Raw genomic sequence first — 57,043 nt, 5'->3', positions numbered from 1 at the left:
TGTAAACTTATTACATTACTTACACATCTCAAATATAGCCTTTCAGGCATAATCGCCCGGATCAAAGCAGCCCCGATCCCTACCGCCCCAAGGCCTGTTAATACACGCTCCAGATCAAGCCACTTCAGGAGTCACGGCCATTACATTTTGATATATCTAAATGTGAGGAGGCGAAGAGTAAAAGAAATCAAAACTTTGCAACAGGTATTGACAACTTTCTAATATATTCTGCACGAGTTTCCCTTTCACAGAGCCGTACGATCACTGGAGCGTAAAGATTGCCGCCAAAATATGCGTTACGGCGAACTGTTTGAACAAATGTTTTCAAAGTATCAAAATGTCGTGAAACAGGTTAGGTAAGTTGTTTACTAACAGGATACACATGTCAGCCGAAGTGGCTATGTTAAAGTTATGTCATTTCGTCTTATAAGAAACCCTATAGAAATATTTATGAATCCTTTAAATGAAATTGATCAGATGTTGTTTTCCATGTAGGTTGACCTATACAGGCAGCGGAAAATGAAATTTGTTCGCCATCTGTCTTTGGGTCTGTAGTTTGTAAACCTATTTCAAAAACAAATGTTGGGTCAACTATTTGCATCTTAATTCCCATCCGATTCAGGTCAGAATATGGTTCTCTTTGCCCAATAAAATAACGCGGAACGATATCGTCAAGGGGTGAGAATGTGTGCTGCAATCTGGACCCCGTTCCACAAAGCCTTCTTAGTGCTAAGGTGATCGTAAATCCCATACTTTAACACTGGCTTACGATAGTCATAGCGCTAAGATCGCTTTGTGGAACGGGTCCCTGGCTTCCGTTCCACAAAGCCATCTTAGCGCTGAGGTGATCGTAACTCCCATACTTTAACACTGGCTTACGATAGTCATAGCGCTAAGATCGCTTTGTGAAACGGGTCCCTGATCAGTAACTATTTCTTCTCAATCCCAAATTTGAAAGAGGTGGCCCTTGGCTTGGCGACTTGATTCCGCTGTAATTTTACATTACGTTTGATCAATCTTTATGTGAAAAATCTATTTAGTTGTCTGTTCTCCACATACTGCTGGCCAGGCGGATTTAGTTGTCAAGGACGGATCATGAAGTTATCGTCGATAAACATGATGTGTTTTCAGACTTACGGGTGTTAATGAGAACTGGATGTGCGGTAATGTTTATGTTGAAAACCTCCGGCCAGTAACACCGTCACATCTGATCGTTCTCCATATCTTGCTGGTCCTTTTGTAACCCGAATTATCTCCCTTCATTTTATGAGAGAAATCAAAGGCGACTCTGGATTTCATTCAGGACATTATTTCGCCTTTGAAATTCCTGAACTGGTTGAACAAGTAAACTAGGTCAAAGTACGCGTCACGAACGTCACAAGAACACTCGCCTAAACACACCCGCATTGTGTTGGGGGGTGTTTCAGGTTTCAGGTTTGTCCCTCCACTGCGTAGGAGGGTCTGTGTTCGGCTGTGTAGGACTGTGTTCGGCTGTGTAGGACTGTGTTCACGGATGACTGCGTTCAAGAAGCGTCAGTCTGAATATAACAACACTCGAGGCGGAGCTACTTCTTCTTGTATCCTCCACACAAGGTAAGTAAAAGATGCCTGATAAGTATTTCACGATGCAACTAACTAACAGTCTAATACCGTGTACTAACAACGGCAGAGAGTCTACATTGTCTCACCAGTCTCATATAGACAGACACCCTTTCACAGTAATGTCATTGCGAGAGCTTAAACACTGAACAGGCATTGAACAGAATGACTACTGTAAAGTGTGGCAGTCTGTTGAGAAACACGAATGTTATATTTCTCATTGAAATTACATCTTGTAGATCGGGTGAAATTTACCCCTGTGTCCAGCATTGATTGTCTCCTCTCGCTATGAGTTGGTCACTCCAATAGCTATAGGTGGACCAGAAAGACGACTGTCATAATGCAGAAAACCGACATTCATTTCGTTTCCTCACTGTAGCCACAACCCCTAAATATTCCACCCACGGGGATTCTGAGTTAGGATATAGGACCCAGCTTGTCGAAAGAGGCGACTAAATGGACTGGGTGGTCACGCTCCCTGATGCTTGTCATCATATCCGAATTGCGTGATCGATACTCATGACGTCTGTCACTGGACTGTCTGGCCAGACCCGATTACATACAGACCGCCTTCACATAGCTGGAATATTGCTGAGTGTGGCGTTAAACATCAAACAAACAATACCGGGACTAGATAGATCCCCACACCTAAAGCTTGTCGTCGGAGTCCGGTCAGCTTGTGTGACATCGTACCCCGTCCACGTGGTTCGTTGCTTATTGTGGTTTTTTGGAATATTGCTGACTGTGACGAGAAAAAAATTTAAAAATTTTAAAAAATGACAAAAGCTCACTCACTATTACTCTTTTAGAATACGTGTCTGTTGGTTTTCGGAGCACGGGGAGACGGTAGCCCAGTATGTACCGCAGATCGCTGTTGCGCACGTCAGTCGGTTCAGTGAGTTCAAATCCCAGATCCATCTTTATATGATTCATGGTTTGTCAGCACCATAACTCTGCCCGTTTTAAACGTCTGAGACCCGCATCACTTCGGGCTTTCTTCCCACATTAAGCTGACACGCCGGGATGTACCTGGAATACTGTTTAAAGCGGCGTTAAACCAAACTCACTCACCCACTAGATGAAAGTTCCAGTACCTGTTCCGAAAATCCACATTGAGAAAATACGAAGCTGAATCACAGTCCACACGTTAATGTGTATCAGCCTTATCACGAGAGCTAACACTCAGTTGAGAATCATAATGACTTCATTTGACATATTTATATTTATAATATTTAAAATATATGGAACTGCAGTTGATATCAGTCCTGAGAGAATGACGTCAGCAGGATGCGTGGTAGATGAGCTCACGCCGGAGTTGCGGGAGAGGGCGGCGTTATACGCGAGTGAAGACCTGAGCGCAAGGGAGATTATCCTGGAGGAGATGCAGTCCACCCTGAAGACACTCGGTAAGACCACCCAGGAGGTATACACCCGCACAGCAATCTCCTTATGTAGGACTGGAGGCATATGCTACCCCTATATGTAAAATAAGAAAGTCAATAGTGACATTTAGTGTGGTTGTCCGTCTCCGTGGTCTAGAGGTAGAGCGTCCGCCCGGAGAGCGGAAGGTCCGGGGTTCAATCCCCGGCCGCGTCTTACCAAAAGACGTTAAAAGATGGTAGTTGTTGTTACCCTGTCTGGCGCTCGGCATTAAGGGGTGGGTATAGTGTGTCTTAGTGGGGTATTCATGTTAAACTGCGGCATGGTATCTCAGTGTGCGAGCAAGATAACTCGTCATCAGTCCGAACTAGTACAAGCACACACACACACACACACACACACACACACACACACGTGCATGTGCGTCGCTATATAAGTGCAATAATCTTGGACGCGACGTTAAACCCCATTTCACCCAACCACTGGAAAGTACTACGTTAAGGTCACTGGGTGTTAATATGGAAGGTCACTGTGCAGGTTGTTGGGGTTGCTTTGATGATGTCACTGGTGGTTGTAATCGCAGGGTCACTCGTGGTTGCTATGGGAATGTCACTGGTGGCTGCAATGGCAAGGTCACTTGTTGTTGCTATGGTAATGTCACTGTTGGCTGCAATGGCAAGGTCACAGGTGGTTGATATTGGAACGTCACTGGTGGTTGCTATGGCATTGTCACTGATGAGACCCGTAAAAATCCGGGTTAGAAGTGGTCTTCAGCAATCCAAGCTTGTCGTAAAAGGCGACGAACGGGATCGGGTGGTCAGGCTCGCTGACTTGGTTGATGCATGTCATCGATCCCAATTGCGTGGATCGATGCTCATGATGTTAATCACTGTAATGTCTGGTCTAGATCCGATTATTTACAGACCGCCGTCATATAGCTGGAATATTGCTGAGTGCGGCGTTAAACAACATACACACACTGATGGTTGCTATGGTAATGTCACTGTTGGCTGCTATGGCTAGGTTACTGGTCGTTAATGTGTAACTTTGGTTACTATGTTTATTTAATAACTGCACTGACTGCATTGTCTGGCAACCCTGGCTTTTTAGTTAAATTTCATCGGAAACACGGACATGCGTAATCAATGACCTGGTCATTGATTAAAACGCCTAAGCCACATGGATAAGAATCCAAACTATAGTTCAGTCATATTCCTTTTTTGAGAGTCGAGACCGCCTAGTCTAGTATTAGAGCGTCCCCCAGGAGAGCGGAGGGTCGGGGGCTCAATTAAGGGGTTAAAACAAGGACTTCTCGCTTCGGAGTCAGTATACGGTGTCTGAGAGGGGTATTCATGTTAAACTACGACATGGTATCCCATTGGTCTAGCACTTTAAAATAGGTATAAGCCCGGACTTGTACAACAACACACACACACACACACACACACACACACACACACACACACACATCCAGGCGAAACAAATCAAGGGACCTGCTCCCACGACTCATGCTGTACCCTGATGGCACAAGGTGTTCTCCGTTCCTACGATATACTATGTTCTATTAAACTAATTTTCGAGCTTTGTATATAAATATGCGTACGCCAAGTTCGTATGCGTCCAAAATCAATATTGCGCTCAGTTGTAAGCGTAACACGCAGTGTAAAAAGGAATCTCGGAAACCCGTCAAACGACAATCATTCCCTATGTCGGCTGATGGCTGTCGTGATTACTCCATAGTGACAAAAGCGTGTGCTGAAGATTCAGAACACTGCTCTCATATATAATATATGGTCATACAAATACTAGCTGTGATGTCAGTGTACATCTTGTTAGGCGGGTGCAGTGTCAGACACGTTTCACGAATCAGTGGGGAAGGGAGTCACATCATTAGAAGCGCTAGACGTTATCAACTGCCGACGTCTCGTTCTCACAATTTACTGAATAGTTTTGTAAACAAGACGAACAAAAAGGAGTTTTTTTATCTTCTGTATGCACTGATGCTGAAATAATAGGTTCGAGTCAAGAGTGAAAGAATATGATTTTAAGTCGCTGTCAGCAATATCCTGGCGGGGTTCACCAGAAGATAATTTAATACAGTTTACCCATGTGAGGAATTGAACTCAGGCCTGCGGCATGACGAGCAAATGATTTCACCACTAGACTACCCCACCGCCCGCATGTCAATAAGACCCGTGAAGATCCGGGGTAGAATTGGTCTTCAGCAACCAATGCTTGCCGTAGAAGGCGACTATGCTTGTGGTACGAGGTGACTAACGGGATCGGGCGGCCGGGCTCGCTGACTTGGTTGATGCATGTCAACGTATCCCAATTGCGTGGATTGATGCTCATGATGTCAGTCACTGGATTGTCTGGTCCGGACTCGATTATTTACAGACCGCCGCCATATAGCTGGAATTTTGCTGAGTGCGGCGTTAAACAACAAACAAACAAAACAAATAACATGGCCGGTTAGTTATAAAATCACCGGAGCGAGTGGGTTGGGTTTGACGCTGGCTTGGTAGTGGTCACGCTATAACGTGGTATCGTGGTATTTCGAACACTCTCACCTGTATCTGTGTGTCTGTTACGCTGCCGCCGTACAGTTCTGGCAAGTTCTCCAGCGGAATATACTCGTATAACTCTGCATAGTCGTTTCCATGAAAGTGATTCTGAAACGTAACACACCACAGTATGCACTGCTTATAATGTCAGATGTCAGATATGGAAATATTAAAATTTTCGAAATTCGATTTTTTACAGACCGCCGTCAAAACGGCTATTCACTCACTCACCCACTCACTCACTCACTCGCTACTTTCTATTCAGTGTTTGTAATATACTGTAGTATATATAATTTTTATAGTGAAGACTGAGCACACAATTTCATAAAAATATCCAAAAAAATATTCATGATACCGAACTTTTTTGTTTCTGTATATTATTAAAACATATTCCTGTATTTCAACATTCCATTTGAATGCATCTGATGTCATTGTATTGCGAACAAATTCAATTTGAATCAAACGTATAAATAAAAGACACGCTCCTATCAATCCATGTCGTTCATAGTTCCAGATGTTGCAGCGGACGAAAGTCGTCTGCTTCGCTTCCTTCGTGCGAACGAATTCCGAATGAAGCAGACGTCCGACTGTGTGAAGGCGTTCTACAAGTACAAGGCCAACAACCCCGACCTCTTCACGCCGCTACCTCTACAGGAGGCTCGCGACATCGTTCACAGCGGCCTCCTCGGTGTGTTGCCGGGCCGAGACGTGCAGGGAGGCAGGGTGTTGTACGTCAGGATAGGTGAGTCAGAGGGCTAACGGCGGTAGAGTGTTGTACGTCAGGATAGGTGAGTCAGAGGGCTAACGGCGGTAGAGTGTTGTACGTCAGGATAGGTGAGTCAGAGGGCTAACGGCGGTAGAGTGTTGTACGTCAGGATAGGTAAGTCAGAGGGCTAACAGGGGGTAGAGCGTTGTACGTCAGGATAGGTGAGTCAGAGGGCTAACGGCGATAGAGTGTTGTACGTCAGGATAGGTGAGTCAGAGGGCTAACGGCGGTAGAGTGTTGTACGTCAGGATAGGTGAGTCAGAGGGCTAACGGCGGTAGAGTGTTGTACGTCAGGATAGGTGAGTCAGAGGGCTGTGTCACATATCCATCTTTGGTTATAATTACAGGGCATACCATGGATTGTATCTAAATTATATACCATACAAATAGCCGTGTCATATATCATACCATGGATTGTACCCGTACGCCATACAGTAGGCTGTCTCATATATCATACCATGGATTGTACCCGTGTGCCATACAGTAGGCTGTGTCATATATCATACCATGGATTGTATCTAAATGTATATACCATACAAATAGCCGTGTCATATATCATACCATGGATTATATCTAAATTATATACCATACAAATAGCCGTGTCATATATCATACCATGGATTGTACCCGTGTGCCATACAGTAGGCTGTGTCATATATCATACCATGGATTGTATCTAAATGTATATACCATACAAATAGCTCTGTCATATATCATACCATGGATTGTACCCGTACGCCATACAGTAGGCCGTGTTATATATCATACTATGGATTGTATCCGTGTGCTATACAGTAGGCTGTGTCATATATCATACCATTGATTGTACCCGTGTGCCATACAGTAGGCTGTGTCATATATCATACCATGGATTGTATCTAAATGTATATACCATACAAATAGCTGTGTCATACATCATACCATGGATTGTATCCGTGTGCCATACAGTAGGCTGTGTCATATATCATACCATGGATTGTATCCGTGTGCCATACAGTAGGCCGTGTCATATATCATACCATGGATTGTATCTAAATGTATATACCATACAAATAGCTGTGTCATATATCATACCATGGATTGTACCCGTACGCCATACAGTAGGCTGTGTTATATATCATACCATGGATTGTATCCGTACGCCATACAGTAGGCTGTGTCATATATCATACCATGGATTGTACCCGTGTGCCATACAGTAGGATGTGTCATATATCGTATCATGGATTGTACCCGTGTGCCATACAGTAGGCCGTGTCATATATCATACCATGGATTGTACCCGTGTGCCATACACTAGGCTGTGTCATATATCATACCATGGATTGTACCCGTGTGCCATACAGTAGGCTGTGTCATATATCATACCATGGATTGTATCCGTGTGCCATACAGTAGGCCGTGTCATATATCATACCATGGATTGTACCTGTGTGCCATACACTAGGCTGTGTCATATATCATACCATTGATTGTACCCGTGTGCCATAGAGTAGGCTGTGTAATATATCATACCATGGATTGTAACAGTGTGCCATACACTAGGCTGTGTCATATATCATATCATGGATTGTACCCGTGTGCCATACAGTAGGCCGTGTCATATATCATGCCATGGATTGTACCCGTGTGCCATACACTAGGCTGTGTCATATATCATACCATGGATTGTACCCGTGTGCCATACAGTAGGCCGTGTCTTATATCATACCATGGATTGTACCTGTGTGCCATACACTAGGCTGTGTCATATATCATACCATGGATTGTACCCGTGTGCCATACACTAGGCTGTGTCATATATCATACCATGGATTGTACCCGTGTGCCATACAGTAGGCTGTGTCATATATCATACCATTGATTGTACCCGTGTGCCATACAGTAGGCTGTGTCATATATCATACCATGGATTGTATCTAAATGTATATACCATACAAATAGCTGTGTCATACATCATACCATGGATTGTATCCGTGTGCCATACAGTAGGCTGTGTCATATATCATACCATGGATTGTACCCGTGTGCCATACAGTAAGCTGTGTCATATATCGTACCATGGATTGTATCTAAATGTATATACAATACAAATAGCTGTGTCATACATCATACCATGGATTGTACCCGTGTGCCATACACTAGGCTGTGTCATATATCGTACCATTGATTGTACCCGTGTGCCATACAGTAAGCTGTGTCATATATCATACCATGGATTGTATCTAAATGTATATACAATACAAATAGCTGTGTCATACATCATACCATGGATTGTATCCGTGTGCCATACAGTAGGCTGTGTCATATATCATACCATTGATTGTACCCGTGTGCCATACAGTAGGCTGTGTAATATATCATACCATGGATTGTATCTAAATGTATATACCACACAAATAGCTGTGTCATACATCATACCATGGATTGTATCCGTGTGCCATACAGTAGGCCGTGTCATATACCATACCATGGATTGTACCCGTATGCCATATAGTAGGCCGTGTCTTATACCATACCATGGATTGTACCCGTGTGCCATACAGTAGGCCGTGTCATATACCATACCATGGATTGTACCCGTGTGCCATACAGTAGGCTGCGTCATATATCATACCATGGATTGTACCCGTGTGCCATACAGTAGGCCGTGTCATATATCATACCATGGATTGTACCCGTGTGCCATACAGTAGGCCGTGTCATATATCATACCAATGATTGTACCCGTGTGCCATACAGTAGGCTGTGTCATATATCATACCATGGATTGTACTCGTGTGCCATACAGTAGGCCGTGTCATATATCATACCATGGATTGTACCCGTATGCCATACAGTAGGCTGTGTCATATATCATACCATGGATTGTACCCGTTCCCCATACAGTAGGCCGAGTCATATATCTTACCATGGATTGTACCCGTACGCCATACAGTAGGCCGTGTCATATATCATACCATGGATTGTACCCGTGTGCCATACAGTAGGCCGTGTCATACATCATACCAATGATTGTACCCGTGTGCCATACAGTAGGCTTTGTCATACATCATACCAATGATTGTACCCGTGTGCCATACAGTAGGCTGTCATATATCATACCATGGATTGTACCCGTGTGCCATACAGTAGGCTGTCATATATCATACCATGGATTGTACCCGTGTGCCATACAGTAGGCTGTGTCATATATCATATGAGTGTCATCATTGCAGGTCTCTGGGAGCCGGAAACCACGCCGATGGTAGATCTCTTCAGACTTACTATTTCTCTCCAGCTCAAACTCATACAGGTCCGTTCAGAGACTTAAATGATTGTGTTTATTTCATTTCCTGGCGAAACCGGTAACTGGAAATTCAGAGATCTGCCATAAAAGGTTTTTACCCATTCTTTTAAAATTTGTTTTACTTGGTTTTGAATTTATTGCGTTCAAAAGTCAGGAATCCCAAAAAAACAAACGTCGATGTGTTTTACTTTGTCTTGAATCTGTTGCGTTCCGATGCAAGCTTATCCCCAATAAAACACCGGTATGTTGCAGGACCCCGAGACTCAAATAGGGGGACTAAGGACTGTTGAGGACATGGAAGCGTTGTCATGGAAACACGTTAGAGCACTCTCAATACCACTAATGCGGAAGCTCAGCAAACTCTATGAGGTAAGACCGAGTCGTTATTTAGCTTACACACTGTGGGGATTCCGGGTCTGAATGACCCTCAGTATCTAGTATTGTACTACGTTTGTTTATTTATTTGTTGTTCGACGCCAGGTATAAGACGGCAGTTTGTAAATAATCGAGTCTGGACCAGATAATCCAGTGATTGACATCACGAGCATCGACCCACGCAATTGGGATACGATAACATGCATCAACCTATGATGGTTGCACCCCGTTGGTATATCCGGGTTGGAATAGGTCCACATTTTTTGCATTGAATTTATGTCGTTATATATACGCATATAACTCCATTTGATATATATTTATGTCCTTCAAATATTAGGCGGTATTTTTAGCTAAGCAAAATCTTAAAAACTTAAGGCAAAATTCGTGATTAGCAAAATTTGAGCTAAAACCACTTTCATGATCCCGGGGCCTGGAGAAAATTGGCAATTAAAGAAAACGGCCGCTGCAGAAGAGAAACGGCCACTGCAGAAGAGAAAACGGCCTCTGTGTTTGTAACAGAAAAGGGAGAAACTAAATTATCTTAAATTGGATTAGTTTATCAAAGTATTCCACTATTTTCAACATTTTGAATATAGAGCCCATTTTCTCCCACCGTGGTGGCCGTTTTCACTAACCCTATTGGCCGTTTTCTCTTATGCATTGGCCGTTTTCTCTTACGCATTGGCCGTTTTCTCTTACGCATTGGCCGTTTTCTCCAAACGTGGTGGCCGTTTACTCTTATGCATTGGCCGTTTTTTTCCAAACGTGGGGGCCGTTTTATCTTATGCATTGGCCGTGTTCTCCAAACGTGGTGGCCGTTTACTCTTATGCATTGGCCGTTTTCTCTAATTACCCCGAGGCCGTTTTCACGAGGACCCGCTTGTGCAGCCGGAGCGCTAAAGCATCTCCATCGAATAACCATTTCTTTCATTTTTAGCCATCAAACACGGGTGTATACTTTCTTTTGCCCGGCAGTTTACAAAACATGTAAATCCTATAATAAACATATTTGCTGAATCGCATTCGTACACTATGTTTCCAGGAAGCGTTTCCGGCTCGGTTTGATGGCTTCCACAACATGAACGAATCTGGGGCCATTGATCGCCTGTACACACTCGTCAAGCCGTTCCTCAGCACAAGGTTAAAGGGGCGGGTAAGAGTCTGATCCAGTAATGTGAGTGGGGGCGGTCGGGTAGCCTAGTTGTTAAAGCGTAAGCTCGTCACGCCGAAGACCCGGGTTCGATTCCTGACATGGGTACAATGTGTGAAGCCCATTTCTGGTGTCCCCCGCCGTGATATTGCTGGAATATTGCTAAAAGCGGCGTAAAACCATACTCACTCACTCAGTAATGTGAGTGAGTAAATGAAAGGTCATGCCATGGTTATTAATACCAAAGCTCTATAATGTGCAATCGATTCTGGTGCAGACAAACCAATGGTTGATAGTGTGAGCACCAAACAAACTCGGCAGCTGTTAAATCAGTTCCATCACACCTGAGAGTTACTTTCTTCTTAGGTTTACACATGTTAAGTAGTAAGGACTCCTTGTGTTACCATCCTAACCCTATTGGGGTGCAGCATGCGGTGATTCTACTTCGTGTAGTAATGGGAAGGTGGGTTTTTTTCATTTCATCTTGTCAAATTTTAAGGGACATTGTTTTTAATAATTGTTTATGTGTAGGAAATAATATCCTTCTTTTGATATATCTAAATTACATGTCAGTTAAAAATAAATGTAAAGATATGGAATCAATTATATGTTGACAGAGAGCAGTACTTTAATCGCCTTATTCACTCACTCACTCGACGTAGAATGAACTGAAAAGAGCAATAATGTCACCTGATCGCCATCACACACACACACACACACACACACACACACACACACACACACACACACATGCAGAACAACCAAATATCATTTTTTAGTTTTCTATTAAAAAAACAAACTTCCATGTACCTCTTTAAATAAATATTTAATATCATACAACAAATGTTAAGATTAAACATACACATGTACTGATAATCTAAAAATTAATTGGCCTAAATTTTAACATCGACAACAATGACAATTACATACATTCTAGAGGTCCGTTCGCACATTTGTATATACAAGTCGTCATTGTTTTCCTACATCACCGGCGAGTGGGAGTCTGTTTCACTCTTTCAATATTTCAACATCTTCCTCGTCAACATCAACATCTCCGTTGTAGCTCCCACACGTGTCATTATGGGATGCCAGATTCACCACCACCACCACCATCATCATCATCATCATCACTATCATTTTCGTCGTTGTCATCATAATCACTTTCATCACCATTGTCGTCATCGTCATCATCATCCTCTCCATCATCACCATCATCATCGCCATCATGATCATCACCATCGACTATGTCGCCGCTGTATATGAACATCGACAGGCTGACCTGGCATTGTCACACACCCGGCGCACGGCGCGCCCCAGCCGAATATCCCCCGCACCGTCTGCCGGAAGGGCTTGTACACGAACATGTAGAACGGCAGCCTCAAGACATGGTACAGATACAAGGCCCCGACAAACACGTTCCACACCCCGTGTATCATTTGTTGTTGGATGGCTGTGTTCAAGTACAGACTCCTCAGCAGGTGTCCCATGAAGGACGCTGCAACGTAATAAATGGACAAGCATGTGATTAAGCTGGAAAGCACTATCTTGTCCCGACTACCGGGCCTTGCTAACACAATAGGCTGGGTCTTCTTCAAATGGAGAGTGATCTTGATGAAGCTGAATACAGTCACGCAGAATGGAAGTAGGTGTGTATTGAAGTTAAATACAACCCACAGACACGCTGATGCGCCACTGTAGTTGGGATATATACCAATGCGGGTCTGGTCAGACACAAGGGTCAGGAGAGATATGGATAGATTGAGCACCCAGGTGAGAACTAGAAAGATCCAAACCCGCTTCAATGTGACTTGCCTCTGGAACACAATGCCGTGGCAGATAGCTAGATGCATGTTGAAACTAATAGCGGACAGGCTATGGATTACGACCCCAAATAAACCTCTCGAAATCGCCACAATGTACTTCCTGGTCGTAATGGCGTCCAGTACGTCCAATTTGTCTGTAATTATATGGACAATGAGCATGAGTTCCATGACTGTCTCGGCGACACACTCGTTGATGAGGAGAGCGCTGACTGATGCTTTCAGTCCGGCTGTTCTCTGTATGATATAAACAATGAACGGATTTTCTATAACACAAACAAACAAGAGGACGAAGAAAACTTCCGCGAAAGTATCTTCACTTCTTCCTAAAAGCGGATCCTCAAACGTTCCGTTTGACAGGTTACCTTCCATCTCGGAATTGAAGTGATGGAATGATCTCACACAACTATGTCCACCGTGTATCTGTCACTCGCCAACCACCGGTCACTGACCACCTCTTCCACCAGTCCTAACTGAATACCCATCTCGGCAGGGCGTGGTCCTTAGGAGGTTCAGTCTTCATCTGTTCATGGCGTTCAGTCAGCACATATATATGTGCCATAGACGCGCTGAGTATCCCTGTAGTCATCAACACCACGACGGTAGCCGCATCATCATTTCTCCGCTAATTCACACTGGCTCATATCAGCTTCCTATTTAGTGTAAAGTTATCCCGTTTTGATTAGATGGGTGTACTAACCAGGTTGTGCTAGGATAGTGTTAATATAAGCCATCACCTTCTTCCTGGCACGTTGATTGTCACGGGTGGAGTTGTCAAGTGCAGCTGTGTCGGGGAAGTGTGTACATTGTGTAACAGCTACGTGGTGAACGTGGAACTCGGATAATTAAATCCTCGGCGGCGACAGTTAACGGGGCTCCTGTCACCTTAAACCCGCTAAAGCGCGATCCACGCAAGGAACCAGTTTGCAGCGAGAAGACAAACGTGTGGCATATGTATTTAAAGCTGCGTCACCAACAATCCTTAGTAAAATGTAAAAGAAAAAAATAACACGAGAATAATGATCAAATATATCTGTCACACGACCATAGTCTGATAACACGGGAATAATGATCAAATGTATCTGTCACACGGCCATAGTCTGATAACACGGGAATAATGATCATATATATCTGCCATGCAGCCATTGTCTGATAAGACGAGAATAATGATCATATATCTCTTTCATATCGCCATAGTCTGATAACACGGGAATAATGATCAAATGTATCTGTCACACGGCCATTGTCTGATAAGACGAGAATAATGATCATATATCTCTGTCATATGGCCATAGTCTGATAACAGGGGAATAATGATCATATATATCTGTCATGCAGCCATAGTCTGATAACACGGGAATAATGATCATATATATCTGTCATGCAGCCATAGTCCGACAACAGGGGAATAATGATGACATATATATCTGTCATGCAGCTATAATCCGATAACACGGGAATAATGATCATATATATCTGTCATGCAGCCATAGTCCGATAACACGGGAATAATGATGACATATATATCTGTCATGCAGCCATAGTCTGATAACACGGGAATAATGATCATATATATCTGTCATGCAGCCATAGTCCGATAACACGGGAATAATGATGACATATATATCTGTCATGCAGCCATAGTCTATTAACACGGGAATAATGATCATATATATCTGTCATGCAGCCATAGTCTGATAACACGGGAATAATGATCATATATATCTCCCACACGGAATAATAAGATGATATTATAATGATCTATATTTGTTTCACTGATCACAGGGGAAAGACCACAGTGTATTGAATACGTATTGGCTGAATTTCGAAAATTTTAATATTTCCATATCTGACATCTGACATTATAAGCAGTGCATACTGTGGTGTGTTACGTTTCAGAATCACTTTCATGGAAACGACTATGCAGAGTTATACGAGTATATTCCGCTGGAGAACTTGCCAGAACTGTACGGCGGCAGCGTAACAGACACACAGATACAGGTGAGAGTGTTAGAAATACCACGATACCACGTTATAGTGTGACCACTACCAAGCCAGTGTCAAACCCAACCCACTCGCTCCGGTGATTTTATAACTAATCGGCCATATTATTTGTTTTGTTTGTTTGTTGTTTAACGCCGCACTCAGCAAAATTCCAGCTATATGGCGGCGGTCTGTAAATAATCGAGTCCGGACCAGACAATCCAGTGATTGACATCATGAGCATCGAACCACGCAATTGGGATACGATGACATGCATCAACCAAGTCATCGAGCCTGACCACCCGATCCCGCTAGTCGCCTCTTACGACAAGCATAGTCGCCTTTTACGCAAGCATGGGTTGCTGAAAATCTATTCTAACCCGGATCTTCACGGGTCGCTGCCTTGTTAGGATCTGCCATGTGTTATCGCACATGAATGTTTTGTCAGGAATTTTCAAAATTAATTAAATCAGACAATCCGTGTTAAAATAAATGTCTTGTTTCGCATTACCAGAGAAACCGCATCATCAGAGGAGAGAAATCTCTTCCTAAAATTTCCCCAAAACTTTTCTTTAATTTTTATGCACTGTTAAGAAACGATTTTTTCAACTCAAATTTCGTTTTTCGACCCGATTTCGATATTTGTCCCAAGTGACGCGATTCGCAGAGAACCTAGCCATTGCCACATCCCCGTCTCTATATTCACACGGGTGGTGGGATAGCCTTGTTGTTAAAGCGTTCACTCGTCACGCCGAAGACCAAAGTTCGATTCCCCCATGGGTACAATGTGTGAATCCCATTTCTGATGTACCCCGCCCTGATATTGCTGGAATATTGCTCGAAGCGGCGTAAAAACATACTCACTCACTTAATTCATACTTCGAGCCGCAGGGGGCGTGGTTTAAACAAGATCACGTGGTACATAAGACGCTGTAACCTGCTCAGTGTTAAAACTTCATGCAAAACAAGAATATTTTATGACTGGCCAAAAAAGACCACTTAATTGTTTAAACTCGATTCCCGACATGGGTACAATGTGTGAAACCCATTTCTGGTGTCCCCCGCCGTGATATTGCTGGAATATTGCTAAAAGCGGCGTAAAACCATACTCACTCACTCACTTGGTTTCACTGAAGATGAAGGTTGTCTCATTAAACTACTGTATTCCAGGATTTCACAATGTCACTTCTGAGGGATTTTAAAGGAGATGACTTTGGTGATGGGGGGTCGGTGAAGATCTCCAAAGAGGACAAGGTCGCACGTGACACCGTGGCGACAGAGTCAGCATACGGGAGCTACAAGAGAGTTGACCCGTCCTAGTTGTCTGGGAGAAGGTCTGCAACAACTACGGTGCTATTCCAGTGTGATGGAAGTTATATCATAGAACTTTAGCATTTCACCATTTCTTATGGCCCTTTAGGCAAGTATTCTCAAAGGCAGAAGTATCTGTGATCATAGAAATCAAATAATAATGTTAATTAATATTAATTATAATGAAGTGGATATAATGGTTCTCAATACAACTCTGTACAGAACAAACCACTTGTCAAGACTCGCTGAAAACGTGGTGCCTGTTTGGGGGTTTAATGAAGATCACGCCAAATTATCTTTCCTAACTGCTGTACATCTCTAACAACGATAATTATACTACTCAGAAATAGTTGAGGATCACCCGATTCTTTCATATTACTATATATGATAATCAGTCATATCATGCCAGATTAGGGGGCGGTCGGGTAGCCTAGTGGTTAAAGCGTTCGCTCGTCACGCCGAAGACCCGGGATCGATTCCCGACATGGGTACAATGTGTGAAGCCCATTTCTGATGTCCCCCGCCGTGATATTGCTGAAATATTGCTATAAGTGGCATAAAACCATACTCACTCACTCACTCATTCACACACTCATGCCAGGTTAACTATGTTTATATGGAAGAATCTGATGACTCTTAACTTTTTTAGCGTTATATTACTAGACATTTCACCATCGGTGTGTATCAACACAAATGTTGCTGGACAGAATTTAATTTTGAAAATTGATCTTTTGTTTAAATTGTAGTGTAAAAGAAACATCTTGAGAAAGCCTACCAGCCCAGTTAAGCACAATACCAATTTAATATTTCAAAGAAAAACAGAGCAGTTGGTTGTCCGCTGCCTTTTGAAAAACATGTCATTCTTAAAAACGCGATAACATTTACTTCCCTTTGAACTTGAGTATATATTAGCATTTATACATCCTGTGTCGAAGGACAACATTGACAGCTTACCTTGTCTGACAAGGATATGGTTCGTCACGCCACGGTATAATGCATGCATTCACACACATTTCTGTCCTTACCAAATATGAAAAATACATATTAATAATCTCGGGCCACTTTTGCTGTTAATAAAGGGTCAGATTATTGGAATCTTGAATACCGTCTTCTGAAACAGTATTAAGAGCGAACCGATCCTGATTTGTATATCGTGATTCAGTATGAGTAAGATGTATAAGCGATGCATGTATACAGATTAACCTTTTTAACCTGGAGCCCATATGCCAGTATAGAATTGAGTGAGTGAGTTGAGTTTTAACGCCGCTTTTAACATTATTCCAGTCATATCACGGCGTGTCAGCTTAATGTGGGAGGAAAGCCCGAAGTGAAACCCACGAGCACGGGTATGGTGCTGACAAACCTAGAAAGATAATCGGGGCGAACCGGGATTCGAACCCACAATCATAGGTTTATGGCGTGCCCAAGGGACGCAACTCTGCACAGCGAATCGCGGCGCCTTAGACGACTTGGCCACCCGTGCCCCCGCCATTATAGAAACTACCTCGAGCTACTGTAGTTCAAGGCTTACGGAGTACTGATATTACTCCATATCAAGCGCGGGTACAGCTTTTTGGAGAGAAAATGGAGTGTTTGCACATAATACGAACATGCCAGCTGATAATTCGGGTGTCAATTTCCGTTTGTTACCCAAAACGTAGACAATTTATTGCTCTTTTTGTTGTTAGCATGTCAGCAATAATAATAGGTCAATAGGATAAGCGTGCTTTTTAAGAGACGCCTCTACCCCTCTTGCTCCACGTCAATCACGTGTTTCCGGTACCCATCAGGTCAGAGGTGTTACAGTCGACACGTTTCGCTGTAATGGTGAATACAAACAGTAGAAGGGGTGATCCTTTACAACGGCAAGGTCGTGTATGATACGTTAATCTTTGACAAAGTTGGTCTGTCGATTGGGATATTTACGACAATGCATATCACGTACGGTTGTTATAGGCCTCGAGAGCAACGAAAACAACTGAACTAGCCAATCAACACGAAGCAAAAATAGTAATACTCAGTGAGAAATACATCACAAAATTAAGACAGGCTGGGAACCCATGATAGCATATCCTTTTCCTCTGTCTAAAACTAAGTGTCCCCTTATCCACAGTATATATTATATATTCATATTCGTTAGCCTGTATTAGTTATGACAAGACTTAATGTTAATGCTTTGGAGTGAGCTTAGTTTTCACCGAGCACTCCGTCACTGTTTACTGCATGCTTGTATATTTCATTTGCGAAACGATATGCGTGTCCGCAAAATACAAAATCGTTTTGCTACGGTGCATAAATTATTATTAGAGTGATAGTTTCGATGACATCGTAGTATTGTATACCACTGTATTCCATATTTTGTAGTATTTGTAATAAAACTCTTTGTTCCTTTGATGTTCCTGTGTCGCTTTAGTGGAAATTCTTTAGTAGAGGTGAGGTGAGGTGAAATGGGGTTTAACGTCGCGTCCAAGATTATTGCACTTATATAGCGACGTGCATGTACGTGTGTGTGTTTGTGTGGCTGCTTGTACTAGTCCGGACTGATGCCGATTTATAGTGCTAGCTCACTGAGATACCATGCCGCAGTTTAACATGAATACCCCACTCAGACACAGTATACTGACTCCGAGCCGACCAGTCCTTGTTTCATTCCCTTAATGCCGAGCGCCAGACAGGGTAACAACAAGTACCATCTTTTAACGTATTTTGGTATGACGCGGACGGGGATCGAACCCCGGACCTTCCGCTCTCCGGGCGGACGCTCTACCACTAGACCACGGAGGCGGTCCTTTAGTAGAGAGTCACATACACAACAATAACACTACATATGATTCATGTATCATTTTGTTTTTGTCTTCCCGGACAGTTAATACAGTTTGACATCGCACCAATCTCATTAAAATCAGATCATTTACTCCGAAGTGATATTTCTGTGTGTTAAGATCTGAGGACATCCCATAGAAGGAGACGTCGGGTGGACTGTGGGCAAACATTCAACGCCCTGCCTGAAAGAAGGTTGGGTTTTAGAGCCAATCCGTTGGTGACGTTCCAAAACGAATCGTCTTCATTTTTCTATTTCGGAAAGTTAGATCTTTGCAAAAGAATATTACAACAGAACACAAATGAACCATCGATAGCACATCGTTGTGAGTGTAGATGTCGTGGCTCTCAGAAAAGAACACGACGTATAGCATATCCACAACGATATCATAGCGCGGCTTTATATTTTTGCATTCGGAATTCATCGATTATATTCGTTTTCGAAATACAAAAATCAGATATGCTTGTTTGGATGCTTTGCTCACTCGTTTAGAAATTTAGAAGCCTCGACGCAGGCTGTTTAGAAAGTTCACCTGGCGAGATCGAGGTGTCGTCAGACCTCCACGCAGTGAGGCATCGAATCGGAGTAAAAGATAGGGTTTTAATGAGATTGACATATAAAGTGTTTCTTGTTTTGAATAAATTAGGTCCGTGGATCGGAGTCTGTGACTGGTTGATTATGTGTCACCGTGCTTCGATGGCGTGGCTGGTTGCTCGTGTCATTATTAATCACTGGTTTGCTTGGTCGATGATGAAGACCACCGTGATGAAGCACTGGACGAATTAAATCTGTTCACAAATCCACTTTGGCCACAGCTTTACATCGGTTTAAACAAGTCCATTTACATCGATTTTGTTTTTACTCCTGTTACATATCACAGTTGCATTATGAGGCCACAACAGTGGAAGGGAGGGGCATCATCCTCTAAAGTTGACGCTATGTCCACATGGATGGCTGTTGAAGTTACGTTGGAGATACTTGATGACAGCGCGGCAGCCAGTTTTATTCAGGGGCGGTCGGGTAGCCTAGTGGTTAAAGCTTCGCTCGTCACGCCGAAGACCCGTGTTCGATTCCCGACACGGGTACATTGTGCGAGGCCCATGTCTGGTGTCCCCCGCCGTGTTGTTGCTGGAATATTGCTAAAAGCGGCGTAAAACCATACTCACTCACTCAGTTTTGTTCATTTTCATCAAAAGCGTGAGTGAGTATGGTTTTACGCCGCTTTTAGCAATATTCCAGCAATATCACGGCGGGTAGACACAACAGATGGGCTTCACACGTTGTACCCATGTGGGGAATCGAACCCGGGTCTTCGGCGTAACGAGCGAACACTTTATCCACTAGACTACCCCACCGCCCCTTTTCATCAAAGGAGAATACCTGGTCACTTTGATGCCTGCAGAAATATGCTACCTGGTTGTGTATTTGGTTGAAATGCAGTCTGTAAGCCTGCCAAGGCAGCTTGGGTTGTATACTCTCCTGGGAGCCGATAATGAAAATCGAGTGCACACTGATCATTTGACCAGGGTAATAAAATTTATCGCTTTGACCATGCACCTTGTGTATGGAGTCTAGTGCACGCAATATAAGTGCACGCAATAGTACTATTTTTTTATTATGGAAAGTATTGTACATCTTTCGCATTAAGGCTAAGAACTTCACAGCAACCCCTCGTATATATGTCCCTCTCCCCTGGTATGTTCCGAATGCATGACTCATCAGTCCTCTATCTCGCGATTATTTTAGCACGTGATTCTTGATCGAGGCCGTGAGGTCGAGAACAAGTTTCACGTGCTAAAATAATCGCGATTAATGATTGATTGATTAAAAAAATGTTATATAGGTGTTCGGGCAACTGGGCCCATTTACGCCTTGCCCATAATAAAGGTTTGCTAAGTACCTAGATATTTTATAAAGTATCAAAACTGCCACACGCTTTAATATAAGCGAGAATGACTTTCTGAACATCATGGTGAACAATATTCCTAGAACATAAAATACCAGACAATGAGTCAGTCAGTATTGAGAAGAGTTAAGACTCCACCATTGCCTTACGCTGATTAGCATACTTTTGGCAATGCAATAAAAAATTAGCTACATTAACAAGCTGATTACACACTGTACAATGTGCAGAAATGTCGTTATTAATAACATTTAGATAAGCATCAAGACCACAATGCCCAAGACGAAGTCTGGTTAAGAGAACCTCCTCTCTCCGATTATTTCTAGATATGTGTAATTTAGTGATAAAAGGATCGATGCCATAGATGTGACGTCCTTTTAAGGATGATGCCCATCTCTGCTGCCATTTTGTTTTACCATGGGTCATACTGACGGTGCCTAACTCTGCAGGAAAAGGTAAAATTGTTTCATCTTGTATTGATTCATCAAATTCTAATGCAGCTTTTGCCAATTTATCAGTTTCTCATTTCCAAGTAATCCAACATGAGCAGGGATCCATGAAAATTTAACATCTAACAGATCTTTACTTAAGTCGTTATAAAGGACGAGAATAATGTTGATCAAGTCCTGCCTCGCTGAGGAAGAACCTACCCGAATTGCTTGTAATGCACTGACAGAGTCGCGAGATTAAGGACTTTCTCCTGTACGTACAGGGATACACGACTGCTTATACACTTGTTTTACATAAAGCAAAATTCAGACCGTGTATTCGCAACGGGGTCCACGTGGTGATCATGTGACGGGGGATTAACATCACCAAAGAGAGGAAAATGTTTGATGATCATGTTATTCCATGTATAATACGTTGTGTTCTTATGAGGTTCACAACGTAAAGCATCTGTGTCAGAAAGCCGAAACCTCACCGTGAAAGGACCTACCGTAGATCAAGACTTGACTCCCGTTATCCACATAGCGGTGTGATTGTGCGACTGCCAACCAGTGGACGTGGAGCTCGAGTAATAACAGAAATATTCTGAAAAAATAGTGTAGACAATGTCCAACCACATTCAATTAAAGTCGATAATCACAAGACATGTGCCATGCCTGCCTCCCAAGAGATTCGATCTCACTTCAACGCGGTATCACTTCGTGAACAAAACGATAAAGAATATTTGAGCTATTATTTAGAGTTGCCTCCCCTTATCTGTCTCCTAATACTACCAATATGGCTGTCGTAAACAAAACACGTGAAGTTTGCAGTTGATATTTTCCGATTTACTCTGCAAACAACTGATGTTGTCGCAAATCGATTAATCTCAGAATGACACAGTCGATAGTTATTCAAGGTAGAATTTGTTTCTGTATTCCAAGTAACTATGTCGATGAGTCAATCTCAAAAGTAGTGCACTATGATCAGATATCTGCTTTGCTTGGGAAGCATTTCTTACAGACATTTCAGCCAGCAACACCTCACAGGGTGTACAACTCTTTTACCTCTTTGTAATACCAAAGTTAATTTCAGCAAGCACCCACCAAACATGATAATACATTGTTCTTCCAGATTTCCCCGTCTCCTGTCACTCAGTTGCTCAAGACAATTGTTATTTAATTGACATGTACATTGAAGAATATTGCACTTTAGATGACACTGACAGGGGGGTGAAAGTCATGCCCCAGTTCTCCTATGATCACACTCCTGCCCCAAAAGACGATTGTATACATGTGTTAATTTTGCCGCACTAGATCTACTTGATACACTGTATACATGTACCTGCTTGTAGTTACCGGAAATGCTACTCTTCATTCCAGTTGGGCAATGTGGGAATCAAATTGGATGCCGTTTCTGGGACCTGGCTTTACGAGAGCATGCAGCAGTGAACAAGGTGGAACATGTTGAATTACAGGATTTCAGATTGTTTATGTTTCCTAGTGAATACAGGCTCATTATCCTCATGTCAATGATTCCTATAATCTTTAAAGGGTAATGGTCAGAACAGATCAAATATTTAAAAAAACAAAACATTTCAATAATGTCTCATTTAAATTAATTTAACAATGTACATGATTTATGCAGAAAAAATGTCAACATTATTAATGTGACAAGGATGAAATTAATTAAGAGACACCTCCGTCTCCAGTCCTCCACATGTGTCTCATCAATAAGAGATATGATGACTGGACAGTTTGGTAACTGTTTTAACTAAATACCAATGTTTTTACATTTGACCCTTCTAACATTGCAGCTTTTTTTATAAAGGGGGATCCTCCATGATGTCTAACAATGTGTATGTGTGACTACATGTGTAATTTCCATGGCTATACTGACCAGTCAATACATGTGGGATTTCTGTGGCTATACACTGACCAGTCAATACGTGTGTAATTTCCATGGCTATACTGACCACATGAATACATGTGGGATTTCTTTGGCTATACTGACCAGTCAATATGTGTGGGATTTCTTTAGCTATACACCGACCAATCAATATATGTGGGATTTCTTTAGCTATACACCGACCAGTCAATACATGTGTAATTTCCATGGCTATACTGACCAGTCAATACATGTGGGATTTCTTTGGCTATACACTGACCAGTCAATACGTGTGGGATTTCTTTGGCTATACACTGACCAGTCAATACATGTGGGATTTCTTTGGCTATACTGACCAGTCAATACATGTGGGATTTCTTTGGCTATACACTGACCAGTCAATACATGTGTAATTTCCATGGCTATACACTGACCAGTCAATATATGTGGGATTTCCATGGCTATACACTGACCAGTCAATACATGTGGGATTTCTTTGGCTATACTGACCAGCTTTCCTTAATTTTCAGACCGGAATGTACGATGAGCCACTTAGCAGCTTCTTCCGGAACGTTGATAGCCGTTATGACGACACATCCGACATCCCAGTGGGGGATGGCAAGGGGAAGATTAGATCCCTCAAAGCAAGGGTATATGTTTTAGTCTCTTTGCTTCAGCTGTTACTGGGGTAATTACCCGTATGTTTACCAAATTTTAGATTACGCCCTGTTAGGTAATATCAAAATTATCTTGAATATGTCACAGAATCTTACATTACGGTCTAACCATTATATTTTCATGTCCTGAAAACTATAAAACATTAATTTTAATACTTTTTGTTAAGCATTTAAGCTTTCACGTTTCATTTCAAAGACATGATTAACCTATAACTCTGCTGTTATTATTTATCGGAAAGTCCAGTTCCAGCTTATCAGATTACCACTAGAGTTGTGTTCAACGCAAGAGTTTAGTGATCAACATGTATGTTGTTGCCATGGTTACAACAGGCTGTGCTGGTGGACATGGAGGAGGGCGTGGTCAGTGAGTTGACAAAGGGGCCGCTCCGTGAAGTGTTTGACTACCAGCAGCTCATTACTGATGTATCAGGATGTGGCAATAACTGGTATGTAACATGAGATGCTCACAAGTAAGATTAGGACCATTGTTTAACATTTCACTTAAATTCCTACCCGTGAATATCCAGGATAGAATAGCTCTTCAGCAACCAATGCTTGTCGTTAAAGGCGACTATGCTTGTCGTAAGAGGCGACTAACAGGATTGGATGGTCAGGCTCGCCAGTCTGAAAGACCCGTGAAGATTCGGGATAGAATAGGTCTTCAGCAACCCATCCATGCTGTAAAAGGTGACTTTGCTTGTTGTAAGAGGCGACTAAAGGGAGCGGGTGGTCATGCTCGATGACTTGGTTGCTGCATGTCATCGATCCCAATTGCGTGAATCTATGCTCATGATATCAATCACTGGATTGTCTGTTCCAGACTCGATTATTTACAGACTGCCGTCATATAGCTGGAATATTGCTGAGTGCGGCGTTAAACAACAAACAAACAAACAAAACTTTAATTCCACCCAGATAGCTGGACTGGCAAGCCTAATAACTTGCAAGTGCAGATTATTTTACACCAGACTGAACAATAATAGCTAATGTCAATAACACTGTCAAGTATCACCAGCTGATCATGCATCGTTATCAATGTGGAATAATTATTGCAAGTAGCCTACGATATGTTAACATATCAGATCATTATTTAAATCCACTGTCGATATCAGTTCTTACTCTTTTATATTAAAAATGAATCAGCTTGACCATCAGACGTGCCTGTTTTAAGAGTTGCACATCCAAGACAAAAACAATCTGTCTCAGACTGTTGGGCAAGCAGGCATTTTAAACACTGTTAAGATGTGGAAAATGGTTCCTACTGTTACCATGGTTACGTGATACAAGATTGATTATGATCAGAAAGCCTCTGCTTCTTTTTCTGTCGGTGAAATAAGTTTACATATAGCAAATTTAATTTCATGTTTTAGGGTCCAGTAAATACTGTAAATCTTGATCTTAACGCAAGCGTGAATTAAATGCGAAAAATGCGAGTGGTCTTTGCTCGCATTATTAAACATCGCATTTATATCAACAATAAGACATTTTGGATAGCAGAAATACCAACTTAGACATACGCTGAAAACAAACAACTATGTATTCCACATCACTGTTTATTGAGCAGCACTTGTTACAAGTATATAAACAATGTCATTCAAACACTAATTTCATCCTGTGAATTGTCACTGCTGGGGTCAAGACAAGCGTTCTACTCACACATGTCATCACTGATCACACCTGCAAGACCAGACAGACCCCACACAACACGGTGTCTTTGTTCTTTGCGACTGCATCAAAGGCCGTCACGAGCCAGTGTGCATGTATTGTTTTAGCTGAAGTACTCTACTCAGCGCTAATAAGCGGTGCTATTTGGTGTGTGATTGGATTAATGTAAGGTTGGATTAAGGTGAGGATTCTCCTGTAAACTTGACAGAGGACATTTTGTTTAGATATAAATCCACTGATGCTTGAGAGGAGGGGGTGTTGCATTCATATTGAGTCACATTTTTGGCTAGGGGCCAGCGGTCGCATTCTTTTTGAGACGCATTAATTTCACGTTTTATTTTTGTGGACTATCATCTTTATAAATTTAACCCATCTTCTGATGTTTGACGACCAAATAATGATATACCTGGTAAAATAGAAAGAACATCCAATGAAAGCACTAATGTTTCTTTCAACTCGAGAGAAAAGTAAAATTTCAACTAAATCTGATTTCGTTTCAGGGCAGTTGGCCATAAGATGTATGGTGTGCAGTATCGAGAACAACTTAGCGAGACAATCCGCCGTGCTGCTGAATACTGTGACTGTCTTCAGTGCTTCTTTGTCCTGCACTCAATGGGAGGCGGTGAGTAGCACATCCCATGTCGGGGCAGACTGGGTTTGATTCTCATGTGTATCACTGGCACAGTATCATTAATTGTATTGCAGACAGTGGGTAACTTAGACAGCAGATAAAAAAGGACCATTTACAGAGGGGACAACTGATGCAAGCTTTCAAACAAGAATGTACCTGTAGAATGTCTTTCATGTATCCTCGTATACCCTGTTTTCAAACAGTTCAGGCAAAGTTAGGATAAATGAATCAGAACGTAACTTTGTTTGTACCAGGCAATGTCTTAAACAATAACATCCAGCTGTTTACCAATTTGGAATCAACAAAATGTGCGACCTCAATTGCGGGTCTGTAAACGTTTGCTGAACTCAAATGACGTCACCTCTTTACTAACACTTGAATGGTTGTTACTTTAGCAGAGTAACCTGTGAAGATCCGGGGTAGATTAGGTCTTCAGCAACCAATGCTTGCCGTAAAAGGCGACTATGTTTGTCGTAAGAGGCTACTAACTGGATCGGGTAGTCAGGCTCACTGATTTGGTTGATGCATGCCATCAATCCCAATTGTGTGGATCAAAGCTCATGATGTCAGTCACTGGATTGTCTGGTCCAGATTCAATTATTTACAGACCGCCGTCATATAGCTGGAAATATTGCTGAGTGCGGTGTTAAACAAACTAGCAGGGTTTTCATGAATGAATAGCCGTGTATGGTGCAGTCATCAATGTAGTATTCTTGCAGCCCAGCATTAAAACTTTTAAAGTTTGAAACCTCTTCACAAAGTAAGAATGTTTGTCAAGTACCGTATTCAACGTAATAAGCGCCCAGGGCGCACTCAAAATTAGTTATAAGGAGCACTTATTAGAATATTACTTTGATGAAAAAAACAAAGTTGAAAGATAAATTTCATGGTTTATGCTGACAGCCTGAAATGTTTATATACGACAGATATATTTTTCCAAAATGTAATTGCCCATAATTAAGGGTGCATATAACACACGAGTGCGTATTATACGCGAATAAATAAGTCTAATGTACATTGATCAATTGGAAGGGGTGCTAATTGGGATTGTTCACGAGCCAATATATTAGCAAAATAATATTCTAATAATATCCCCCTATTTCTAATTTTGAGAGCTCCCTCGCCGCTTATTACGTTATTTACGGTATGGCTGTTCGAAAACAGGGTTCTCCTGTCATCTATAACCATTGCATTTTCTCTTTAAGTGTGTTGTCAATTATTGCTGAATGTGGACACAGCCGTTTTGCTGTGGTATCTTTGTGTTAGTAGTGATTGAGTTGGGTTTTACGCCGCTTATAACAGTATTCGAGTCATATCACGGAGTGTCAGCTTAATGTCGGAGGAAAGCCCGAAGTGATGCAGGTCTCAGACGTTTACCACTTCGGTGAAACCCACGAGCACGGGCATGGTGCTGACAAACCTAGAAACATAATCAGGGCAAACCGCTATTCGAACCCACAATCATAGGTTTCTGGTGTGCCCAAGGGATGCAACTCTGCACAGCGAATCATGGCGCCTAAGACGACTGGGCCACCTGTGCCCCCCTTTGTGTTAGTAGATTCCTAGAATGCAATAAATGTTCACAATCGTTGTGAGAATGTCATTGTCTGCTTTCCTTTGCAATTATGGCAGTGCTCTGTAACCAATTTTCAAGGACAAGACAATTTGATTATTCAAAAATTGTTTTTATTGAATATCAAAACTAATATCACGAGAAATTCCAACAACAAAATTTGTTATAACACACAAATAAATCAGTTAAAAAATATATGGACAAATATGCTACATCTCAATTTCCAAACATTCTTAGGTTTTAATTAAGCTGATACACAGTGCTCATCCTCTCAAGCGTAGGTCATTATGAATAATATGTATAATCTAAAACTTATACAATGACATTGGTAATGTCCGAGTGTCACAGTTTCAGTTATCTTGCTAGAGAGTCATAAGGACATGTTCATGATTTTAGAAATCTGTCATAGGACATTTTCTAAGCCATCACCATAATTGAAAAATATCTCCAGGACATTTTGGATAGCAATCAGTCAATGTCCAAGAAATGAACCAGTCTGAAAGACCCGTGAAGATTCGGGATAGAATAGGTCTTCAGCAACCCATCCATGCTGTAAAAGGTGACTTTGCTTGTCGTAAGAGGCGACTAACGGGAACGGGTGGTCATGCTCGATGACTTGGTTGCTGCATGTCATCGATCCCAATTGCGTGGATCGATGCTCATGATATCAATCACTGGATTGTCTGGTCCAGACTTGATTATTTACAGACCACCGTCATATCGCTGGAATATTGCTGAGTGCGGCGTAAAACAACAAACCAACCAACCAACTAGTCTGAAACCCTGCAGTTTGCAGGAGATATGTAGACATGTACAGTTGATACTTTCACCAGGGTTGTCTATCTGAAGGCCATGTGTAGACATTTGTTACATGGCTGACAGCCTGGACTGTAATATGGGAAAACAGGGAATGAAAGACCCTCCAACACAAAGTACAGGACATATTACTGATAGATTTCCAAAATTAAGGTCGCCATAGGAACAAATTGAGTTGTGGGGAACAAGTCACAGAAGTCTTCTGTTATTAACAATGTCAACAATAACATGATGTATGGAAATCCGCTACCAGTAGCAAGTATGGTATTCACAACACAGTCTGTAATGATTCTTTTGTCATCCAGGGGGGGGACATCCATTAGTCCACTAATCTCAATATGTAGCTATCGGCTTTGTTACATAAATATCCTAAACTGTGCTGTGAAACTTGCAGTTTTACACAGTCCTAAAATATATATTTCTCTTGTTTTCATATTCCAATTGCCCAAGATCCATGATAGAGTGGGTGGTTGATGACTTGGGGCAGACATCTAGTAATGTTCCAATGAGTGACGGATCTGCAATTAGGGGTCGACACTATAACGAAAATTCCACCAGGCCACAATATATATTGCACTATAACTTCTGTCTTATATATCTATTAGTCATCAATACTCTTCTTCATGCTCTAGTTGTACAACTAGCAGACTAGGGCCCTGTCAATGACTTTGTGTTTTATATCATGGTTGGTCATAGCTTGGATACAAAGTTGGAGATAAAATCAAACAAGTGACCAAGCTTTAGAAGTTGCCATGGTTACTGGTCTAATTTTCAAAATATTCATGCCTACTTGCACAACATATGTAATATTGCTGAAGGTGGAGATATAGATTGTGAGACAGATGAAAAGTTCTCTCTTGTACCGGTAAATAACAGGTTAGTAGTTTTTATGGTATATGTACAACTTACAGACCACTAAGTGGATGTACAGTATCAGTATGTTACAGTATGTCTTCCCGAGACAAGGGAGTTGACTGAACTAAACTTAATCAAAAGTCCAGTTTCCACCCTTGTGGAACTCTGCTGGAATTTCTGGGCTCATTATAGGCTATTATGAGTTATGCCCCTTCTATGTCCCTCCTATTAACCAATCAGATTCCACCTGTCAAATCACTTGCATTTGCTTCAAATGAAATGGCGTTGCCCAGTGAAGACATTCTGATCAATAATACATATCTATATTGTGACAAAAAGAGTCTTAATTCGCGAAATGCATCAAATCATGAAAGCACCTTGATTAAAAACATGAACAGATTTGGAAAATATCTGTAGACAGTAAGTTGTCGGTACACATGCTTTGAAAATCCTGCAATCCACCAAAATCTGCATGGCAGTTTATGAACCGATGTCGATTACGTTATGTGAATTTGATTGGACTATACATAGACGCGTTTGTCCAGCCAAAATATAACTCCATAATTCTAGCCTAGTTCTGCAAGGGTGGAAACTGGACATTTATAGTCAGTAAATAATTGCCTCGGGAAGATGAGTATGTTATAACACAGAAGAGTGGTACAATATACAGATACAGCATGTATGATATGGAATGAAGTACCGATTTCATATCATTAACTCGTACATGTGATTACACACAATATACACAAAGCAACTTAATAAATTAACTTGTAATAAGAAAGCAGTAAATCAAATATACACAAAAACACCATCACAAGAAAAGCAAGTTCTGCTAATAAAAAACACATTGATAAGAATAGATATATTTACATCACTAAACATTGATTAAATTTCATTGAAAAGGATATCAACATACATTGGTTTGAAATGTATTGTGTTGTCAGCATTCTCCATGGCTTTTGTTTGAAACCAAATTCCTATAAGAGCATTTATCTATTTCTTGCTTGTGTATTGTACATCTGTTTGTGTTTGCAAGATGAATACGGTTCAATTAATCACCTAAAGAAGGATATATGTGAAAATATACTAATTCCAACTGACTAGAGCTCTATCTGAGAACTCCTGGTCCCTCGACAAGCTGATACAACAAATCAGAACAACCAATAAGATATTTGTAAACAAACTGCACTCACAACAAACCCACCGCATATAATCTGCAATAGGTTAATTAGGATTGTCTTACGATCCTATCTATAGCTTGTGATACAGATGACCTGAATGGTGCATGAATGAATACAGTGTTCCCCCTGGCTTTTGAAACTGCCAGTCCTTGTGGACAGGCAACTCTAAAAATTACCAGTCCCCCTAACTTTTGCCAGTCCCAACTTTCAACAAATCAAAAAATGTATGAAAATTGTTTAGTTTTAATTCTTTCAACATCATGTTCAGTGCAAAGATGTCATCTCTGAAGTAACTTAGCTATGTCATTCACACAAACTTCAGTCACAATTTTCTCTCTCTTTTTTTTTAATATTTCGAGACGAAGTCGCTACAAATGGATATTTAACCTAGAAATAGACCAGGGGAAACCCTTATGGTAACAGACAAGTTGACTTTGTTTTCAAAATGTACTTATATGAATATCACCGATGTTTTGTTCAACAAACATTTATAAGGTACTTAATTTGCCGGTCCACAGGGACTGGCAGTCACATGAATTACCGGTCCAAGCCTAATTTTACCAGTAAAAAACTGGTAATTACCGGTAAACGGGAACGCTGTAATATGGTTATAATTGGGCATTGTCAAGCTGCTATTTGTAATACTGGAGTAGTTGAAGAGCAAGGTCAACATAAATAATACTTGTGTTCCATGGTAGGCTCCCTGAACAGGTATATAAAAGATAAGCTGCAGATATGATAGAATAGCACAAGGGAAATAATTGGTTTCCTGGGTTACCAGTATTACAAGTATTATCTTTTTATCCTTCTAACCATCCTCATCAGCAGTCGAAGCTTTCTCCATCGGAGCATGGTATATCATGATAGTGTGGAGATATGATGCACTGGATAATAGAGGAATCTTTAGAGCTTAACTCAAAGGTTTTTTTAATATTAAAACAGTTTGGAAATTTGTACTAGCCTGCAGGCTAGTGTTAAGTTAAAACCGTAGAATGACTAGTCCACAGCTCTTATAGGAACTAGTTCTTAGCTGGTCCATGTTGGAGAGCAAATGAGTTATTCCATAGTTTTACTAGTGGTCTAGTGCCCGCATCAAAACGTGCAGACTAAGAACTTGTTAGAAATAATGTCCATCAACGATCAATGCCAAGGTGTTTGCAGCTTGCAGAGTAGAACGTGTTGCTCAACTTTCAGAGAACTTGATATAAATATATCAGGGATAAACACGACCAAAAATAAATCTAATTCTAATAATCATATAATCATGGATAATATGCCATTATCATCATTCAAAAATTAAACAATAAAAAAATATGTATGCACTTCATAAGACTATAAATCAGTTATCAGTAAATATAGATATTGGAATAGGTACAGCTTATGAGGCACTGGCAGAGGGATGGAATGGTGATATAAGCATACAAACTCAGCTTAAAGAGCCATAGATACACAATCAGTCAGAGACATTTACCAACCCTGTTCTTGGTATTCACAGAATCAGAGCTCCAGATAAGCTGCGTATCTGCGTAAAATACGCATCAGACATGCAGAAATACGCAGTAAAATAAATTCCAAGCGTATCAAATACGCAACGAACATTACAGATACGCTACAAAAATAAAACTTGTGCATATCATCAAAATATTGTGAAGTAACCCTACGTATTAAATTAGCAAATCCGCAACTTATTTTGAAATTATTACCGGGCATTCCGTCAACCCTGCCAAACTCCACAATGACAGTTACATCATGATCATTTGCCATCACACTTTCTCGTGGAAGTATCGTGGTATTTTTTAGTCCTATAATTTTTAGTCCTATAAAGCTCTCGAAACCACACGACACCAGTTTGCAGGGACTTGATGAATAGTGTTTTTAAATATTTAACTTAAATACCCACATGTGTAAAAACTAGTGGGTAACAGAAATTTGAATACCCAGATAGAATTACTGATACCCAATGATTTTAAAATGCATGGATAAAATACCCACAACACCAAAAGCTTATCTGGAGCTCTGCAGAATACAGTGTGGTGAATTTCCCATAATTGCTTTTCAAAACTGGAACAAGAAGGTCTCTCATCCAGGGATGAAGGATCTGTGTTGTGACCCCAATGCGATAATAAATGAGTGCTCAAATTATTGCAGGTAATAATTATTGCAGTGGTGTTGTCACCTGTAATCATTGCTACTGTCTACATTCGCAAATTGCCTTACAAAGGCAAACTACTTGTCATACATATTGGGTCATCCCATGCATGGTGTTCACTTTTCACAATAAATGAAAAACATGTCTACATTCCATAAGCCTGACTAGCCTGTTGGAAATGTCACTAGCCATGGACTGACGTGACACACTAGACACATCTCAGCGATTTATCTAGACCTGCTCAGAGGCCGATATTCGTCCCTAGGTCTGCTGCAAATGATAGTAGAAATTCCCAAACTGAATTGAAAACTTCCAAATTCCTCAGATTTTATGAAAATAAGAACATAAAAAGATCACATTTTAAATAATATCACGCTTTTTTTTTCGAATTTGCCTGCCAAGGGCACTTAGTTTAGAGTCCTAATAAATCCCTGCATCTGTACATCATATCTGTACAATACATCTATGCACTGGCTTCTGTATGAATGCTGTACATATATACAAGGAAGCACTACATCTAGCGCCGCTGACCATGCTAACTAGTCCGCTGATATAGCTGGACAGTACTTGGTGATATTAAACTCACAACACTCTCTGATCACAATAAACATGTTCTTCCAATAAACATATCAGAAAATAGAGGGAGACCATGTCTTCATATTAACATGACTAAAGCAGAGTATGAAGACAAGGAAGCTGAACATTGCTATGTGGAATATCTGCTGATGCATCCCTGAAGTCCTGCCACCACACTGGACAATGCTGAAGTGGTCTGAATGGAATTGTACTAAGTGGGAAGCAATTAGTTTGCCTTGTATAAGATATACTGTATTCGACGTAACAAGCGCCCAGGGCGCTCTCAAAATTAGAAATAGGGGGCTCTTATTAGAATATTATTTTGGTGGAAAAAACAGAGTTGAAAGATAAATTTCGTGGTTTATGCTGACAGACTGAAATGTAATATGCGACAGATATATTTTTCCAGAATTTAATTGCCCATAATTAAGGGTGCATATAACACACAAGTGCGTATTATACGCGAATAAATAAGTCTTGTGTACATTGATCAATCGGAAGGGGTGCTAATTTGGATTGTTCACTAGCCAATATCGCCGTGGGCGCTTATTAGAGCGGGGCGCTTATTACGTCGAATACGGTAACCATGATAACAAATTACTTTTCAGTTTAAATGCTAGAAATGAACTTACAGTATCATTAACTCAAATAACTATGTAATGATGTTAAGGTTAAGATGATCAAATATTTCCAGTGGTTTTGCCACCTTCCATGTTAATACCATGTTAACATTAACCTATGTATACTACTCAAAATAAGTTAAAGAACACCGAAATCTTTCAGTACTATGGTTAATCTGTTGCATGATAGTCATAAAAATGTGTGTTCTTTAACTTCTTTTGAGTAGTATACTTTGCTCTTCCTTTAAACTTGTTTTTGCGGTACTATGATCAGTCAGCATCAGATGGGCAAAACTCAGCATCAGATGGGTCCAGGGCCCACTTGCACAAAGTGATCTCAGCTCTACAATGATCGTAACAACCATACTTTAACATAGGCTTACGATAGTCTGAGCGCTAAGATCGCTTTGTGCAAGTGGGCCCAGACAAGAACTGGACACAGGCACAAGGTCACCATGGTCAAAGTCAAACATATTGCCATCATACCAAATCTATTGATATTACCAGCAATACATTACATCTTATTCAGTGCTTTAGATGCTCCATTCATATAATAATTGCAGTATGGGTCCGTAGGGAGTGTATTTCTGTATCCAAGCTCTGTCATTTTCCTGAAAATTGCCTCTTTCAAATTGGTCTCTTGATATGGTTGACCTATGCAAATTCAAATCATCCCAAGCACTGTAAATAACTAATAAGATACATAGCAAATAGATGGAAGTCTCTTCAGTGGCATACACAAGGATAATGGGACGGAGAAGTTACATGTATTCACTACAAGCAGTATTGCACACAAGTAGATGAATGAAGTTGACAGTTCACAGTTTGACAGATTTGATATTTCCAAGGCGCCCAACGGTTACAAACAAAATATATCCAGCAAATTTTGCAAGATAATTGCAGAATAATGTTTTTAAACAATATCACTATTTATGAACATTTTTATATCACAAAGATTTCTCCAGTGTCTGACCTCCATTCTACTAAAGGTAAAGAAAACATGGGAGACTTATGTTTTATTTTTTCCACTTGTCACACTTGCCAGTTGGACCACCAGAATTAAAAACTACTGGTCCTGACTGAAGTTTACTCAGATTTGTCGAACCCTGCAGTTAGTTCATACAGGACCTCATCTGGGACATGGAGGTACCCGTGCACATGTAGATCCTGACCTCCACAAACTGGGTACCTCGCAAGAGAACCACAATATTGTTCCTCGATGTCACACCAACGAGGGTAGGTGTGACGCCAGGGCCGATATCCAAGGTATTCTTCACAATACATTCCATGTGTTTCCCTTTGGATGTGAACATTTCGACACGATGGTTGCCACTGTCAGCTACAATGATATTGTTTTCACAGTCGCTACACACTCCAAGAGGGTTCTGAAGCTGACCATGGTCACTCCCCTTGCCTCCGAACCTGTACTTAAACTTTCCAGCATTGCTGTAGACCTGGACACAGTGGTTCTCGCTATCCGTCACCACGATGTTGTTCTTGCAGTTGGTCGTTACATAGTAGGGGGTGAGGAAATGTTCATCCCCTGATCCCTTACGGCCGAACTTGACAGAAAACTTGTACTGCTCTGTGAAGATGTAAACGCACTTGTTCTGGAGACCGGACACTACAACATGACCCGTGGACATTGCCGCAATTCCATGAGCGTCTTCATAGCGGTAGTGGGAGCCATATTCACCGAGAAGACGGCCTTCCATTGTGTACTTTCTCATGATGGAAGACTTTGACTTGACACTGACAAGAATGGTGTTTTCAGTTGTGACAGACACATCATTTATGATACACTCACAGCCGAACTTCCTCACAAGCTCTCCTCCACTGTTAAAGATGAGAATCCTGTACCCTCCATGGTCAGACACAACAATTTCACCATTCCTTCCAACAGCCAGTCCAACTGGTTTGTGGAAATCAACCAACCCAGGTCCATATTTCCCAAATCTCTGAATAAGTCCAGTACTGCAGGCAATGGGCTTGGGCCGAGGCATCTCTGGTTTCGGCATATCTTCAAGTCTTGGGAGCTGGGGGTAGATGTTGGACTGTGTGGGTGGGTATTCTGGCATCTGGATCGCTGGATCCACCCCGGCTGTTGTCGTCGGGTAGTTATTGTTGGCATTGTCGAAATAAGGTCGAGGGGGCAAAGGAGGGCGCTGTTTTGAAGAATCTACGGTATCAGACAGGCTGGTAACCAGGTGATTGTCCGGAAAGCATTGGACACCCCCCGCCGGCATCTGCACGTCGTTACGACACATTGGGCATGGAAAACGTCCAATAGATTCATAGCCTCGACTTACGACATACTCACGCAGGCAGTCTTCGCAGAAAGTATGGATACATGGTAGTGCTTTCGGTCGAGTGAAATTGTTGAAACATATCGAACATGTCAAGTGATCTGCTTCAATTTTTGAACGCAGAAACATTGATCCCATGGACGACATCTTGCTTCGCGCCTGATGTTTGGGTATTTCCCGGTCTTCCGTCAAACGAACCGACCCCTTGGTCATCGCGTTATTTCTATCCGCGCCTTTTTTTCTTCTTAGTTTCAAACACTATATTAGTCAATGTCAAAGACTCTTTCTTTCCTTCAGCACAAATTATAATAGTTATGTAGGGGCAGCTTTCCACAATACTACGTAATGTACACTGGTGTGATTGTGAACGTTGCAACTATATTTATGGAAGAGCCATCTAAATATAGATGTATTACCTTTGGCGTCATTGGACACGTGCCCTTCTAAAAATAGTCGACCCTCCTACTCTCGCGTGATGTTGAGTTGTGATCAGCACTCAGCTGCTGTCAACAGCGAACGTGTGTCGAACAAACATAAGATGTTTATCACAAATATTACATCGCATCATTTCCAAATTGTTAAGAATTTAAATAAGTGCATCACGTTCATACACAACCAGAAACAGTTCGATCTACCCACGGTCGTATATACAATCTATATACGTCTTTGATCTACCATACGTCTTTGATCTACCATATCAATACAACTACAAGATGTGTTATCACGAGCGAATGGCATTATTACTTGAACTCGCCGCACAACTGAGGCGTAGATTTCATTTACTTTTAGGTAATCAGCTGATCATGACAATGTGCCCATATCTCATCCACTCCACATGATCCAGGATAACGATGATTAGAATGATTGGTTACTGCTGATTATATATATTTGTCGGTCTTAGTAATAGCCTTGTTATCAAAGACAAACGTGCAGCTTTTGGAAGTCATAAGGAGCATGGAGATTTTTTCAATGATTAGATCTAGTTACTTCAGAAACGTACGTTGTGGTATCAAAAGCGGAAAACATATGTTCTTCTACTTTAAAATAAGTAAACTTCCTGAATACAATAATAATGGTTTGTCGTTTATTTTTTCCGAAATACATCAACCGACCACAACTAAATAAGACAACAACAAAAAATATTTTGACCTTCATAAATTTATTTTTGTTTCGACCTCCCCAAAGTTGTTTGCCAACAAGTCATCTACCTGAGGCACTGGATTTTAATAATCAGTTAACATTCTTGCTGGTAGTGGTAACAACTGTGTAAAAGTAAAAATAGAAAATATGTTGTCTTGCCACTTGTAAGAGGTAGGAAGTTCACACATTGTGTGGAGGATGAGGGTAGTGTGTTGGGGGTTCAGTACAGTGTAGACTCACACACAAAAACACTTATGTTAGAAAGGTTACACAAACCTGTTGCTCTGTAAATGACGTCCATAATTAACCATTTTACATTTCTAGTTAGATTGTAAATTTGAAAAATATAAGTACAGGAGCAAAATATATAAAAAGCATCATGTTATGATATTAAACTATAAACACAGTTTTCATAATGTTTTTTTCGTAAATAGTATCAATTCTTTGTTCTTTTTGTTTCAGGCACAGGTTCTGGTGTGGGCACTTCCATCTTGAATTTACTGGAAGAGGAGTATCCTGACGTTTACAGGTGAGGGGAGGACCAATGAGGATGTGAAACAACAGCTTGCCCACCTGCTCCACCTGCTTTTTGTCATTGTCAATATCATAGGCACCCTAGTTTTATAACAAATCCCCCTTTAAAAATGAGATTTGGGGTGTGGCACATTCCAAACACAATCATGCCGTGTTTCCAGTTTCTCTAAGTAGTATTCAGTTACATTAAAGTGAGTATTGTTACCTTATCGCATGAGATCAGCATTCTGTGATGTCATCAACCTTATACATATACATATACATATACATATACATATACATATACATCCAAATAACAAGTCAAAGTATTTCATTTATGATATATGTATCCATTCTCTGGCAACTAATGTATGTTTCAAGGCGTCAATAGCGGTAATCTGACCGCGGTTGCTGTAAATAACGATGAGTTGTGCGATCTACCGATCACTTCACACACGATTTTGCCAAAATTAATGTAAACAATATTGAATGAAATTTTGAATAAAATTAATAAAATATATTTCAAACATAAATCCAGATTAACAATGAACACATTTTTATAACCAGATAACCATGTTTAAAACTAAGATATCTAAGTACTATTTTGTGACAATGATATTTCAATGGAAAACTGTTTTCATGGGGAATCTTTCCCTATATATTTCTGAGGTAAAATGTGAATTTGCTATGATAGAGCGCCGAGCCAAATAGAATGGACAGTGACCCTTCCTTTTTCATTTGGGCAGATAGGAATGTGTAGAAAGTAAATGATTTAATTTATCTCAGAAAAAGTAAAATAGTTTCAATACAGAGCAACAGATGTCCATGTTCGTGATCACTTGGACAAAGCCATTGTGTGAGATTTGTTTGTAGATTTGTGACAGCAGTGTACCCTTCAGTGGAGGATGACGTGATTACCTCCCCTTACAACAGTGTTCTGGCCATGCGAGAACTGACTGAACATGCGGACTGCGTGCTGCCCGTTGAGAATCAGGTAACAATTTATGGGGAGGGTGATGAAAAACACACAAATAATTTGTAGGGTCTTTTTGGTTCTGTAGTTATCCGTGAAAACAGTCCCTCTGAATGACTGCATAGTGATTTACGCCATATTTTAGCAATGTGCCAAAAGTATCAAGGAGGGATACCAGCAATTGGTTTACACATTGTACCCATGTGGGGAATCAAACTCGGGCCTTCAGCGTGACAAGCAAGTGGTAGGCTACCACACTGTTCCATATAACATGTACTATTGTAGTGTTTGTGGAGAGTCAGCATATATGGCACCTCACTGAGGTTTGTGTGCTGTTACAGGCACTGGTTGAGATTGTCAACAAGATTTCCCAAGCTGTGCCCTCCATGAAGACGGGGAAGAGAACCTACTCTACCACTGGAGTCAAGTCAGGCAGTGCCATTACAAGTAGTCAGGGAGGAGTTACCTCCCCTGCAGAAGAGAAACCATTTGACGGCATGAACAATCTGGTTGCCAACCTACTCCTCAACATGACGAGGTACATTAGATGGCAGAACAATGTGACCTTTGTTTATCTGCATCCGAAAAGTGGAAACATGTGACATATTATTTGATGCAGCTTTTTATATTAGTGTCTTTGTGGTGAGGATGAATGACAAATATCAGAAATCTGACAGTCATGAAAAACAAAAATAATACATCTACTGTACATTAGGGCTGGGACGGATAACTCAGGTACCCAGGTCGTGTGGGTACTGAGTAGGACCCGGGGACCCTCAGGACTACCCGGACCCGTTATCTAGAACTCTATAAGTCACTAATGGTTGCATTTCTTTCTGACATTGCACCCATTTTTTCTGACATTTCTAAGGGTTGAATAAAGATATGACTTAAGTTAACTCCAGTTTATGCATAACCAGATCGTTTAATACATGTATCTAAATACGTTTGGCCAATCGGACATTTTGTACCTATCCCTTGAGACCTACAGTGGGTACCCGGGTAGGGTCGGTTAATAGTGGCTTGGGTACCCAGGTAGTAATATTAAATTTGGACTCGTCCCAGCCCTACTGTACATGTATTAAAAACCGAGGATTTCTTTTCCAAATGTTGTTTTATGTGATTATTTTCCGGTGGTAAAATTATTCATAGAGTCTATCTGTTTAACTGTGGAATATAACATGTATGCCACAAGTCTACCACTAATCACTGACATTTTTTTAACAGCCAGGGTATTATATTTGAAGCAGGTTCTCTGTCATCTTTTATGTGACTGTGCCTTGCAAAGTTTTCATGTCTGGTTTTAGCTCAGCAAGGTTTGAGGGCTCTCTGAACGTGGATTTGAATGAGATCACCATGAATCTGGTTCCGTTTCCCCAACTACACTACTTGGTGTCCAGCCAGTCCCCTCTGTACGCCATGTCCGACGTCAATCTCCCACCCAGGAGGTAAGGCTGCTTCACATACCACAAGTCATGTGTTACCATGGTTACATGGGTGTTCGGGATATCCTAAGACATTTAACACACAGCATTTGTCTGTGCTGAGTCGGTTCCAATGTCTCAACCTAGAATATTTACACACAGCATTTGTCTGTGCAGAGTCGGTTCCAATGTCTCAACCTGGGATGTTAACACACAGCATTTGTCGAAATCCCAGATTTGCTCAACTTCAATAAGTCTGTCAGCTCCATCCCTGTGCTGGCGGTTTCACCAAAGTGGTTACCATGTCATCACTGGGTCACTGTGCCTTTCCTCACATACAGTGTTTGAAATAAGTTCAAGACCCAAAAGACAGTCGGGCAGGTGACCCATTAGTGTTGCCTGCTCATCTTCAAAGTTACCAGCGCCCAATCAGAAATTATAAATAGTGAAAAATTGCAACAAAAAATAAGACACAAATTGCGTCTTGATTCAGTTGAAATAATGCAAACAATTACTTGAGAATCTGCAAGGAGTTATAATAAAACTAAATACATACGTAGTCTTAAAATTATCTGCCAGATGGTTGGACAGGTGGAGGAAAATTTCATGCAGCCCGACAGAAAAGTTACTAGCCACAGGCAGGAGGACAGTCAGTTATTTTGGACACTGCTTCCATGTGACAGCCTGGGACTGAACTGAAATACTGTTCATGTTGGCCTTCAACCCAAAACACCAGCTCAGAGATAAGTGTCACCAGATCAGCCTACCCTGGCCTCATCAGTGGGCAGCTACTTTCTGAAGATGTGCCTCATACCAAAGAATTTGAAATCCACAGTTTTTCCTTAACTGTTGGAGATTACCTTGCTTCAACACTCACTCTTGCATGTCGTCACAATAGGTTGGACCAGATGTTTTCCGACGCCTTCTCCCGCGACCACCAGCTGCTGAGAGCAGATCCCAAGCACAGTCTGTACCTGGCCTGTGCCCTGATGGTCCGGGGCAACGCCGAGATCTCCGACATCAGGAGGAACATCGACAGGTACTTGTTCTTAATCTGTGACACTTACCAGGTACCAGCTGTTAAAGTGTGACTGTCTCCGACGTACTTGTGGCTAATCTGTGACTGTTGTCGAGGTATCTTTTGCTAATGTGTGACTGTGTTCCAGGTACATATGGCTAATGTGTGACTGTCTCCCAGGTACATGTGGCTAATGTGTGACTGTGGTCCAGGTACAGGTGACGAATGTGTGACTATCTCCCAGGTACTTGTGGCTAATGTGTGACTGTCTCCCAGGTGCATGTGGATAATGTGTGACTGTCTCCCAGGTGCATGTGGCTAATGTGTGACTGTCTCCCAGGTACTTGTGGCTAATGTGTGACTGTCTCCCAGGTGCTTGTGGCTAATGTGTGACTGTCTCCCAGGTACATGTGGCTAATGTGTGACTGTCTCCCAGGTACTTGTGGCTAATGTGTGACTGTCTCCCAGGTACTTATGGCTAATGTGTGACTGTCTCCCAAGTACTTGTGGCTAATGTGTGACTGTCTCCCAAGTACTTGTGGCTAATGTGTGACTGTCTCCCAGGTACTTGTGGCTAACGTGTGACTGTCTCTCAGGTACTTGTGGCTAATGTGTGACTGTCTCTCAGGTACATGTGGCTAATGTGTGTCACCCAGGGTCTTTTGTATACTGCTGTCAATATGCATGACATAGTCATCATCTCTGCAACCAGTTGATTCCTCAGTTACAAGTTTCCAAGTTTTTGTTGGATGTCATGAAATTTCAACTACCGGAATTATTATCACATTTACATACACATGACTTTATATTCAGTTTGTAATGTCTGAAGTTCCTCCGTTATTCCTTCTATAATTTGTTTTTGATATCACTGACAATTTACTGCTTTTAATGTTTGTTTGTCTGGGGAGGGTTGTTTAGCCTGTCCTCTTAATATGTGCACAATTTGAGTTAACCTTTAAATTGTTCTGGTCCACAGGTTACAGGAAACTAACCAGTTATTTACCAGACATTAACCATTTATTCTGATGTAAAAATAGCTTTAAAAATGAATAAATATGAGAGATAGTAGATCTATAAGAATGCGAGTTGTGAAAAAATACTCAATATAATAATAATTATGTTTGCTATGTCCAGAGATGACGATGTAACCATGGTAACTGAAATACTGTTACAGGTATTGACTGAACTATTCTAGCCTGCTTTGACATAATAATACAAAGGTTACAAGCTCACTGACTGTGTGTACATATGACAGACTGAAGCCAAACCTCAAGTTCATCCACTGGAACCAGGAGGGCTGGAAGACGGGTCTGTGCTCCGTGCCGCCAGTGGGACAACCCTACTCTCTCCTCACCCTGGCCAACAACACCTGTGTCCGACACACATTCTCCGACCTCAAGGACAGATTTGTCAAACTCTACAAACGGAAGGTGAGTTCTGTCTCAGTGTCTCACCTACTCACATAGAATCACCACTGAGAAGCCAGGTTATGACTAGCTAATAGTCATTGTCTAGTAGCCATGTAATCACCATCTAATAGCCAGGTAATCACTGTCTAGTAGCCATGTAATCACCATCTTATAGCCAGGTAATCACTGTCTAGTAGCCATGTAATCACCATCTAATAGCCAGGTAATCACTGTCTAGTAGCCATGTAATCCCCATCTTATAGCCAGGTAATCACTGTCTAGTAGCCATGTAATCACCATCTAATAGCCAGGTAATCACTGTCTAGTAGCCATGTAATCACCATCTTATAGCCAGGTAATCACTGTCTAGTAGCCAGGTAATCACCATCTAATAGCCAGGTAATCACCATCTAATAGCCAGGTAATTACCATCTAGTAGCTACGTAATCATCACCTCGTAGCCAGGTAATCATTACATAGTAGCCAGATAGTTACTGCCTAGTAGTGAGGTAATCACCATCTTGTAGCCAGCCAGGGAATCACTCACTAGTAGCCAGGTAATCACCACCGAGTATATATATTGTAAGCCTGATGGTTCCTCTGACTATGATAGATATAAATCACATTGTATTCTTCATTCAAGTTGTTTTCACCTGTATAGGCCCACATCCATCACTACACTCAAATTGACGGGATGGAGACAACAGATTTCGCAGAGAGCTTGGAGTCGCTCAACACAGTCATCACCGAGTATTCCAGCCTGGAGACACACATGAACAACCCCCCACCTCCAGAACCCCGGTTGCAGATCCTCACATGAACAACCCCCCACCTCCAGAACCCCGGTTGCCGAACCTCACATGAACAACCCCACCCAAAATCCCCGGTTGCAGCTCCACACATGAACAACCCCACCCAAAAACCTCGGTTGCAGATCCTCACATGAACAACCCCACCCAAGAACCCCGCTTGCAGATCCTCACATGAACAACCCCACCCAAGAACCCCGCTTGCAGATCCTCACATGAAAAACCCCACCCAAGAACCCCACCTTGAGACTCCGTCCATTTTCCCCCGCAGTGGTTCCAGCATTAGGAACCCAGCCACCAGCTCTCAGGCAGTACGTTCCTCTCCAGTCTCCCTGTCAGTTCGTGATTATCCAGTGTATAATGTCTCCATGCTAGAAATACCCAGAACACTTTTGCTCACCTTCATTTTGAGTCTTAATTCAAATGACAAAAATAGCTGTCAATCATAATCAAGTGGAGATATGTCACAATATGATGGAGGATGGTTGTATAAGTGCACTCCTGCTTTATAATGGTAAGGGACCGGTTATTTATTAGGGGGAGGTGAGATTGCACTTACAAGTAGGACTGTATCATACTTTGCTAGTGACCCCCGCCCCCCTCCCCAATTTTATCTCACATTCATCGCATCCCCTCCCTATAATAAATGACCAGTCCCAAATAATGATCAATTTAAAAAATTAGAACTGTCATCATTTCATGACACCTTTATATGACAAATAATGACCAGTCCCTTCCCGTGTCCTCCATGACCTCAATGGCGGACTTTCTACTCCTTGCATGTTCAAAACATCTTTTTCATGATGTTACAGGAAACCACATGATCAGTTGGGAAGACATCAAGTACTTGTATGATGGTATTATAAATGACAAGGGCCATTTGGACCCACTAGATCTGCATAATTTGAGGAATGAGAAAACGTTTTAGAATGTTATCAGATGTATGTATTCACATGAATGAGAAGGACTCCATTCAACACGGGCATGTTTTGTACACAGAACAACATACGTGGGGATAAGGCTAAGATGTGTTAGAATGGGTGATGTTGGAGATTTCAGGAAATGTGTTCTAACATTGAAACATGACAAAGTCCTTGACCCAAGCTGATTTGGTCAGGAGATCTAGTTTAAGTTCAGCTTGGGTCATGGACTCTCACATAGTTAAAATAATTAGTCTTTCTCACTCATTTAGCTTTTGGTACATTATTATGTCAAAAGTAAACATACTTGCAAGTTTAAGAAAGTAAAAAGATGCTTGTCAGTCATATGAACCAACAAAATGTTTATATGAATGTGATATTTGGTCTAAGAAGGCCTGAACCACACCTTGCCTTTTTTTCAAGACAGTCAGTTTTTGAATGTTGTCACATGTTGTCTATTACTTTAAACATTCCAAGTGTTATTTTTTGTAATAGACAAAGGCAGTTTGAAGTTCACCTGCGTTCTTGATGAAAGGTTGATATCTTTAGTCTGTATTAGCTAGTGTTCAATCTGCTTCTGGACACATGGGCAAAACGTTGTTATGAGATGAAGATGCCTTGTCAAGAGTATTTTGATACAAAAACACTGGTACGAAGCACTTTTTATTTTTATCTGTTGTTTACAAGATGAAATGTAAAATTGCCATTAAAATTTATACTTTTGTTACAAGAATGTGTGTGCTCGTTGTGAGGGAAGGGAGATAACTCACGACGTATTAAGCAGCCGTGAAACTGCCCGTTCAAGCAGGTGCGCTCGTCAACTTGTCATGACCCTGTGCCTGTAGAAACACCGGCTAAGACCTAAGGCCCCGTTCCACAAAGCCATCTTAGCGCTAATGTGATCGTAACTCCCATACTTTGACACTGGCTTACGACAATCATAGCGCTAAGATCGTTTTGTGGACAGTTCCCAGCTGTCTATGCTGGTCGTACGAGGCGCCTTCTAATTAATGGATCGGGTGGTCAGACGGAGGCTTTGTTGATACACTGCCATCACACCCTGACGTTGCTCAATGTATTAATCACTAGTTTGTCTGGTCCAGACTTCATAATTTGCTGGCTGACGTCGACACGGAATGACCCGAGTGTACTGAAGTTACTGAATGATTTCCTTATGTGGATGAAACCAGAACATGAATGAAGAACGTAGCTGTCTTACAATCATCCTCGATAAACTAATGCACTACACAGCTGCATTGAGATTATTACACTAACTTGACGAAATGAGTGTCAGAATTATTGTATCCCCTGATTATTGATCACCTTCACACTCCGGCACAGTGGTGACTTAGCATAACTATGCTGGCTGCCGACCGGCAAGAATGGGTTGCTGAAGACCTATTCTACCCTGGATCGCGTCCGTATGAAGTTGACAATACACTTGTTCTAGTGAAGTCATACTTGCACGAGTGCTTATACGATTTTATGAACTGGGTATTTCTAACCGTGTGGGTAATAAATCACCATTATGTTTAAGAAATATACGACGAGAGGGAATGTAATAAAACACTGCAGAGAGAATAAACCATGAAGGGCGCAGTCCGAGTGGTTTATTCTGCCTGTAGTGTTTTATTGTATGGATATCAACGACTCCCGAGTCGTTTATATCTTATGTGAGATATCAACATTTTGTACAGCCTTGTTAATAAATTGTACATGCTTTAAAACATTTACTCGTATTTAGATAATGATGACTCCCTGAATACAATCCAACTTCGAAAATGTCGGACAACTCCATTTTTATGTACAGGGGTGTTAAGTTTGGTATTCTCGCGATTTTCCCGTCGATTATCTGCATCCTTCCTCCCAATACCGATTTCATATCTATCCCACGTTTGGAAGCGATCGAATCGCCATTGCGTTCATCTGCGCTGTCCAGCTACATGTATGGGAAACAACTCACTGGACACTTCTCTCTAAAAACGTTGTCCAATTTACGACTTCAAGTTGTGGCGCATGTTCGAATCTCTAGAAATGACGTCACGATAGATCACTGTTTTATCGTTAAACGGATTCATCATGTGTGTACACAAGTTACAGATGCATGCCCATTTTTGGTGAAATAGTTTCTGTGACAATATAGCCTTGTGACCGTCTGTGGGCTCGGTATTGACCTTTTTCACACTTTCGCCATCTTGGATCGAAAACGAGGCTTGGAGAGCATAGCTCCATGCAGTGAGAGTCGCATCAGCTCATAGGGAACAGACAGCATGTTGTGCATTTCACTGATGGACATTTTAAACAAACAAAAAATGGTATCCTCTGTATCTAATACAGAAGATATTTCACATTAAATCATGAGGTCCAACTAAAATATGCCTGTAATACACTGGAATTAGCATTTTGCTGTCAGGATCCCGGAAGTGAATCGAAAGGTGCATTTCGAGATACGTATTTCAGAAATAGATTGTTTTATCATAACCTCGTCGGCATATAGATACAATGTGACAGTACATTCAATGACAGAAGTTTTGTATCGTAAATAAACCGCATAACATGAAACATGTCAGTGTACTTTTGCAAAATTGCTCAGTCAATGCGTGGCTTGGCGAACTCTAGATCAAGATTAAGATCATGTTTATTTCACGTTTCATAGTGGTGTTTGCTGCACAACGCACTATCGTTTTGCCATGAGTCCAGTTGACAAAAGACACTTGTTCTGCTAAGATTTTCATTTTAACATATTACAATGTTAATTATGAAAATAATTTGTGTGTCAAAATAAATATTCAGAAGGGGCGATAACTCTATTCAGTGTGTACAATGACAGATGATACTTTCAAACATCACTTACTTAACTGATTATTGCCGATTGAGATTGCACCGTGCACGACAAAAGTAATAATGTGTGAACTGTTTAAAATAAGTTAAAGGGAAACTAAAAATTGATAAATATAAATAATGTATGAAATTGAGTGAGTGAGTGAGTATGGTTTTACGCCGCTTTTAGCAATATTCCAGGAACATCACGGCGGGGGACACCAGAAATGGGCTTCACACATTGTACCCATGTCAGGAATCGAAACCGGGTCTTCGGCGTGACGAGCGAACGCTTTAACCACCAGGCTACCCGACCGCCCCGTATGAAATTGAAGAAATATAAGAATTGATACAACTACCAACTTCTTGAACACCCTCACCTAATCCTGTATGATGATAGGTAATTGTATATCAAAAGGAAGCTACTAATACATTTATCCTGATTAGTTTGAAAATGTCTTGATCAGATATGAGTACAGATAAAATAATAAAAGATATAAAGGAATCAACTTCAATTGGTAATCAAGCCAAGATAAAATATATGTATCGGTACAAATTTTGTTGATGGAACAATCTGGATTTCTCATATTTAACAAAGAAAAACAAACCAAAATTTTCATATCTTTATTTCTCACAATATAAGTTTTCAAAACTTAACATGGACTGTTGTCTTTGTCAGTCAAAAGCACCTAATTAGATTCCAGGAGAAAATAAGTTTCTTGCTTGTAAACAAATGGTACAATGTGCTTTTTCAGTTCCGATAAATATTGGCCATGTTGATTTGTGAGTGAATAAGGCTTTTCACTTCCTCGTCCTATTTAAGTGAAATATGACAGGAAGCACATTTGTTGATTAAAGATTATGGCTTTTGACTTCCTCGTCCTTTGACAGGACGCACATTGTAACCATTGTGTTACTGTCAGCAGAAAGCTCCTCCAGACATCCGTCACCAGATACCAGTACTTCATTGTGTTGACTCGCTGGCCTGAAATGAATAATTCAATAATATTGTAATAATATTCCTACTTCAATAAAAAAAATTATAAACAATGCATATTCACCTTCTCCCAAAATATTGCTTATTTAGAAAACAACATTCTTCTGAAATAGAGACGTTTAAGGAAATTTAATCACAGTGTGTAACATTACATGCTACTTAAGAACAATCTTGAAGGCATCAATTCATCTGTTTCATGTGCTATCTAGCCTTCAACTTCTGCTCTCCAAGCCTCGCTTTCAAACCGGAAGTAGCGAAGTGTGAAAAAGGTCAATAGTTACTCAAAATGTGAGCCAGGTCAATAATGACGTGACAAGCAGATGACGTCATATAAAACACTATGACGTCACGATTATCCCGTAAAAGACACTGCGAAATGAGAAACGGTTCGACCCTGAACAATTTGCAAAAACAGTTTATTCTTGCGACATTACAAATCTATCTACTCCATTACTTAAGGATTGAAGTTTTATTTGTTGACGTTCGTCAGCTGATGAAGACAGTGCCTCACGTGAGCAAATTACATGATGCGCGAGGCGAAGATCTTCATGGTAAATTTGCTCACGTGAGGCACTGTCTTCATCAGCTGATGAACGTCAAAAATACAACTTCAATCCTTATATTGACAGATACATAAACCATAACAAAGGAATCCATTAAACATCAAACTATAATTATTTAAAGCAAACGGTATCTACGCGGAGACCCGTGACGTCATGACGTCATCCGTCCCAAACATTCCATTTGGGGTGACTTCCCTTGGTTTTACAAACGGCTGAAAATAGCGGCAATACCTACTTGAAATCAATGTTGCACCCAGTAAAGTTAGCGTTGGAAAGAAATCCAGACCCGTCTGTTGCTGAAAATGGATTGATATTAACATTCTGTAAACTTTGGGTGTGTTTTTGAGTCATACTACGGCAGCGCTGCTGATGACTGGTATTACCGCTTGAGGCGGTGCGTTTGGCTTTCCCAAGGCAATATACACGATATTCTGGAGCTCAGTGATTTTTTTTGCGAGTCGAGCATTCTCTGTTATAGCTTCGAATGGACGCTTCATTTCGGTGACACGACCTATACATGATCTGTCTGGCTTCAAAGCCTGCATCTTTCATAACCTGGATCGATGTCGCTCTCAGTTTTCCCAAATGAGTTTTAATGTATTTTTTAGACATTGTGGAATCCCCCTAAAGTAGTTATGTATGTCTCTGCTCGATTGACAACGTGATCACGTGACATAATATACTGATGTTCATCGGGAAATGAACGACAGTCAGTTTGGTAGTGTTCACCCGCTACTGTCAATATTAACTTATGAGGGGGCAGGGGTGGCCCAGTTGCATCTTCCCGAGGCAAAAGCGTGACTTTAAAAGTCCAGTTTCCACCCTTGCCGAACTAGGCTGGAATTCCTATAACTAGTTATGTCCATTCTATGCCCCTCCCATATGGACCAATCAGATTCCACCTCTCGTATCACATGCATTTCCTTCAAACAAAATAGTGGCGCCCAGTCAAGACGATCTGATCTACCATCAAGATCTATTTGGTGATAAAACGGTTCTTACTTCGCGAAGTACATCAAATCACGTGAGCACCTTGATTAAAAACATAGAAAGATTTGGAAAATATCTGTTGACAACGAGTTGGCGATGCACATGGTTTGCAAATCCTGCAATCGACCGAAATCTGCATGACAGTTTACGAACCGGATTTCGATTGGACTATGCACAGACTCGTTAGTCCAGCCAAAATCTAACTCCATAATCCCAGCCTGGTTCGGCAAGGGTGGAAACTGGACTTTTATAGTCAGTTAACTCTCTTGCCTCGGGAAGATGGCCCAGTTGTTGCGATTCGCTGTACAGAGTTGCGTCCCTTGGGTACGCCAGAAACCTATGATTGTGGATTCGAATCCCGGTTCGCCTTAATTATGTTTCTAGGTTTTTCAGCACCATACCTGTGCTCGTGGGTATCACCGAAGTTGTAAACGTCCTAGACATGCATCACTTCGGGCTTTCCTTCCACATGCCGTAATATAACTGGAATACTGTCAACTCACTCACTAACTTATGAAAAAAGCTACGCCGCTAATTGGTGCTTCAAAGATACGTCGATCAATCCAGTATCCTCATTTAAGCATTGGTAAATGTTACGGAAACGTTACCACTTGAGAACCACGCGATATTTCGAAGCGCATGTTCCCTCCACATCATAAATAGGCCAATATATGTTAGCAACTGAGAAGTCATGCCTCCACTAACTCATCAACGGAACATCATAATCGGGCGATGGGAAGCAGGCCCGCACTCGGCTGTAGCCAAAGTATGGTGTTACAGATATTAGCCAATGGTTGCTTTCAGTTTGCATGCAGCCGTTGACCAATGGAGACCCATTGCAGTGATAACTTATATATTCTTTTTGATGCTATGTTATAAGGGATTTCGTGCGTCTGTTTTCACAATTTAACTCACTCACTCACTTACTTAGAAGGAGAATACGAGACAAAGCTAAATCGTTCGACCGCGATGAAAGTTTTCTTCAGAAAAAGGGTGTTTATCCATAATAATCTTACGCGTAAGTGGTATTGATTTGGTTGTCGCTATGAAGATCAGTGTTCCATAAGGTGTATCTGTTCGCTGTGCAGAGTTGCGTCCCTTGGGCACGACAGAAACCTATGTGCGTGGGTTCGAATCCCAGTTCGCCCCGATTATGTTTCTAGGTTTTACCGTGTTACACCTGCCTGTCTGCCTTTTAACAGACCTGTCTTTACAAGTCTCATGTCGCATTGGCTGCAATGCGTGAACGTAACTTTTAACTCACTGAACATCCACGGTATTGATTTCCACCTCTTCCCAATCTTGAAGAAAGAACTGTCTGGCAAGCATTATGCAAATGATGATGATGTCATCTCTTCTGTCTGATCTGTATATGTGCCCCGTGGAGGACGTTTTACACCACCAGGTGAAAGCCTTCTACACCAGCGGGATCCAGGCACTCCAGCATTGTTGGCAGAAGTGTGTGGGCCTCGGAGGGGATTGTGTTCATAAATAATTACGAATCAGCTCCATCAAGTTAGACTCGTTTCAGCCATCCCTCATTCCAGTATGGCACATAAAGATACGTTAACCTTGACCTTGTCTCTTGTAAGTTACATTGACCTTGAATTATAACTGGTTTCATACCAGTGAATAGTTCTTGGTTTTAGCCAACATTGAAAAATGTATAATTTCAGGGGTGCTTGCCATAGTAATATATTTTTGCAGTGTTTCTATATGTACACATCTTCCCTTATCTTTTTCAATCAACGTGCATTATGATTACTTTCATTATGACGTATCACATCTCATTGGACCCGTGAAGATCCGGGTTAGAATAGCTCTTCAGCAACCCATGCTTGCCGTAAAAGGCGACTATGCTTGTCGTAAGAGGCGACTAACGGGATCGGTTGGTCAGGCTCGGTGACTTGGTTGATGTATGTCATCGTATCCCAATTGCTTGGATCGATGCTCATGGTGTCAATCACTGGATTGTCTGGCTATTTACAGACCGCCGTCATATTGCTGGAGTATTGATGAGTGCGGCGTAAAACAACAAACAAAACATCTCATTGTTTGATAGCAACATGCAGTAAAATCTCAGAAAGAAAAGGTTATCTTACTTTTAAGTACTAGTAGCCGTTGCAAACATATATTTTATTTACTTTCTTTAAGTATTTTTGGGATGTTTGTCATGGAACTTGCATTACTCTAACACGCTCACCCGCACATCCGCTCACCCGCACATCCGCTCACCCACACATCCACGCACCCACGAACTCATCCACCAAGATGATCGGGAAAGGCTGTTTGACTGTTTAACTCTGACAAATACAAAGACGACATCCTTCAGTACACCAGATACTCTACCAGGGTGTGTGATGTAGGGCAGTTCTCTGAGTGGAGTGGCCAGGTCTGGGCCCGGAGGAAAGCCTGCTAGCGTCGTTATATGAAGTAGGGAAACTTCCAACTTACCGCGTATTTCAAGTTGACATTTATACAAGTATTCAACCATACGAACAAGTAATAATAATGCTCATTTAATAAATTGATACAGTTGTCAAGATTTCGCATTTTTATAAAACAGTCTGTTGTCCTTTGCGAGAACATTGCTTTAACAGTATATTCTGTACTTCTTGGATTAACATTATGCATACAGAGCTTGATATCTATTTCGTGTACATAATTTAGTTTGAATACTTTCCAAGAATAATTGTTCGGAATTGTTTAATTAAAACCTACATTAAAACAATGCAATTGGGACAGTAACACAAAACATAATTCCTATATGAGTAAGGAATCCTATTTTATTTTTTATCAGTTTGACAGCTTTTTGGTACCAAATTACTACGCTTTCGTGTAACGCAAAACAATGGAACACATACATGGTTGCGAGAGTCTTGATGGAGAAATTTTATCACGCGGCCTTAAAATCATGCATTTCCTTTTGTGTCTAACACGTTCGCCAATTCCCAGGTTCACTGGATAGGATTGCTTGGGAACACGTTGGCGATTGAAGGGAGGTAACTCCTGTCGTTGTCTGAAGCTGCCGTTGCTGTATTTGTAGACGAATAGATGTATTCCGACTTCCAACAAATGAAAAAGGGTTGCAATTATACACGTTTGATGTGTATATACTGAACAGTGTTCGACCTTTATCCCGGCGTGTCTGTTCCGCGTGGGATGGAAGACCGAAGTGATGCAGGATTTAGACGATAACCACTTTGGTAAAACCCACAGGCTTCTCCTTAACTTGGTGCCACCAAACCTGAAACATATGCTTCGGGACTCTGTATATTGAAACTATCTCTGGTCAGTCATGGTATCGAGGTCAACTAACACATTATTATTGCTGTATTGCCCCCAATCTCATTCACATCAGATCCAATACGACACGCCCCTGTATCACGCTATGTGGTGGCGGTATCTGCATCAGCCAGAGTGAGTGAGTATGGTTTTACGCCGCTTTTAGCAATATTCAAGCAATATCACGGCGGGGGACACCAGAAATGGGCTCCACACATTGTGCCCATGTCGGGAATCGAACCCGGGTCTTCGGCGTGACGAGCGAACGCTTTTACCACTCGGCTACCCGACCGCCCCTCATCAGCGAGAGAGGAGTAAGGTCGTTTTGGAGGAAAAGATCAGATTTTAATAACTGTAGAGACAAATACATACAAATCTGTCAGTTACAGAGGTTGTTTACGTGTAATGTCTGTGTGGAAGACGAATGACATGCATTGCTGCACTGTCCTAATTATATTAATGTGAGGAAACCGCTCATTGATAAATGTATTGAGAGTTGGGAACATTTTAGTGGCTCTACTAATATGAAGAAAGTACGTTTTATTCTCTCCAGCCCTGGTGTGATGAGAGTATGTGCAAAAAAACGTCTATTTTAGAAAGGAGAAAAACGCGTATACTGTATGTGTACAGTATAATATTGTTTATGTTTTAGGAATAATATGCGTTTCAGTCTTTTGTATGATTTGGTTTTTGTTTGTCATTATTTTATCTGTTTCTTAGTTTATGTATTAGAATGTGTCAGTGTTTGCACAAAAATCTCTCATAACCTGGAATAGTTCATGCTTGAGCTCTGACGTTTTTATGTGCAGTACATATTATAAATATGAGGTGAGACTGTAATAAAATATCCGAACCTGTCTGTCTGTCTGTCTGAGGCTGTGATGTCATCAACCAACAGCCAATAACACGGCATGGATAGTTGCTCCATGAATGAGGGAGTGAGTGAGTTGGGTTTAACGCCGCTTTTAACAAAATTCCAGTTATATCACGGCGTGTCAGCTTAATGTGGGAGGATAGTGATGCAGGTCTCAGACGTTTACCACTTCGGTGAAACCCACGAGCACGGGTATGGTGCTGACAAACCTAGAAACATAATCGGGGCGAACTGGGATTCGAACCCACAATCATAGGTTTCTGGCGTGCCCAAGGGACGCAACTCTGCACAGCGAATCGCGGCGCCTTAGACGACTGGGCCACCCGTGCCCCCAGTTGCTCCATGAACCTGTTGTGGGGTTAAATGGTCTAGACGTCTTAACGCACCTAATTCGATTGAATGTATAAGCAAAAGAAAGTATGCACTTGGATCATCACTTGGAAAATTGGATCTGACCAAAACATTACGTTACAAAACTCACAAGGCTGGAAAAGGAATCCGAAACCCTGATAACTTAATGTCCAAAACACAACTATGATGCCGTATGAAATACATTCCCATCGAAAAACAAATTCTTGTTTGTTTCCGTTTTAGCAACCATCAAACATGGGTGTATACTTCCTGTTGCCTGACAGTTTACATAATCCAGACGATAGGCTGCATATTCGTGACAGCGACGTGGACACCACGTTGCCTCATTTAGACATATATATACCATTGCTCAGAACAGGTGGTGTGGTGCGTTGAGCTTAAGGCCAGGTTCACACAGTGCCGATTATGGCTCCCGTATGAGATCAGACAGCGCTACGACACGAAAAGTGAAAAAGTCGGATTACTATCCTCATAATCTGGAATGTCCTATCATAGTCTGAACGGAGTCGAATACATTCGTAACAGAGTCCTACGGATTGGGAAAGGTCCAGAGAGGTCGGCCAAGCACTTCCGACAGTATGTTGCGTCCCGTAACATTCGGGAAACTCAGCTGATTTTATCTAGTCGGATTACAAACGACTTTGTCGTGGCAGATTCTGCTGTATCTGATAAAAACCGTAACAATGTCCTGTGTTGTCCTGGCGGTGTCCTGTGGATTGTTCATTACCGTTTCTTGGCGTCCAGATTGCTTCCAGATCTTGCCGAATGCGAACCGTCGGTTCACTGCCTGATCTCTGTCGGATCGCATTCGGGAGAATCGGGACGCTGTCGGGACAGATTCGGTCGTTTTGTACCACGCGGAAGATACAAATCGGATCAGATTCGGATTGAGAACGGGAGAATCGGGACGAATGCGGCTGGAAACGGCTGAAACGGGATGCTTCCTGAACAATATATGATTTTTTTTTAATTTCCCGCCACGAATAACAGGATCTTGATCAGACTTTTGACAAATTTTAATCGGCAATGGTCCTATCAAGGACGGCAGTAACATCCTAATCGTGTGGCTGAGCCCTAACATCGAAAACAATGTTTGTCAGTTTCTCAGCAATTGCTCTTCTACATCTCCTCTCAACCCTCTCTTATAAAGTTGAAAGCTTTGTATATGATTCCAGAATTTTTCCAGAATTATGACGTGATAATACATATGATCTGAAAGATGATGTTGTGCAACTAAATGACGACCAACATGTTCTCCGACAAGACATGGGCGCTTTGGACGAACAGCTACAGCAACGTCGCTGTTTATTCGTCAACGTTTGAGGAACTTCACAAACGAGTTTGTTTGTTTGTTGTTAAACGCCGCATTCAGCAATATTCCAGCTACATGACGGTGGCCTGTAAATAATCCAGTGACCGATATCATGAACATCGATCCTCGCAATTGGGATACGATAACATGCATCAACCAAGTCAGCGAGCCTGACCACCCGATCCCGTTAGTCGCCTCTTACGACAAACATAGTCGCCTTTACTGCAAGCATGGGTTCCTGAAGACCTAGTCTACCCCCGGGTCTTCACAGGTCTATTGAGATTATGAATATTTCTGTTTCATTGTTTCAAGGAGTAGTAAGGTTAGAGATTTTTAGTCGCAGAGATAAAGTCATTCTTTTTGGAATTGACGAGGATGGATGAAGAGAATCAGACAGTGAGAGTAAATCTAAAGAGGTACAGGTATTCAACTCTGGGTGTGGTGATTGGGTCGGTCCTTTTCAACCAGGTGATATAAACCGATCACACAGGTTAGGTGGAGACAGTAGCTGTAAACCCATACCTAACATTATTTCATTCAGGGACACGGAGGTAAAGCTATGGGCACTGAAAAAAAGCGAAGACTTAGATCAAACAGCATTGGGGTTGCAAATGACCTCACACAAAACCAGAGAGAAACTGCGTGACGCATCAGCAAATGGTAAACAGGGTTGTTATAAGAATGGAAAACTTGTTATCGTCAGTGAACCTGCTTCAGCTACACCTTCACATCGAGGAAAACCAGACAATAGCAGACAAACCGTTCGAGAGAGTTTCAGATCTGAGAGAAGATAGAAGGTGGGCGAGCTGGCCCAAACACACACCCCGAACTCTGAGTGAGTGAGTGAGTGAGTGAGTGTGGTTTTACGCCGCTTTTAGCAATCACGGCGGGGGACACCAGAAATGGGCTTCACACATTGTACCCATGTCCGGAATCGAACCCGGGTCTTCGGCGTGACGAGCGAACGCTTTAACCACTAGGCTACCCGACCGCCCCTCCGAACTCTGATGAAACTCAACAAAATGTTGTTGTTTTCTCCACATGGAATAGCTCCGGTATAAAGATCGTCACGATATGGCTGAACTATTGCCGATGTGACGTAAAGCATTAACTCACTCACACTCCGGTATAAAGATCGTCACGATATGGCTGAACTATTGCCGATGTGACGTAAAGCATTAACTCACTCACACTCCGGTATAAAGAATAAAGAAAATGATATGTGTTTTCTTGAGATATTTCTTTTTCTATATAGATATGTTTCACCTGTCAGAAAAATGCATGAACTAGTGAGAACTATT

General features: G+C 41.4%; 3 protein-coding genes across 3 annotated transcripts; 2 read left to right on the top strand and 1 right to left on the bottom strand.

Annotated features, from left to right (window-relative positions):
- The first annotated feature begins 1,435 nt into the window (after nt 1-1,435).
- Nucleotides 1,436-18,631, top strand: LOC124149467 (alpha-tocopherol transfer protein-like). The gene is made up of 8 exons (XM_046521064.2): nt 1,436-1,593; nt 2,853-3,005; nt 6,052-6,285; nt 9,528-9,604; nt 9,851-9,967; nt 11,016-11,126; nt 14,843-14,944; nt 16,097-18,631. The coding sequence occupies exons 2-8, from the start codon at nt 2,873-2,875 to the stop codon at nt 16,244-16,246; spliced, it is 924 nt and encodes a 307-aa protein (XP_046377020.1). The 5' UTR covers nt 1,436-1,593; nt 2,853-2,872; the 3' UTR covers nt 16,247-18,631.
- Nucleotides 18,632-22,174: 3,543 nt separating this feature from the next.
- On the top strand, nt 22,175-45,262 carry LOC124149465 (tubulin epsilon chain-like). Its single transcript, XM_046521062.2, has 12 exons — nt 22,175-22,306; nt 22,770-22,843; nt 23,805-23,924; nt 24,282-24,397; nt 26,117-26,238; nt 37,926-37,992; nt 38,850-38,970; nt 39,291-39,487; nt 40,257-40,397; nt 41,272-41,412; nt 42,647-42,821; nt 43,462-45,262. Exons 1-12 carry the CDS (start codon nt 22,282-22,284, stop codon nt 43,618-43,620), a joined length of 1,458 nt encoding a protein of 485 aa, XP_046377018.1. The 5' UTR covers nt 22,175-22,281; the 3' UTR covers nt 43,621-45,262.
- LOC124149466 (tripartite motif-containing protein 2-like) lies at nt 35,019-36,704 on the bottom strand. The gene has a single exon (XM_046521063.2). It carries the CDS (start codon nt 36,534-36,536, stop codon nt 35,130-35,132), a length of 1,407 nt encoding a protein of 468 aa, XP_046377019.2. The 5' UTR covers nt 36,537-36,704; the 3' UTR covers nt 35,019-35,129.
- Nucleotides 45,263-57,043: the final 11,781 nt, after the last annotated feature.

This window comes from Haliotis rufescens, unplaced genomic scaffold, assembly GCF_023055435.1.
Source record: "Haliotis rufescens isolate VD_foot unplaced genomic scaffold, xgHalRufe1.0.p SCAF_1, whole genome shotgun sequence".
Lineage (NCBI taxonomy): Eukaryota > Metazoa > Mollusca > Gastropoda > Lepetellida > Haliotidae > Haliotis > Haliotis rufescens.
The sequence above is the reverse complement of the archived record's forward strand: the minus strand, read 5'-3'. Positions and strand labels throughout refer to the sequence as shown.

What these genes read in the sequence shown, in the direction of transcription:
- LOC124149467 (XM_046521064.2), top strand. Translation starts at nt 2,873, where the DNA reads ATGACGTCAGCAGGATGCGTGGTAGATGAGCTCACGCCGGAGTTGCGG. An exon ending in TCCAGCTCAAACTCATACAG is followed by an intron (nt 9,605 to 9,850) that starts GTCCGTTCAGAG and finishes GGTATGTTGCAG; the next exon opens with GACCCCGAGACTCAAATAGG. An exon ending in TAACAGACACACAGATACAG is followed by an intron (nt 14,945 to 16,096) that starts GTGAGAGTGTTA and finishes ACTGTATTCCAG; the next exon opens with GATTTCACAATGTCACTTCT.
- LOC124149466 (XM_046521063.2), bottom strand. Translation starts at nt 36,536, where the DNA reads ATGACCAAGGGGTCGGTTCGTTTGACGGAAGACCGGGAAATACCCAAA.
- LOC124149465 (XM_046521062.2), top strand. Translation starts at nt 22,282, where the DNA reads ATGACACAGTCGATAGTTATTCAAG. An exon ending in GTCAATCTCCCACCCAGGAG is followed by an intron (nt 40,398 to 41,271) that starts GTAAGGCTGCTT and finishes TCGTCACAATAG; the next exon opens with GTTGGACCAGATGTTTTCCG. An exon ending in TCAAACTCTACAAACGGAAG is followed by an intron (nt 42,822 to 43,461) that starts GTGAGTTCTGTC and finishes TCACCTGTATAG; the next exon opens with GCCCACATCCATCACTACAC.